The sequence below is a fragment of the Ambystoma mexicanum genome, chromosome 5q (genome assembly GCF_040938575.1).
Source record: "Ambystoma mexicanum isolate Mex_15411 chromosome 5q, UKY_AmexF1_1, whole genome shotgun sequence".
Lineage (NCBI taxonomy): Eukaryota > Metazoa > Chordata > Amphibia > Caudata > Ambystomatidae > Ambystoma > Ambystoma mexicanum.
In genome coordinates this window covers 839,866,732-839,938,820 of record NC_090933.1, presented here as the reverse complement: position 1 = coordinate 839,938,820, position 72,089 = coordinate 839,866,732, and positions in this window count along the sequence as shown.

The window sequence follows — 72,089 nt, the reverse complement described above, 5'->3', positions numbered from 1 at the left end:
GAGGTACTCTTTCCTCTGTGAAGTAAATTTGGAGCTTCATGAGTATGACTCTCACAGAATGGTCGACATACACGCTGCAATCCGGAGATGTTAGTCCAGTCATGTGTTTTTATCTGCATTCTTTGACTGATAGTCTTGAATTTCTCTGTTCTAAACACAGGCCTACAATTCCCAGAATGCATTGTAAAGAAATAACACAGGGCTATGCTGCTATCTTCCAAATGGAAACGAGCATATTTTCATGGATGGACTGAGGTACGCAATACCACTGTGCAGAAACACACATTGGCAGAAGCAGTGAGATGTGCCCCTTGCAATTTTTGTATTCTATGCCTTCTGATCACATCAGATTTCCTCCTTAACCCATTCCAAGATTAAAATAGTAGTCACCATTTTGTATGTTAAACTCATCCAGAAATATTTTTCAAGCACATATAAGTGTTTAAATGGGAAAGTCTTTTAACGCATCCCAAGAAAGACTGACATTTCCTTGGACAACAGGAAGATTTTCTCCAGACTATTTTTGCTGCAGAATTATGTTAACGTGCCGCAGTGCTGAGAAAGCCACTTTTTGTTGGAGACTCCCGCGAGTTTCTGGAGACTTAGTTGGCCGGTGTGCTGTCAGCAGGTGAAAGCTATATCATGTTACAGAGATATTGTAATCATATCTTTCTTAGTTTACTGGAACAATGCTATGTGAAGGCACTTCCAGTTTTGTCAAGAGCTGAAAGGTTGTGTGCCATCCCTTCCCATGATGTCACATGGGTATGGGGTCAAATGAAAACACTTCCTCTGATGTCATCAGAGGTCATGGGTCATGTGATGTCACTTCCACTACCACAGGCATTTTGGTGAAATGACATCCCTGCAATTAACTATTGAAATACTGTGTTCAGGGCAATTTATTTTCAGGACCTATGAACAAAGTATAACCTATCACCTGAAGGATGACTTCATAGAAGGATAAAGGATATGCCCTTGTAGGAAAGGTAGATTCTGGGAATTGTTTCAGGGACAAAAACAAAATTTCCCTTGTAAAACGTAGGCGTACTCATGGTTTTAACAATGGACAAAGAACCTTCTTCTTGTAGAAATAATGGGCTCTGGGTATCAGCACGAAGACAGAGAACCTACCATTAAACTGCCCCAGTAAGAGCTATGGAAGCACAACTTATTTTGTTTTTTGGAAGAGTTGGTTCTCATAACTAGGAGGAGGTGACATGACAGCCACCTATAGGAAGGATTGATTCTGAGGAGTGACCCCAGGTTAATCATAGTGTTATGTGTAGGAGAGTTGGGGTTTGGGATTAACCACAGAGAAATCGACCACCTGCAAAATGGATTACTTCTGGGGGACTTAGACAGTGATAGAGAACTTGTGAGCAACAAACTGGGACAGTGGCTGTAAGCTTAATGACTCAAGCTGAGCTCTCACCATAGCCTATTCAACCAACTGTAGTCTGAGACAAGCCAAATACCTTTGCAAAATATCCCTAGATAACACATGGTTACCTGGGACCAAAATCAAGACCTCTGCCATAATGAAATGGATCAAGAATGGATTAGGTTGATTACCAAGGGAAATACATTCTGTCACCTTTAGGAAACATGAATTCCTGATTCACTTGTCACTCAAAGGAATAACTTGTTCTCTGTCTTCGATGAAGGACAGACAATACGCTACTTGTAACAAAAAGCACATTCTGATAGTTACCCGGGATATACAATAGGTCAGCTGTAGAAAGGATTGGTTCTATGAGTTCACTCTGCTGAGGAAACAGTTGACAGTAGGAAGGATGTCGTCATGTAGGCATGGAGAAGCCATGTGCCAGACAATTGGGTCCACCATCCTCGCTAGAGAATGTTTAAATTTTGTGGGACGGATGGGCCCCCGAGGATTCACTCAAGCGACACAAAACAGGTAACATGCAGAAAGGGTGGTTTCTGGTTATTTCGCATATGAGATAGCTTGGCAAGTTAAGTACTTGCTCCCAAACATTTGTAGTTATCCCAAAATAACACAGGCTCAAAGTCTGGCAAGGCCTATTAAGCCCTTTTCCAGTCTGAGATCTATAAATTGACTACTGTTGCAGTGGCTAATAGCAACGCCTATCATCATATGACTAAATGCCTGCAGGACACCAGTAGGATGTGATACACAACAACTGTGTTTTTAATCTATTGTCAGAGAACATATCGAAACAGTACACACCTCTGGAATCAGTACTTAGGTCATAGCCTCCCATCTTTCAGGCTCGATGGCCCAGAGTAATGTCACAATTATACAAAGGCATCCCCTCTAACACAGGCTAGGCTAAAGCCCAGGGACGCAGAACCTTTCACCTACAGTGGAAGATGGGCTCAGTGGATCAGAGCAGGTATACAAAGTTGTTCATCTCAAACAGTGGACAGGTCTGATAAGACTGGAAAGGGACACCAGATTTTACAAAGAAAAATAACTTCCTTTTTTTCAGAGGGCTGATGAATTCCGAGCTGTGCTCAGGTGCATGGAGTCGATCAATATAATCTCTAGGAACAAATGGGTTTAGGATGTGACACAGGGAGCTAGGTCCTTATAAATACTACCTTAATTAAGCCTGGGTGCATTTATGGGAACTCCCTGGGGAGGCCTAACTCAACACCCTGCCATTTTACACGCTCAAGACAGGAAATTACCAGTCAATTGCTTCTTGGGCTCTTTCTGGAGTCGTCACATTAAGGTTGTTGAGCTTAACTAATCATTCATTCTTTGGACTATCTATAAAGCTGTGAGTGATTTGGGATGCTTGTTAGGGAGAATTCTCTGTTTAGGCTGAATTTGCTAACCTAGTGAGTCCCCCAGCAGCTTTGCTGGATTTCTGGAGTTTTTTTTCTCCTGCCAAGAGTCTCTTCTCTTCACACTCTTGGACATGATTTGAGGGGTTCCTTTGACTGTTAATATGTTTATGGGCTATGGGGTCTTTTACTCCATAGGGTCTCATGTGTTTTTACTATGTGTGTTACACAGCACCCTCAGTGCAGTGACACAGGGGTGTCATAGTGACACCCCACCATAGACTCCATACCCTGGGACTGACTACTGTCTCCCAGGGCATGTAAAGTCACCATTGGCTTTACTAGTCCCAAATGATGAACAGAAACCAGTACAAACCATCATATTGTGGATGTACTGGTCGGGGCAATTCGATTGCCCCGGGGTCTGTTAGTTGAGGGGGCACGTCTCCGTCTCCCCTGATCGAGTTTTGGCTGGTGGCAGTGGATACTACATTTTATATTCGACCGCGAATATATCTCTATGGGATTTTCCCATTGTTCGAGGCTACCAACTTTAATTATTTAATTCTCATAGCCTCGAACATACCGCCGGTTTATTTATTTAATATTAATTCGCCGGTTGGTATTTTTTGCCAGAACTCGATTCTAAAATGGCGTTTGTGTTCTCTTCTGTGACTCCAACCCAAGTTGAGCCCTTTGTTCCACTTTTTGGCGGGCTTCTCCACAGAAGCCTCCAAAAGTGGTGCCACTCTGTCAGGGTACCACAGGGGGAGTGAGAGGGGGTTTGGGCACCCTGGACTGAGTTACCTTGGTAACTCAAGTCGCACTTTTGTGTGATTGGCCCAAGTGGTGAGCCGGCCGGCTCACCACTTAGCATGTTTCATTGACCGCTAGGCTGAGTGAATGGGGGTGTGCTGCATAAAAGCAGGGCTTTTGGGACTGGAACTTTAGAAGTCACCACAGAACCTGAGAATCCAACGAGGGAGAAGCTGAGCCGACCTGTTACGATGACACCACCGGTGGAGCCCTGCGGAACCGACTCACCACTTCCCGACGACAGAGAAGATCTCTCGGCTGGAGAGTCTTCTTCCCCTGACTGGTGGGCACAACCAGTTTACCTTCTTTTCCTCGCATCCCAGGACGTCTTGTGGTCGAATTGCCCGTGCCAAGCACCCCGGCAACCGGATAGCCACTTACCACTGGACCGCGGATAAAAGGACCGCTCCTTTTAACTGAGAACTCCGCGGCTGGTTTCTTCCCTGGCAGTGCAACGGACTCCTGTCTTCCTCCCCGACGAGATCCTCTCTTCCCCCGGACGAAGCATCCGCTGCCAGGAACAACTGCCCCCGCTGGAGTATTCTCACCACTTTAAGGTACCGTGTCTGCCAGGCCTCCCTTTCTAAAGATTGCTACAAGGTAATAATAATCCCTTAACCTTCTGGACTGGGCTGGCCGCCTTGACCATCTAACTGGTCCCTTTCTTTTGGTCCAACTCTTTCTGAACTGATTTCGAGACTTTTGGGCACTTTGAACCATGTGACCTTTGACACATTTCGACCGGAGCCTCTTACAGTGGGTCCGGCCTTGTTAACTTTGACTTTACGGTTTTAACCTGCCTTCTTCTCCTACTGTGTTCTTCTGAAAGCGTTGGGATCTGTTTCTATCTTTGCTCTGCCTTTCTCTCCCTTTTAAACCGATTGATTAGAGTGCCATCTTCGTTAAGCGCTCACCGCTGTCTGAAAATAGGTGTTGCTTTACTTAAGACTTGTCTAACTAATCGTTGAAGGGAGTGTATATCTTTTAGTGACCGTGTTTTTGAACTGCTTAATATTAATGCCTGTGTGTTTTATTAGATGTGGTTTTAAATAAATACTTATATCTCTTTACAACAAGCTCTGGTCAGTGTTTGCTTGTTCTACTGTGTACTTTTAACCTATTGTGACTACTCTGTATACTGCCTAACTCTTCTTGAGGGAAGTCTGACTGCTCAGCCACAGCTACCAAGTGAATCTGTGGGGTACAGACTGCTACCAAGTGGGTTTACTGCAAAACACCTGTAGTCTTACATCTTTTGCCGTGGTCCCAGAGGGAACTGCACAGGTTTCTGCCTAACAATGCTACGCCATGGTAGTACCTGGCCAGCACTGGACTTTAATTAGGATTACGGTTAGTGAATAAATAAGATAGCACAAAATGTGGGAGGGGGCTCCCCAGTAAATTCTGATGGGAGGGCCCTGAAGGCCCTCAAAGAAACTCATGTTGCACTACAGAGTCCCAAGCCAGCCTGTTCCATCATGCATGTGCAATGTGAATGATAAGATGATCATGCTGCCCCAGGGGCATGTCATGTGCTCCACTAAGTGAAATATATAATAGGTGTAATATGCAAGTATGTTTTTAAATCAAACAATACATCTTCAGAATTGAAACAAAGGGGGCCTGGCCCAGCATACCAACATAGCAACCACCACCGGGCACAGCCATTAAAATCATGTATATGCCATTGCCAGAGTCAGCTTTTGTTGCCGGAGGTAGGTGGCACCTGAGGAGGCACTGGCATTGTAAATTATTAAAGGTTAGTGGTGGCAGGTAAAAATTTTAAGTGGAGGCGAATGAACATCTCCCACTAATTAACACAAGTGACTGAGCATAGTGAGGGAACACTAAGTAATGCAAGGGATTGCCTTTAAAATGATGTGTTGAAATGGTGCAGCTGACAGAAAAATTTTAGAGAAAAAGAAGATAAAAAAGCCATACATTTAGCATGGCTTCTCTATGGTAGCACATCAAAACAATGTCCACTAGATGTGAAATTGAGGGGGGCTGTAACGAGGGGGCGTGACCAAAAGAGTGATGAGGACTGCATGCCTCAAACAATATATGAGACCCCACAAAATTGTACTTTGCGATCAGTAGTATATGAACATTTCAATCAGCCAGGCTCATTTTGTTAAAAGCAGTAATTGTATGCATGGGACCACCTACATGCGGCTGGTTCCCTTGCATGGCATTTTTTCATTTTTACAAAACATAGTGCATTGAAAAGGAGTATAAACAGGCAAAATCATGTTACTCTGTTTTCTAAAAAAAAAAAAAAAAGTAAAAGCCGCCTGAAAGTTACACTTTTCTGATCACTTTTACAATCAATTCCTATGTTAAATGCAGGCAGTTTCCATAGAAATCCATTAACTTTACACCTGCATGAAAATCTCCAGCAGGAGTAAAACTATGTGGTTTTGCAGACAGTGTGGGCATGAGGAGATGGAAACATAGTTTACCCTCTTGTCTCCCACTCTGCCTTTAAAACATTTTAAAATGCGCCACATCAGTAAAATAATTGCAAAGATTAAAGTAAGCCTTTCTACACCTTCGGCCTGATTCATAGCGCAATCCCATAGGAAAACGTTCTGTGAATCGGGTCCCTTATGTGTACACTTATTTAACTGCCTCACAGATTTTAGGTGGAGCACCGGTAATTGATTTGCCCTCATTCTGTGAATAAATCACCTCTAAGAAAGGGGAGAGGGACAAATAAATCCTTGCTGCTTTGCTGAAATGAAAGAGCCTTTAGGAACATCATAATGACCACAGGCTTTATTTTTGACAAGTTTGTCTTGGATAAAATGCTCACCCTAACAGTAACATCTCTGCAAAGCTCTGGACATGTATCCTGTTTTGGACAGACGTTACACTAAGCTATATGGTTTGAAATGTCCTCTTTAAGGTTCTAAAATCCCTAAAGACATTACTTTTCATGCACCCACTACAAGAATAATGAGGGACAGAGAGGATTGGGTGGAATATTTGTGGGTGATCAAATGTATTGTTCCATAATTTGTGGGGGTCAGAACCAGTGGCATCACTAGAAATCAGTATTATGGGGTTAACCCATGTTCATAAATACAGTAAGTGGGGGTGGGGTGGTGGTGCATCAAATAAGGGTCAACAGGCCAACTGGTTTAAGTATACCTATATTTTACCAAGCTGATTTAATCAGAATGTGACATTAAGCATGTTCAGAGTAAGTTTAAGACAATACAAGTTTTGCATTTTGTTAATATACATCCTAAAGAGTTAACTGATGTTTAACAGTTGCAAATATGCCCTATGTGCTCAGCAAGAGACTGCATTCTGTTAAATCAAGCAGACATCACTCCCAGCACAGCTTCAAATAAAGTGTACTTTGAGGTGGTATTTAGCAGAATAGGCATTGCTTCCAGCTCAGCTTTAAATACTAGCCAGTCAAAAATAATCATTTTAACAGAAGAGATATCACTCATACCTCAGCTTCAAATGATAGTTAAGGACAGTCTGTTTAACAGATGAAATATCACATACAAGAGCCAAGTACTGGGGGGAAGGAGTCATATTCTCCCTTGGTTTTTGTAGCAATGGTTGCAACAGTCTCACTTTGCCCCCGTAGAATTGTTTACAGGTTTCAGTTTCTGGCTATAGATGCCAGTGTTGCCTGGTGAATTTTCAAATTGAAGGGGCGTAAATATTCCCCCAAATATGCCAGAGCAACTGTGCGTAGTGAGCGAGCCCAAACCCTTTGAGAAGGGTTGGGGGATCCCCCGTGAACATTTTTAAAATAATGGCTTAAAATAGTGCATTTTTCACACACTTATTTTGAAAAATGGGGTAAAAATCCAAAAGGTTTGCAATTGATTTTGTAGGGTAACTCGTGAAATACTTCAATAGCCACAAGTCACCAAAAGTGCGCAGGAGCCTTTCCCAAACCCATTTCCATGATGCATTTCCCCACAATACATCCCAGTATTAAAACATGTTCACAGTGGATGTCCCCATACATTTTCATGCTGGTTGCACCAATATATGCCAGAATTCCCATATAAGAACGTACTCATGTTTGCTTTGCGCATAACACTGTTAATGATACTATAAGAAAACATGTCCATGCTTGCTCTGCCAATGTATGGTAGTATCCCCATGTAAAAACATACTCTAGTTGGCATTACCATTAAAAATGCCATGTCCCAACGGGCTGCATCAAAATGCCAGTCTTGCCATGTAATGACACTTATCGTGTTTGCTTTATCAAAGATGCCCAATACAACATGTCATGTCAAAGTAAGAAAGGGCTAGACTGGCTGCACCGAAATGCCAGTCTGGCTGGTTAATAACACTGATCATGCTTGTTTTATCAAAGATGCCAACACAAAACAGCATGTCACAGTAAGATGAGCTGGACTAGCTGCACCAACATGCTAGTCTAGTCAAGTAATAAAAATTAACTTGCTTGTTTTATCAAAGATGCCCAACACAAAATACCATGCCAGAGTAAGAAATTGATTGATTGGCTGCACCAAAATGTCAGCATAGCTACATAATAACATTTATCATGCTTGCTTTATCAAATATGCCTAATGCACAATGTTATGCTACAGTAAGAAATGGCTGGGTTATATGCACCAAAATGCAGGCCTATCTACATAACAACACTGATCATGCTTGTTTTATCAAAGCAGCCCAAAACACAATGTTGTGCTACAGTAACACATAGCTAGACTAGCTGCAATAAAATGCCAGTCTAGTCAGGTAATAACACTTATTATGCTTGCCTTATCAAAGATGCCCAATTCAACACATCATGCCACAGTAAAAGATGGCTAGAGGAGCTGCACCACAATTGCAGTCTAGCTACATAGTAACACTTATCATGCTTGCTTTATCAAAGATTCCCAAAACAAAATGGTATACCACAATAGGAAATGGCTAGACTGGCTGCACCAAAATGCCAGTCTAGCCATGTAATAACACTTTTCATGCTTGCTGTATCATAGCTGCCCAGTAAAAGAATACCATGTCTGCCACCTGTGCCAGCCAGCACCTCGCATGCACACAATGTGAGTAGCTTGAAGCTTGCCTCAGACATTGACCAATTGTTAGGCAAGATACTATGCAGTACCCTGTGGGAGAATGCACCAGCCTTATTCTCTTGATAATAGTTAACCCAACCTTTTGGTATAAGCATTTCTCCAGCATGGGATATGGCATGGATTCACATGCTCATGAATATTCCCTGTCGTCAGGCTGGGAATCCTCGGTAAAAGAAAAAACAGTTTCCGTTTTGTTTCTAAACTGTCTTTCTCCTATAAACCAATTGTTGAACTCTGGGTCATACTGCCCCTAGCCAATGGCTGCCCTCTAAGACCCTCCTCTAGCAGCCATCTTCAGATTTTGACTGCACGATCAAGTGTTGGGAGTCCTTGTACTTCGATTTGAGTTTTTTGCTGCGTTCTGAGAGTTAAACTCTATTTTTCGGTCATTCGAGCCAGTGTGCTCCTTAGATCATCCTTCTGACTAACAGGGACATGTTGTTTGGATTTTTCAATGCTCCAAAAGGGCTGTTTTCATCGAGTTTCTTCTTGGCGGCTTCGAGAAGATTCTTCAGTCCTACACAGCGTGGATCATGTCGGACGAGAAAGACTGCGTCTTCCCTCTTCAAGCTGTGCTCCGACTGCAGAATGTATACATGGACAACAAGCTTTCCCAGTGTCTGTATTGCCTGCACCCGACACATAAGGAGGAAGATTGTGTGTTTTGCCGTGGCTTCTCGAAGCGCACGTTGTGGGATCACCAAGGGTTGGAAGCGTGGCTGCAGGCCAAGGCCTCTGCACCGGTTGATACCCAGTGGCTTGCCTCTCCCGGATCCAGGAAACCTGAGCAGGCTTCTAAGTTATTTGAGGGTGCCCCACCCGTGGGGGCCTAATACAAGGCCAAGCACCCCAAGTGCTTAAGACACGGTTGCTGCTGCTGCGGGTCCCGCAACGGGCAGGGCGTGATAGTCAACCCCATCTGCATCGATCTCCAGTCAACGCTCTGGTTCTTCATCCTAACCTGGGTGAGCTGAGAGAGGACCCGGAGAAGACCAGGCAGGGTAAGGTGTCCAACCTACCCACAACCGAGAAGGCCAAAGGAGAAAAAGGGTACAATCTGGCCCCGAAGGAGATGTAACAGGACAAGGCTTCCAACATGGCCATGAAGGGCAAGGCCTAGCAAGACATGGGGGCCAGTGAAGGCCCAGGTGCACCAGGCAAAATAGTTACCCTCCCTCGAGGTGGTGGTGGCATCGCTTTCAAAGGCCGTAGGGGTAGACCCACAGGGTGCCCCGGCAACGGTGACCCTTCCTCCCAGGAAGGAGGCTTTGAACAACCCCACTGAGAAGACCCCGGAGAAGAGGATGCCGGACCTCAGCCCGAGACCGACCCCTCTGTACCCTAAGAAGTGGGAGAGCGCGTTAAGGCCTTCAGGGAACTGACATTTCTTCGGCTGATGGGGATGAGATCATTTCCAAGGTAGACTGAATCGTGCACGGATGACTACAGTGTGATGCTGGACCTCCGATCGCCTCTGCCCAGAGCCTCTCGACTGGACGAGATGGGATCTTTCCATGCAATGATCACCCGAGCATCAGAACTTTTCCAGCTCATGCCAGAGGAAAAGAAGGAAGGCTTCTTATATATCGGTGCCGGGAGGCGAAGAGGAAGACCCTCCTTTTGGTCCCTCTCCTGGATGATGTTTGGGATGAAGGACTGGCTCTGATCAAGAACTCCTCTACAGCCCCAGCAATGAGAGACTGGCTGGAAAAGAAGTACAGGGTGCCGGACTCTGCACCCAAGTGCTTGCGGTCTCAGCCGTCACCAGACTGTCTCAGCGGCCGCCAGGAAGAAATCGTCGAGTTCGAGGTCTTCTGCAGTGTCCACCCCTCCAGACAGGTAAGGGAAAAATTGGATTTGATGGGTAGAAAGGTTATCTACTCAGCGGCGACGATGGTCAAGGCTGCCAACGCCCTCTCTATCGGCCAGAAACGACAGAGAATTGATTTAAGCTAGCTCTGCTCCTAGACTTCCTCCCCGATGACAGGCAAGTAGGGGCTTTGGAGATCCTTCAAGAAGGCGAGGTGGTGTCGGATCACGCCATCATGGTGGCCTTGGACATTGCGGACGCAGGGTTCCTCCAGATGGGACACTGTGTCTGTCTTAGCCGTCGTGGCTGGCTCAAGGCCACCAACTTTAGGCTGGAGGTCCAGACAAGGTTTTTGGACATGCTCTTTGACGGGGACAACCTGTTCAGAAAGGCTGTAGATGAATCCCTTCAGGCCATGAAGACGGACTCAGATGGCACGTGCCCTGAGTATGCTACAGCAACGCTGGCCATCCATTCGTTCCTCAGGAGGGAAGTCTAGCCGGTCTTCTAGGTGTTTCGGTGGGAGCTCCTCCTCTTACCACCAGCCCTCATGCTCCTCGACCCAGGAAGCCAACAGGGGCCGCTCCGAAACTCCATTGGTGTCGACCTCCGAGCAAGATTGAACTGGCCAGGACATCGGGACCCGACCCATGCACCCCGGTGGGAGGCCGGCTGGCGAACTTCGTCAGTGTGTGGAAGAAAATCTCCACCGACGGTTGGGTGCTGGACGCTCTCATCCACGGACACACCAGATTTTCAACAAAAGTGTCCCAAATACCACCGGTGGCCCGGCAGGAAAACAACATCCCTCAGCTGCTGCTGGAGGTTCAGGCCATGTTAAAGAAATGGGCGACGGAGCTCCAAAGCAGCTCTGGAGTTTACTCAAGGTAGTTCCTCGTACGAAAGAAGAACTGGAGATAGAGGCCCATTCTAGACCTACGAAGACTGAACAAGTATATAAAGTCCCAGAAGTTCAGAATGGTCATACTTCAACACGTGCTCGGCCAGCTGGAGGAGGCAGACTTTCTGTCGTCGTTGCCCCTAGTAGGCGTCCCCATGCGCAAAGGACAGCACAAGTTTCTGTGCTTCGTTGTTCAAGGGAAACATTACCAGTTAAAGGCTCTCCCTTTCAAACTGAAGTCGTCACCCAGAGTCTTCACCAAGGGCCTGGCACCAGTGGTACCCCATCTATGACTGCAAGGGATCCACGTGTACCCTTACCTGGACGACTGGCTCATCGTTGATCCCATGGCAAGGAGCGTCCGGCTGCTGACGGAACTGGGGTTCTCAGTGAATTATACAAAGTCCTGCTTGACTCCATCGCAGGACATGCTGTTCCTGGGTTCCAGATTGCCTGGCGTTACCGTCTAGAAGAGGATATAGGCCATCCTAGGCAAAGTGCAACAGCTGTTGATCGTTCTCACTGTGGCAACTGAGTGCCAAGTCTCTACTTGGCATTATGTCATACATATACCTGATCCGGCTCTGCAGGTTGCAGATGCGCCCTCTACAGGAGTTCGACGCCCGTTGGACCCAGGTGTCCGGAGGCTTCCAGGACAGGATCACGCTCAATGAGTTTTGTCAGCGCTAAAGTAGTGGGGCATGTGCTCCAATATCGCCGGGCGCGGATTTCCCGAGCCCCCTGTATCAGGAGACGTTCACAACAGACGCTTCCCTGGAAGGATGGGGAATCCACATCGGACGTCTTCACGCCAGAGACCTGTGGCTGCTGGAGGATGCTCATGAACATCCTAGAACTACGGGTGGTGTTTAGGGTCCTCCAGTCGTTCCTGCCATCCCTCAAAGGCAGGGTAGTGAGGGTCTTACCACCACAATGTTTTACATCAGGAAATGGGGGCACCAGATCCCCCCAGTGCTCTCCAAAGAGGCGCACGACTTATGACACTGGGCCTTCGTCCGGGGGATGTTCCTCAGACTATTTCACCTGGCAGGAGTAAAGAACACCATTGCCGACTCTCAGGAGGGAGCTACGTTCCTGCCACGAGTGGGAGCTTCGGCAGGACCAACTGGACAACCTTTTCCTCAAATTCCGCAGGAGAAGCAAGAAGCCAACAATAAGTAAATGTGGCAAGGGCGGGGACCAAAGCAATTACTTCGCCATAATACCCTATCACTCAACCCTAGAAGCAAAACTGTTGTAAACTCTTCCATCTATGGTACAGTTGCATCTTGAAAGTCTGCAGAAATAGCATATCTGAGATCTAGTTGCATTTGAAAGTCTGCTTAATAGCATATCTGTGGTATAGTTGCATCTTGAAAGTCTGCCTAATAGCATATCTGTGGCTAACTGAATTTAGAAAGTCTGCCTAATAGCATATCTGTGGCTAACTGAATTTAGAAAGTCTGCCTAATAGCATATCTGTGGTCTAGTTGGATTTGAAAGTCTGCCTAATAGCATATATGTGGAGTAGTTGGATTTAGAAAGTCTGCCTAGTAGCATATCTGTGGAGTAGTGCATTTAGAAAGTCTGCCTAATAGCATATATGTGGAGTAGTGCATATAGAAAGTCTGCCTAATAGCTTATCTGTGGTCTACTTCCATTAGAAAGTCTCCCAAATAGCATATCTGTGGAGTAGTGCATATAGAAAGTCTGCCTAATAGCTTATATGTGGAGTAGTTGCATTTCGAAAGTCTGCCTAATAGCATATCTGTGGTCTAGTTGCATTTGAAAGTCTGCCTAATATCATATCTGTGGAGTAGTTGCATTTAGAAAGTCTGCCTAATAGCAGATCTGTGGAGTAGTGCATTTATAGCATATTTGTGATCTAGTTGCATTTGAAAGTCTGCCTAATAGCATATCTGTGGTCTAGTTGGATTTGAAAGCCTGCCTAATGGCATATCTGTGGAGTAGTTGCATTTAGAAAGTCTGCCTAATAGCATATCTGTGGAATAGTGCATTTAGAAAGTCGGCCTAATAGCATATCCGTGGAGTAGTGCATATAGAAAGTCTGCCTAATGGGTTATCTGTGGTCTAGTTGCATTTGAAAGTCTGCCTAATAGGATATCTATGGTCTACTTGCATCTGAAAGTCTGCCTAATAGCATATCTGAGGACTAGTTGCATTTGAAAGTCTGCCTAATAGCATATCTAATAGCATATCTGTGGAGTAGTTGCATTTGAAAGTCTGCCTAATAGCATATCTGTGGTGTAGTTGCATCTAGATAGTCCACCTAAATGCATATCTGTAGAGTACTTGCATTTAGAAAGTCTGCCTAAATAGCATATCTGTGGTGCAGTTGCATTTAGAAAGTGTGCTGAATAGCATATCTGTGGTGAAACTGCATTTGAAAGTCCACCTAATAGCATATCTGTGGTATAGTTGTGTTTTGAAAGTCTACAGAAATAGCATATCTGCAATCTAGTTGCATTTGAAAGTCTGCTTAATAGCATATCTGGGGAGTAGTCGCATTTGAAAGTCTGCCTTATAGCATATCTGTGGTGTAGTTGCATCTAGATAGTCCACCTAATAGCATATCTGTGGTGAAACTGCATTTGAAAGTCCACCCAATAACATATCTAGGTATAGTTGCATTTTGAAAGTCCGCAGAAATAGCATATCTGTGATTTAGTCGCATTTGAAAGTCTGCCTAATAGCATATCTGCGGAGTAGTTGCATGTGAAAGTCTGTCTAATATCATATCTGTTGTATAATTTGCATTTAGAAAGTCCACCAAATAGCATATCTGTGGAGTAGTTGCATTTAGAAAGTCTGCCTAATAGCATATCTGTTGTATAATTGCATTTGAAAATCCAACTAACAGCATATCTGTGGTGAAGTTGCATCTTGAAAGTCTGCCTAATAGCATGTCTGTGGAGTAGTTGCATTTAGAAAGTCTGCCTAATAGCATATCTGTGGTCTAGTTGCATTTAGAAAGTCTGACTAATGTTATATCTGTGGAGTAGTTGCATTTAGAAAGTCTGCCTAATAGCATATCTGTGGAGTAGTTGCATTTAGAAAGTCTGCATAATAGCATATCTGTGGTCTAGTTGCATTTGAAAGTCTGCCTAATAGCATATCTGTGGTCTAGTTGGATTTGAAAGTCTGCCTAATAGCATATATGTAGAGTAGTTGCATTTAGAAAGTCTGCCTAGTAGCATATATGTGGAGTAGTGCATTTAGAAAGTCTGCCTAATAGCATATATGTGGAGTAGTGCATATAGAAAGTCTGCCTAATAGCTTATCTGTGGTCTAGTTGCATTAGAAAGTCTCCCAAATTGCATATCTGTGGAGTAGTGCATATAGAAAGTCTGCCTAATAGCTTATATTTGGAGTAGTTGCATTTCGAAAGTCTGCCTAATAGCATATCTGTGGTCTAGTTGCATTTGAAAGTCTGCCTAATAGCATATCTGTGGAGTAGTTGCATTTAGAAAGTCTGCCTAATAGCAGATCTGTGGAGAAGTGCATTCATAGCATATTTGTGATCTAGTTGCATTTGAAAGTCTGCCTAATAGCATATCTGTGGTCTAGTTGGATTCGAAAGTCTACCTAATAGCATATCTGTGGAGTAGTTGCATTTAGAAAGTCTGCCTAATAGCATATCTGTGGAGTAGTGCATTTAGAAAGTCTGCCTAATAGCATATCTGTGGAGTAGTGCATATAGAAAGTCTGCCTAATAGGTTATCTGTGGTCTAGTTGCATTTGAAAGTCTGCCTAATAGCATATCTATGGTCTACTTGCATCTGAAAGTCTGCCTAATAGCATATCTGTGGAGTAGTTGCATTTGAAAGTCTGCCTAATAGCATATCTAATAGCATATCTGTGGAGCAGTTGCATTTGAAAGTCTGCCTAATAGCATATCTGTGGTGTAGTTGCATCTAGATAGTCCACCTAAATGCATATCTGTAGAGTACTTGCATTTAGAAAGTCTGCCTAAATAGCATATCTGTGGTGCAGTTGTATTTAGAAAGTGTGCCGAATAGCATATCATTGGTGAAACTGCATTTGAAAGTCCACCTAATAGCATATCTGTGGTATAGTTGCGTTTTGAAAGTCTACAGAAATAGCATATCTGCAATCTAGTTGCATTTGAAAGTCTGCTTAATAGCATATCTGTGGAGTAGTTGCATTTGAAAGTCTGCCTAATAGCATATCTGTGGTGTAGTTGCATCTAGATAGTCCACTTAACAGCATATCTGTGGTGAAACTGCATTTGAAAGTCCACCCAATAACATATCTAGGTATAGTTCCATTTTGAAAGTCCGCAGAAATAGCATATCTGTGATCTAGTCGCATTTGAAAGTCGGCCTAATAGCATATCTGCAGAGTAGTTGCATTTGAAAGTCTGCCTAATATCATATCTGTTGTCTAATTTGCATTTAGAAAGTCCACCAAATAGCATATCTGTGGAGTAGTTGCATTTAGAAAGTCTGCCTAATAGCATATCTGTGGTGAAGTTCCATTTAGAAAGTGTGCCTAATAGCATATATGTAGTATAACTGCATTTGAAAGTCCACCTAATAGCATATCTGTGTTGTAGTTGCATTTAGAAAGTCCACCTAATAGCATATCTGTGGTGAAGTCACATTTAGAATGTGTCCCTAATTCCATATCTGTAGTATAACTGCATTTTAAAGTCCACCCAATAGCATATCTGTGGTGTAGTTGCATTTAGAAAGTCCGGCTAATAGCATATCTGTGGACTAATTGCATTGAAAGTCTTCCTAATAGCATAGCTGTGCTCAAATAGCATTTAGAAAGTCCTCCTAATAGCATATCTCTGGTGTAACTGCATTGGGGAAGTATGCCAAATTAGCATACCTGCGGTGTAACTACATTTAGAAAGTGTGCCATATAGCATATCTATGGCGAAATAGCATTTAAAAAGTGTCCCTAATAGCATATCAGTGGTGTAACTGCATTTAGAAGAGTGCCTAATAGCATATCTGTGGTCTGGTTGCATTTAGAAAGTCCACCTAATAGCATATCATTTGGTTAGTCGCATCTACAAAGTCTGCCCAATAGCATATCCGTGGTTTAGCTACATTTAGTAAGTCGACCTATTAGCATGCTTGTGGACTAAATTACATTCTGAAAGTCTAATTAGAAACTGTGATATAGTTGAACGTAGAAACTGGGAATAATCTCCCCCTGTGATATAGTTGATCATGAAAACGGTGAATAATATGACCCTGTGGCATAGTTGTACTTAGAAACCGTGAATAATATGACCCTGTGATATAATTAAATGTAGAAACTGTGAATAATCTCACCCGGTAGTATATTTGAAATTTTAGAAACCGTGAATAATCTGACCGTGGGTTACATATATATATATATATATATATATCACCCTATAGTACAGTGGAATTTAAAACTGTGATTAATCTCACCATGTGGTATGGTTGAACTTAGAAAGTGTGAATAATATCACCCTGCGGGAAAGTTGAATGTAGAATATGTGAATAATATCACCCTGTGGTTTAGTTGTACTTAGAAACTGTGAATAATCTCACCCAGTGATATATTACTATTCACCGATGTAGTTGAACTTGGAACTGTGAATACGCTCACCCAGTGGTATAGCTGAATGTAGAAAGTGCGAATATTCGCTGTGGTAAAGCTGTAGTACAGTTAACCATAGAGAGTCTGAACAATTAACATCCGGTGGTATAGGTGAGGTGGAATCATCCAACCCCATATATATCACAGTTCAAACTAATCCAAACCATGAGTGCACTCAACCCACCAAGGTACACCAAAAATGATCCCTGCACACCGGCATCCCTTCCCCCCAACCCTACCTCCTATCCCACCCTTTCCCAAACCATCCAGCCCTCCACCTCATCCCCTACCCATCCCCCTATCCAAACACCAAGCCAGAGGGGCACGATGGCGAGCCTAAGACCACTGCTCCTCCCATCCCCTCCACCCTCTCGACTTCTATGATCATACCGGCTCCCCCCACTGCCCCGACTAACGGCCCGCCTAGCCTCCTAAGCATACCCAGTCCCACAACCATCCACCCCCCGCTCCCCTCACCTACGCCCACTATCATCCCCCTCCGACCACACTCCTTCCCCTCCCTAAAAACTGCACGTCTCGCAAGAACAGTAGCCACCTCCTTTTCCCACTCTTACCTCCCTACCCTCTCTCACACACCAACCACAACAAAAACTCTGAAGAGAAAATGTACCTGGTCTCCCTCAATCTCTCAGTACTCATCGCCTCTCCTGTCTCGACCCACCACCTCATACTCCCAATCTCGATCATCACCACCCTCCCCCCTGCCTCACCCTGCCTGAAACCCCTTTCCCTCGAATTCTCACCAACCACAACTGAAACCACTAACCCCCCACACCTCTCCCTCAAAACTCCCGTCCCAAATCCAATCAACCCATCACACCAGTACCACCCCTCCCCTCAGACCCCCCAACTCAACAGCCTACCTACTCTTCCCATCGACCACCATCTACCGCCCCCTCTTTCTTCCCAGTCTCCACCCTCTTCCCTCCCACCCCCCACCTCTGCCATTCCCTCATCATCCTCCTGTACCAAAGTAAATTGCATCTTTTTTAATGCCCGATCTGTAGCAAAAAACAGACACAGCATCTTTGACCTTCTCGCCTCTGACAAACCAGACCTGGTCTTTATCACGGAAACCTGGTTCTCTGACGACTTCGCCCCTATCGCCAATGAAGCCTGCCCCCCAGACTACTCCCTCATCCCACTTAACCGTCACTCTAGAGGAGGAGGAATAGCAATCACCTTCAAGTCTCACTTCCATGCCTCAATCATCGACAACCAGCCATCCATTCCTTCATGCGAATCACTCCTCGTAAAACTATCCCTCCCCCTTCGTTCTCCCACAGCTTCCTAATCATCTACAGACCCCCTAGCTATGATAGACAATTCTCAAACAACCTCTGCGACTCTATTGCCACACTCAAACTAAACCATCCCACCCTCACCCTTCTAGGAGATTTCAACATATGGCTTGACATCCCCACCAACCTTATGACCCATTTTCTGGTTGATGGCCTAGACACAATCAAATTCTATGCCCACATAAACAGGCCGACCCACTATAAAGGACACACAGTTGATGCCATCTTCAGCTCCCACAACCTGATACACCTAAACGCCCCCACCCCTATCATCTGGTCCAATCACTTAATTGTTTCTTTCACCATCCGCCCACTCAACCCGCTCCCCCTACCCGAACCAGAACCTCCGAATCTACGCAAATGTTGGAAGAAACTAAAAATCCTCCCTGATCTAGCCGATGCACTCCTTCAGTCTCCTGCCCCCACTCGCCCACCGAATGAACACCTAACCTCTGACGCCTTTGACTCATAGCTCAACACCTCACTAACCCTGCTTACTCCCTCTTGCAAGCTATCAGCTCGCCATGGCCTTTTTCCTAGATGGTTCACACCAGAACTGAAGAGAACTAAACAACTATATAAATCCCTAGAACGCAAATGGTGGAAAGACAAAACAGCCCTGACCAGATCCACCTTAGCCCGGCATCATCGCCAGTACAAGGCAGAAATCCGGAAAGCTAAAAAAGCCCATTACAATTCCTGAATCCTAAACTGTAAAAACCCCAGCAAAGAACTTCACAAAATGATTGCTGAATTCACGAAACCACCCTGTACCACCACCCTTCCCACCCCCTCACAATCACTGTGTGACTCTCTCTCTCTCCACTTTTACACCACAGCTCTCAAAAGAACAAACTCTCTAACCAACAAACTAGCTCTCTTACACCCACCACGCAATCCACCCACCCTACCTGCCATCCCACCGCCTGTGACCGCTACCCAACCAACTTTTGACTCCTTCAGTCCAATATCAACTGACCAATTTCTCAAACTTCATTCTGCCCGCAAACCAACCGGCTCCCCTCTGGACCCTTGCCCAGCCACAACCCTCAAAGACATTTTCGCATCTACCTGCGCAGGAGAACACGCTAGAACCATCATAAACGACTCCCTCTCCTCGGGAATTTTTCCCGACGCGTTCAAAACTGCTCATGTCAAACCTCTTCTAAAAAAAACTTCCCTCGACCCTCTCGAGCCCAAAAACTACTGCCTCATCTCAAACACCAGGTTCCGTGCCAAACTCATTGACGACTCCCAACTAAATGCCTTTGTCAAAGCCAACAATCTCCGAGACCCCGCTCAATTAGGTTTCAGAGCCCGACACGGTACCGAAACCACACTAACCTCAATCTGGGGCGACCTTAAAAACACTGCAGATTCTGCGGGATGCGCTGCACTAATCCTTCCTGACCTATCCGCCGCCTTCGATACAATCAACCACTCAATCCTCATTGACCGCTTCCACTCCCTGGGAATCCGTGGAAACGGTCTCAAATGGATAGCATCCTTCCTCCATAATAGGAACCAAATAACCTTACTCTCCGCCTACGCTTCCCAAGCACGACCAGTCAACACCGTAGTTCCACAAGGATCATGCCTATCAGCCCTCCTGTTTAACCTCTATATGGCCACCGTCCCACGAATAATCCGCTCGCACAATATCCTATGCTACAACTACGCCGATGACACACAACTAATCCTAAAACTCCTGAATCCAAAACCCAACTGTCAACCAGATCTCGCTTCCTGCCTCCTCGACATAGATCACTGGATGACCTCAAACCACCTCTTGCTAAACCCCTCCAAAAGTGAAATCATGGTATGTGGCAACACCGAACTTCTTCCACTCCCGCTACCCTGGCCTTCTGCCATGGGCAATTCGCTGACACCCTCTAATTCAGTAAAAAAACTTGGATGCACCCTAGACTCTGACCTAACCCTCTCGCTCCAAGTCAACGACGTCTCTAAGTCCTGCCACTACCACCTTAAAATTCTCAGGCGCATTTTTCCATACCTTTCCTTTCCCAACAGACTCTCCGCGGTCCAATCAATTGTTATATGAAGACTGGACTATGCTAACTAACCCCCTCTACCTCGGAGTCCACGCGTATCAACTGACTAAACTACAAAGAGAACAAAACGCTGCAGCCAAACTGCTACTAGCACTTGGCCCAAGAGATCATATCTCCCCAGCCCTCAAAACTCTGCACTGGCTCCTGTTTGCCCGAAGAGTGACCTTCAAAACCTTATGCATCTCTCACCGAGCAGTGCATAAAACCGGTCCTCAATATCTTCAAGACAAACTAAAACCCTATCAGCCTTCACATACTCTAAGATCAAACTCTGCCGGCCTCCTAGTCATACCAAAAACCAACTTGGTCAGGCATGGTGGATCTACATTCTAAGCCCTGGCCCCCACTCTGTGGAATGCTCTTCCACCCCACATCCGACTCACTGAGGACCTCATGTCTTTCCGCAAATTACTGAAAACATGGTTGTTCCCCTAAAATCGACTCTTAACTCAAATTGGATAAGAGCAATTCAATGACCTTAGCCCAAAGCTGCTATATCATAAATAACAATCCAGCATCATGATCCGAGCGAGAAATCGAAAATTATAAAATGCTAATTTAAACTAAAACGGATAAACTGAATAGAACGAGTGAAGTGGATGAAAGTAGTGAAGTGGATGAAAGGAATAAATTGTATGAAAGCAGTGAAGTGGTTGAAATTATGGAAATGGATGAAATAAATGAAATGGTCCAGAGGAACGAAGTGAATGAGAGGAATAAAGTGGACAAGAGGATGGAAAGGATAAGTACATGATATGGATGGAGTGAAGCGAATTAATAGAGTGCATGGAATGGATAGATGGCATGGAATGTCAGAGGGCATGGAATGAACGGAACAAATGGAATAGATGAGACGGATGTAGGGCGTGGGACCGACGGAGTGCATGGGATAGATGGAATGCGTGCGACGAATGACGTGGGTAGAACGGATAAAGTTGGGTGGAACTGATGAAGAGTGTGGAGCGGATAAAGAGTGTGGAGTGGATGAAGAGCATGGAGCGGATGAAGAGTGTGGAGCAGATGAAGAGTGTGGAGCGGATGGAACTGATTGAACAACTAGAGTGCATAGAACTGAGGGAGTACATGCAACGGATGGAATGAATGGAACAGATAGAGGCAATGGAATGCCTATTATGCAAGAATGGTTAGGGTGCATGGAATGGCTGGAGTGCATGGAATGGCTGGAGTGCATGGAAAATGGCTGGAGTGCATGGAAAATGGCTGGAGTACATGGAATGGCTGGAGTGCATGAATGGCTGGAGTGCATGGAAAATGGCTGGAGTGCATGGAACGGCTGGAGTGCATGGAATGGCTGGAGTGCATTGAAATGACGAGTTTCATAGAACCTATGGAGTGCATGTGACGGATGAAGTTCCATGTGACTTATGGAATGCATGGGATGGTGAGAATGGATGGAACTAATGGAATTTATTGAAACGGATGGAGTGGACTAAAACGGATGGAGTGGGTGGAACAGATGGAGTGGATGGAACAGATGGAGTGGATGGAATGATTGGAGTCGATGAAATGGACGAAGTGGATGGAACGGATTGAGTAGATGGAACGGATGGACTGGATGGAACGAATGGAACGGATGGAACAGATGAGTGGATGGAATGGAATGGTGAAATTAAGAAGGCGGAACAGATGGAGTGGGTAGAACAGATGGAAATGGAATAACAGATTATGTAGATGAACGATCAAATATTAGAATGAAGAGTATGGGCCTCATTACGACCCTGGCGGTAAGGGGTTAACGCCAGCGTTAGCTGCGCCAACCCCTTACCGCCAATTACGAGGTCCCTTAGCGCCATGGCGCTTTTAACACCTGCTTTTAGCAGGTGTTAAAATCCATGGCGCTAAGGGACCATGGAGTTAATTACGCCACCGTAATTTACGGTGGCGTAATTAACGCCTTCCCCACTCCCATTATGCCCTATGGGGCAAAAATGGGAATGGGGAAGGGTAAATGGGGATTGGGGACTTACCGCCCCGCCGACCTCGGAATGGGGCGGTAAGTCCGCCAACCACCATGGCGTAAACGTAGTTTACGCCATGGTGGTAAAGTCACGGCCCAGGCGGTAACTTACCGCCTGGGTCGTAATGAGGCCCTATAACTAATAAACCAAATAAAGAACCAGGCAAAATGTGTGAACAGACGAAGCCGAATGAACAGACTGAGTGAATATAACAGATTGAATAAATGGTTCTGATGTGCGCTCGATCACAAGCACCTACTGAAATCCACCATATCACATCAACACGGTTACTCTCCTCTATACACCACCACTCAATTAGAACACAGCGATACTATGATAAATTCGTATAGCTGTTCTCATACCAACACCTACCACATACCCACATCATCCTAACCATCAACCTAACTAAACACAGCTGGCTGCACACCCGCCAGCCTAGGCGTTCTCCTCAGGTTTAACACAGCCAAAATCGGTCTGGGTAACACCCTGCCAGAACGAACACATAATCCTGATCTCTCAACCACCACACCTACCGCTAAGAAGCAGCTATCACACGAGTGCCACATAAGGTACATAAGGGGCTATATAAGTGCAAAGTAACATAACATAACATGTGTGCATGAAAGGTGCTGGGCACCCCAAGCGGCAGGCATGGTATTTTTGACTAGCCTTCTATCATAGCTGCCTAGTAAATAAATGCCATAGCTTCCTCCTGAGCCATCAGCGCCTCACGTGGGGGAGCTGATTTGGCTGGTAAGAAGGGACCCACCCATCAAAATCAGCTCCACAGTCCAGAACAAACACACACACCCACACATTCACACATTATTCACATGCAGCATTCACCCACTCATTCACACATGCACCCATCATCATACACTCACTCATTACACACAACACAAGCATACACACATTAATACACATTTAAATTAACTTACCTTCTCTCCTGCTCATAAGGTGTCTTCAGCACTCCAGCTCATGTGCACTACAAACAGGAACCAGGAAGCAAAAAGCACTTCCTGGATCCTGCCCATGTACACAAGAGCCGGAGTGCTGATGACAAAGCACACCCCTCAGTTTGTATATGTGGGAGGCACAGGAACGCCACCTTGCACATACAAACATTCAGTTCCCGAGCCAGCATCCCAAATTGGCCATGCAAGGTTGGGGAAACAAACCACTCACATCTTTGCATGAACCTTTGGACATGTGTGGCTGGGGAACAGACCTGCCAAACGGACACTGTGTTTCCCTTTGACAGTTCAAGCCAGCCTAGGTGCAATCCCTCAGCTGCAAAAAGCAGTTGATGGAGCATTCAATGTTTACAGTAGGCTGGCTTCTCGGCTCCTCCATAATAGGTTGGAGGGTCTTGTGGGTCAGTGCCCCCTCCCCCATAATGGATGAGTCGCCACTTGTGCACCCTCAATGAATCTATGCAGAGGGTCAGTGTGGCTAGAGATGATATACTGTTAACTTTGAAATAATGTACATGAACTACACTGTTGGTAAGGCAGTGATTTTGAGCACATTAAGGGATCCATAGACGCCCTACAGTAAGAAAAGCTACCAGGGAAGCTCAGCAGCTTGAGTAACTGTTGCTGAGATGTTATATATTTAAAACTGGCTGTAAATCGTGTGACTTTTTGCAATTCCTTATAAAAAAACAAGTGCTATAAAATGTGTTCGTCCAGGGGATGGGTTGCGCTGGTGGGTTTCACAGTGTTGGAATTTCTGCTCCGTAGTGAAAATCAAAAGGTGGTGCCCATGAACCCACAGTTTAATTTCCCAATAACTGCAGTCAGCACAAAAAAATGTTTATATGCGATTAAGCAGTTTGACAATCATAAATATCTTTAGAAATCTATCCTGTGATAAAACACAAAGGAAGGGGTGCAATAATTACAGGGTATTTGTGTGGTAGCCTGACAAAAAATAAACTCATTTTAAAGAAAACTAGTGAATGTAAGTTTAAGAAGCATGTTTCAGTTTGGAAATGAAATGTCTTTTTTTATTTTTTTCAATGAAAGTGTAAGCTGCACATTTGGATAACAAGTGTGTGCCCAGCATGTAGGAAGCTTGCTTTTAATAGAGATGCCCTATCTAATTTAGCATATAACTCGCTCTTCCCATGAATTCCTACAAGAAATATCACTCATTCTGGTGATATTCGCAAACCGCATAAGGAAGGCAGCACACTCCACTTGAACTGAGCCTTGTGGAAATCTCTGATCGGGTGTGTTCCAGGTACCAATTAATTTTAATCTCCGGAATGTTGCCTTCATTGTGAATTCCTTTAATTGGGATGTATGTAGTGTCTAGTTCCCCTTGTTCCATGCTAGCAGAGTCTTGTGTTCTTTCATGTGTACTTTATGCCAGCACCTATCCGCTCATGCTCGTTATGCCAGAAGTTAATTGGTGACATGTTGTGTGGCTGGTAAGATTTTAGGGATAGTTTCGACTGCTTTACCTCTCTCACAGACCTATTGCTTACCAATCCTACACTGACTTCTCTATAAGTCAGCTGCTCAGCATAGCATAAAGTAAGTGTGTTTTTGTGCCATTGCATCTTGACTTTGCTAAATGGTACTTTCTTCTGGACTTTCAGATCAGAGCCAGGATGCTGCATGCTGCATGGATCTGCAAGCAAATTAAGGAAGTTCACAGTTGATGATGCGGATAAATGAAGGGGATTTAGGTCTGAAGCAGTATTATCATTAATTTGGGGTGAGCACCAATACTGCAGTGGGAGATTTTTCACATTGAAAACCTATATGGCCTGCCGCATTTCCTCATTCCTCCTCCAGCCTCTTCACTGTTGGGATGTTCTTGCAGGCAGGTCCACTAGTGGCATGATATTAAGGCGATCAAATGCTGCAGCAGGAGTTTTGCTCAGGTATATGAGGTTGGAGAAAATCAGGCATGCAGTAGGAGTTGTTTATAAACCTTCAATGTTTAGCTCATGTTCCAAGATGCCTGTAATGAGTCTACTTACTAGTTTAAAAAAATGAAAGCAGTTGCCGCACCTGGTAGCCCTTACTTCCTTATGCATAAAGGATATTAGCTTGTGAGATTCAGGACCGGATCTCCCTTTCACCCTATGGTTATTTTACTACATGCTTATTCCTGCCAGCCCATCCTGCCCACATTATTTCACAAATCCAACCACCCTTGTTCGCTCTTACACCCGATGATCGTCTGATGCATTATGCTACCCTTTGGCACTTCATGCTTGCCCCTTCTTATTTTCCCATCCACCTTTGTCCATGGCACATTCCCTCTTGGGCTCATCTTCGGGTGCCGATCCAGATACTTTGAAGATGCTGTAACACTGACTATTCTGCCTAGTCAGTCATTTACATGTTAACTCTTGCCCATCCATGTAGCATTTCCCCCTTGCACCTTCCAACATTAAACATTTTCTAATTAACTCCTCAGTGCCTCATCTTACCCTATGCATGCAACCCCTGAGCATCTTCTACCTGTACCATATGCACCCTCCAACTTCTTTACATTACCACCAAGCATACCTTTCCCTAGGCACGCCTTATACTTGTGCTCCTTTCCCAGTGCTCCTTCTCTTAGTGCTCCTTCTCTTATCTGATTCCCTTTGTGGTGGTGTGCAGTGAAAAAGTCGAATGTTTTATTTTTTATTTACGTGTTTTTTTGGGTTCCGCAAGTAAAAAAAAAGGGGTAAAACAATTTTTCTTTTACAAAAACAGGGGGGTTGGGGGAACCCCCCCATTTCGAACAAAAAACAAACAAAAATAGACATTCGAAATTTGTTTTGACTTTTTTTTCTGACTTTATGACTTTTGACATAATGGGCCTCATTACGACCCAGGCGGAGGACCATGGTGCTATTAGCACCATGGTCCATGCCGGTATCCGCCATGGCGGAATGGGGAATTACCACCCCATTCCGAGGTTGGCGGGGCGGTAATTCCCCATACCGCCATGGCCCTTCCCCATTCCCATTTTTGCCCCATAGGGCTCAATGGGAATGGGGAAGGTGCTAATTATGGTACCGCTATTAGCGGTACCGTAATTATCGCCAAGGTCCCTTTGTGGCACCCTACTTTAACGGCTGGTAAAACCAGCCGTTAAGGTCGGGTCCCGCAAAGGGACCTCATAATTAGGCGCTAATAGGTTAACAGCGCCGCAGCCTTTTACGGCGCCGTTAACCCATTAGCGCCTGGGTCGTAATGAGGCCCAATGTAATTCGAAATTATCACTATAAACCCTTTGTGGTGCTCCCATACTCTATGCCCTTGCCCCATGCTCATCCCCATGTGCATTGTCTGGTTTGGTCTTAACCCACCAGCTTGTTTGTATCCACTGAAATGGAGCCAGCACTTTGCCTGGACATCCTCTTGGGTTTTGCTCTTATGCACTTAGCTTAAGCCCTCTGGGTTGGCCTGCACTGGGCGGATGCATGGGTCATAGATAGATATACCGATGGACCTACCTGTTCCCTTCTGCTTCTTCTTTTTCTTGTTCTCATTCTCCAGGTGTCTCATCCATTTGACTTTTGAATTTGACTATTTGGCTCCTCAATCAGCTGCAAAGTGTGTCTAGGATGACAACTCTTTAACTGATTAATGTGGACTCATTTCTCCTCTGACCACTCTCCTTTGGGGATGCAGATTCTGTAGACGACAGGTGAAGTTTTCTCAACATATTCATGTGTTGTGGAGGCGTTTATCAGTGTATGCTCTTGTGTTCTATAGCACTGATGCTGAGGTAGTACCATCCTTCGTCCAGTCATTAGATCAAATGGAGACATTTTGGTTGCAGAAGATGGTGTAGATCTGATGGCCATCAGCCAGACCTTTGCGCGAGGGGACTCTTCTTGTTTTGGCCATATCTGACCTCCACAGGAAAGCCTTGCATTGACAGAATCCAGGAAGTAATTCTGCACTTACTCACATTTCCGCCCCGGATTCTGTCAGTTTGGAGATATTGCAAAGGCTGGTGGGGAGTCTCCACTATGATGTGCTCCCCCTGGATGTACGGGCGGTAATTTTTCAAAGCCCAGACCGTTGCCAGGAGTGCCTTTTCACAATCGTTGAATTTTTCCTCCAAAGAGGATAAAGTCTTGCTTGCATAGGAGATAACTTTATTGACCTTGTCATGCTTTTGGTATAATACTGCTGCCAAGCATATATTCGATAACCCTGTCTCCAAGAAGAACTCCTTGTTTTTGACAGGGTAAGCTAGACTAGGCACTTGTGAGAGACTACTTTTCAGTTGCTTTACTGCCTCTACTTGTTCTGGAACCCACTTCCACTTGACCCCCACTTCAACAGATGGATCAGGGATCTTGTGACCTCAGCGTAATCCTCAATGAACTTCCTACTGTAATTAGTCAGTCCAAGGTGGCTTCTTAGCTCACGCAGAGTTGTGGGCTCTTTTAGTTTTAGTAGTACATCCACTGTCTTCTACTGGGGACAGAGACCCTCAGGAGTTATTTCATGTCCCAAGAAGTTGACACAGGTCCTTCACCACTGTGCCTTCTGGAATGACAGTTTTGCTCCGGCAACACTCAACTGGGTCAGGACATAACAGATTTCCGCTATGTGTTCCTCCACAGTTGAGCTTTTTATCAGGACATCATCCACATAGGCCAGGTTACCCCTTTCCCCCAAGTCGAGCATGGCCTTGTGTAAGAAGATGTTGAATTTGTTGCCGGAGTTTATGTATCTGAAGGGAGTCCGGGTCCACGTGTACTGCTGCCCCCCGAAGGTAAAGGCCAGCTTGTATTGGTCCTCCCTACTGACGGGCACATTGCAGTATCCATTGGTCAGGTGAATAGCGGTGTATACCTTTGACCCCTGGATCTGGGCCAGCCCTTGGTTAATGTAGGGAAGAGGCCATTGGGAAATGTAGACCTGTTTGTTCAGCCCCCTAAATCCTGCGCAAAATCTCCATTAGCTGTTTGGTTTTAAAATCCCCAGCACCGGATTATTAAAATTGCTGTGGACTGGACGAATAATCCCACGGGACTCTAGATTTTTTATTATTTCTGTCAGGGACCCCATAGTAGCGGGAGGCAATCGATATTGCTTCAAAAACACAGGAGTCATCCCAAGGTCCGTGGGAATTGTGGTAGTATGTATCTCAGTGCCACCACAGTCGTACGAGTCCACAGCAAAGACATCTTGGAAATCTAGGAACACCTGTTTCAACTTTGATTTTGCTCCTCAGTGTCACAGGCACCCACCAGGTTGACATGCTCTTCAACCATTTGCCTGAAGCCTGGAAAGACTTCAGGTTTCACTATCTCAGCGGCCTCCTTCAGCTGGGTGGAGAGGTCTCTGTTTAAAGTGTTGACCTGGATGGAGGGTTTCAGGTAGGCGAGACAGTCATTATGGACCTGGAAGATCACCTCATCCTGTTTGATGTCACAGGTCACCTCTTCCTCCCGGTAAGGGCAGGAAGAGAACAACAGGAAATTCCTGCCTTGCCGGGTGAAGATTCTGTCCGGTGGTTTGTCATTGTCACTGACATTGTCATCGCAGTTATTGGGGATTGGTCCTATAAGTTCATTACCTAGATCCATGAAAAAATGTTGGTCATCAACTGCAATACCAATAATGGTGTCTGCACCCAGAGTGATACTCCTAGGGTCGCTGTTATCCATCAATATCGGAATGGTGTTGTGTTCTACATAGACCAATGGTGTTGGGTTTAACCCCAACCACTGCTGTTGGAGATGGGCATTGAGATGTACATAGGTGTCAGGATTTTGCAATTTCTGTCCTCTTTTAATTTTTAATTCCAGTGGGAACTCTCGGTCCGTCCTGGGATGCTGACCTCCTCTCCAATTTGAACTTCAACTGCATACGGCAGCAATGGGCTGACCAAAATGCTTTTTCAGAATCATCAAAGCCCATGGGATTGCCTCCTAGTCGGGACTAGGCCTTGTACTTTATAAGGTCCAAATTAATTGCAAACCGATTGAGAATGTCACTGCCTAAATGGAATGCAGCAGGGACATCTTGCACGACCCAACAATTATGCTCTATGCTTTTATCACCTATAGACATTTTGAGCATATACCTCCTAGGCAGGAGATGTTTGCAATTGGGAGTTTCCAGGCCCATTTCCCACTTATCAATCAATTTAAATGTGGGAATGGTTGGATCTTTTGGGAGTTTTCTGAACGTGGCTTCGCTGATGAAGCTCTTTCCGTTGTTCAGGCACACTCGGGCAAGAACAGACTCCTTCCCCTCGTTAACTGAATAGGGAGGAACAGCTGTTCTCTAATTTTCTGAATGTCAGCTAAACTTTGAGCTGGTTTTTCATCACTTTTGACTATAGAATTGGGATTTTCAGATTGTGAATTGGTATACAATTTCAAAGTATTTCCTTCCAGTGTGAAAGGCCACTTGAAACTGGAAGGCAGGTTGATTTTCAGGAATGGAGAGGAGTTCCCATCAACAGTTTGTTGTCCTACAGCAATCACTGTAACGCCAAGTGTTTGATTATTTTGGAAATTAAACTCAATATGATCAGATTTTTGTTCAACCATGTGGCAGGTGCCATTTAAACTAACATGGTTCACACTGTGTTTTAATTTTATTGGTCCAGTTAGTCTAAGTCCATAGGACCTTGTTCACACAGTCTATTAGGGGAGACAACCTGTGAAGGATGTAATTCCCTAGTAGACAGGGGGTTCCCTCTCGAGTCACGACTATGACCGGGTGTTTCACCTTATGTCACCCAATTTTTATTTCCAGATCCTCAGTCCTCTCGACAGGAATTTAATTACCGTCGGAGTTCTGGAATTGTCCAGGAAGAGGGGTGAGAGGGATCTGGTGTCCCTCCCCCTTCCTGAATTTAGCTGCTCAAAGGCCCTTTTTTACAGAAGAGTGGCTTGGGATCCAGTATCCACCAGTGCTGAAAATGCACATTGCTCTTGTACTCGCACAGGGGCATAGAACCTCCCCTCTGTCTCCTCCAGCGGGCAAAGGTAATGGGCATTTTGGGCAAGCTGGGTGGTCAATTTCTTTATTTTGGACTCTGACACAGTGGAGTTTTGGACATTTTCCTGTGCCAGAGTCTGGGAATCTGTAACAAAAATTTGGGATCCTGAAATATGTGGGATTTTGGAATCCCCTTTTTCCCTTAGCTCTGTGGGGCCCCCTGTTACCTCGTGGCAGTCACTAGAACCAATTTGTGGGGAGGATCCCTCCATTCATATTTTTTTCTCAGGGTGACAATTCTGGGGTTCAGGGATGGGTGACTCTGAATCAGTCCCCACACCCGCCTAGTCTTCATTGAGATCTGTTGGGACCCATTTTTCTTTGGGAGGAATTCCCTCATCCCTAAAGGTGAAGATTTTCTTCCCAGAATCCTCTAAGGATTTGTCCCCTTCAAACTGGAGGACACTAACTTCCTCCACAAAATGGGCCTTTTGATTTCTTTATTTCTCCTGCCCACCCTCTGTTCCCTGGGCTGCAGATTTTTGGGGGCAGGAGATTTTAGTTCTGGTTCTGGGGTGTCCAGGGGCTTTTCACGGGTGAGGAAGGAAGCTTCCTCTAGGGCTTTACACCCCCCTTCCTCCTGTGCGTCCTCCTCTGAAACTGGTGAATTGCCGGGGTTCTCTCCCCATCATTGTTTTGGGGGTCCAGACACTTGGTCCTTGGTTTGAGGGGTTCTGAGCCGCCATGTTCATCTGAGGGTTCTGCTGAACCCTCAACATGCAACTCAGATCCTGCATGAGGTCTGGACCTGGCGATCCAGTTGTGATACCCATTACAGCTGGTACAGGGGTCTTTGTCCAAACCTAGGTGGCTCACGGGAAGGGTAACTATCCCTTCTCCCGAAGTACCCTGGGTATTGGGGATTCCCTTGGTAACCCTCCACTCTTGGCCTCCCCTCTCCCGGATTGGGTGGTCTGGACCCTGAAACCAGGGAAAGAAAGGAGGGTTGTCCTGCAGGTTGGGGTTGGTAAGATACCAGGGAAAGAAACTTAACCCAGGATTTGCAGGATTACTGCCCTCCTGAGGGCTGGGGGAGTCCATACATACCCCAGGGTAGGTCAGTTGCCCTTGTATCTGGGGCTGATGTAATCAGCAGAGTTAGAGGTCACATAGGTGGGATTACCTACCTGACTGCCACTTGCTGCTGATTGATCAGATGGCCTTCTTTTCCCCTGATTTGGCTGGTTTTGGGAAGGTTTTTTTTTAGACCCCCTATTTCTAGCTCTAAAATGGGGGCAACCTTCACCTCTGCCACCTTAGCAGCAGCAGGGGTTTTAGTTGGTTTGGGGATTTTTGTCTGTTTTTTATTTTCTGCAGGTGTTTGGACCTCATAGAACCGGGTAGCCTGCTATATTTCCCAGGCCAGGGTCCTTTTGTCATGAAAATCTCTCACCAGCTGGGTCATTATGTATTTTGGGAGCGCATGAAATAGGTAGTCATAAACTCTCTATGATCTGTGCGCACCGTCCTGGTAGTTTGTACAAAGGTGCGTTTTAGCTCCTGCACAAATTATCTTGGAGCCTAATCGTCTCCGCATTGCAAATTGTAGGCTGCTTTGCGAGCCTCCTGGGGATTTCTGTGGGTGGAAAAGTGCTTCAAGATGGTCGCCTTGTAGGTTGACCAGCTGGAATGGTTTTGGTCTTCCAATCCAGCAAAGAAGCTGGTGTACTTCGGAGAGAACGTCCATTTGGCATAGTCTATGCAGTTCTGGCTATCTTTGATCTGAACAGTGTCCATCATCTGTTCATATAGTTCCAGATGCTCCCAGGCAGAATATTTTGCATTTTTGTGGTACAGGGTTATACAATTCCTAATAGCCTTAATCTGCCTAATGGGGTCTTTCACCAGAGCGCTCTTCTATTTATTTGCCTTCTTTTGCTGCATCACCTGAGTCCACTCACCCTCAGACTCAAAGCTGCTACAGTTTGAGGTCCCCTCTTTATCTTCTAGGTTCTCCCTGATTTTCTGAGCTTGTGATTTGCTCTCAGAATGGTGGGGCCAAGTTTCTTCTCCCCTGTTGTACCTTAGACTCTCTGGGTCACTCCCCTTGGACTCCCTCTTTCGAACAGGAGAGTGGTCTTTTGACTCCTCCCTGCTTCCAGGGCTGGTGGAGAATCCCCTCCTACTGCCCTGTTTGGAAAGAGATTTTTAGAATGCTCTTTTGGGGCCTTGTTTCCTGCTGTTTTTCTGCAAAGTGAACCAAATGGTTCCTTTGTAAGTGATGCTTCTGTAGGTCTAGCTCCCTGAGTTTCTCCTCATAGGAGTCTTCCTGATCAGATAGTTTGGCCATAACATTTCGGAATCTGTGCAGGGACGCCCGTCCATCAATCTCTGATGGGCGGTGGTCTACCCGCTCAATCATGCTAGGCCTATTTAAGCCTGGCTGCCCCATGACTCCCAGTTCCTGTGAACCGGCGGACATTAATTCAGCAGTGCCTTGTGCATACAAATTGGTAAATGGGTTTGAGGCCCTTAGTACAGAGGGCATCACACAGTGATCAGGGGTTTCCCTGTCCCACTCTATTTGTTCGGGGTCCCTCAGGTTTGGATTGACTTACTTCTATACCCTTTTCTTGAGCTGCCACCTGCATGTGGAGTCCATTGTTCTCCTCACAGAGGACCTCATTGTCTCTTTATGCTGCCTGTATTGTCTGGGAACACTGAGACAATTTCTGTTGCAGGAGGTGTACCTCATTTATCTGCACATTTTGAGCCCCTGCAGCCTGCTTTAAGTCACGCTCCATTTGTCTCCTAAGTCCCATGAATTTCTCGCATTCTTATTTTATATCAGTCAGTCCCAGAAGGTCTGACTCCATTCTCTCCTGATTGTTTTTTAATTTGCACACTTCCTGGTTTCGGGCATCTTTTTCCTGGTGTAGGGCACCAACCTGTTTGGTCGGGTCATCCCTTTGTTGCCTTATGGCACCTAACTTCTGGCGCTTTTCATCAAATTTTGATTAAAAGTGGAGTTCTTTAATAATTCATTTATTACTTTCCTCTTCCAATTTTTTTATATGATTCTGTAAAGTCACTATTTGCTCTGCGCTGATGTTATTTTATCTCACTTCTGTTTTTAATTTCAATTAACTCTCTTCCAAGGAGTCAAGCTTTTCTTGACACTCCACTCTTAATGCATTTAATTTATTATTTTGTTGTTGTAAAGCCAAGTCCTCTTATAGCTGTTTGATGCGATTTTCCAATCCTACCTCAGAATCTTGGCTCTTTTTCAATCTCTCTTCTGCTTGTTTTAATTCAGTCTGGATTTGGTTTAATAGCCCAGACTGGTTTTGTATAAGGGTTCTATTTTCTTCAGTTTTTTCCTGCATAATCCCCATGTGGAGATATATGTAGGCTGTGAATCAGACCATTTTAATCTGTTCCTCTTTAGTGCTTGGAGTCATATACAGTTCACTCAAGGCTTGATGTAAGAGGCTACCATCCTGCCACTTATCCATGTCCATAGCGGTGACCTGTTGCATCATTTCTCCTAGCCAGACCTCCTCATCTTGCTGTGCCCATTATCCTCTGACAAATAATTTGTGCAGACGGGTCTGCCTAACCATGTTTATCTCTACTGTGGTCATTATGGAGAATGTTGTTCCTTTATTAATTTGCTTTTTGTCTAGTTCGAAGTTGATTTTACTTTATTTTTACCCACAGGCCTGGTAAGTAGGGTCTATGTTTTGGGAAGTCACTTCTACAGTGTAACACAAATTTCCAACCCCACAATGTATCACTACCTTGAAGGTCAGCCTGCTTTGTTAAACTGTCACGGGTGGAAACACTTTCTCAATCCCCGGCACAAGCCCCCAATCTGTTAAGGATTCTAATGGGGCGTCACACACTAGACCAAGATTCTTGATACTGGCCTAGGTGCACTGCACAATTAAAACACGTTTACTTTATTTACTAAGAATTCAGATTGAGATGGCACCCAACCCGTCTCACTGTAACGCTCACCTGGTATCCACGGGGATGTCACTCAGCCTGTTCTGTCCTCTTACGACCATCAAACTCTTCCCTGGAGGCTAGTGGACTGGAGACTGGGCCTTGTTTTCTTGGATAGTGTGCTCTCCGTCCTGCTTTCAGCGCAGGGGCACGTTGATTGATGCGGGCTCATTGCTGCCTAGTTACTTCACTGGCAAGAGTCCGACAGGTAAGTATAATGAGTCTTTTGAACAGTTCTCTAACTTTGTTCCTTTCCTTCCTTAGATGATGGCCAGCGTCCGGGGATGGCGGCGTGCTGCTGAGATGAGTAGCGCTGAAGGTGAATGAGAGCGCGATGCGCGATGCACCCCTTTCGTATTTGCATTGAACTGAGTTCTTTTTCTGTGTCTTTTAGGTGCCGCAACGTTTTCAGCGTGGATGCCGGTTATGAAGAACAAATGCGGTCGGAAAGCACGGTATGCGGCGCCTCCAGATGTTTCCACGCTAACCTGGAGTGTCTTTTCCCTCTTGCAGATGGATGAGAAGTTCCAGAGACAGAGTTCCCCCAGAGTGGCTGGGATTCAGGTAAGCGTTTGAAGCTAGTACAGTATTTAAAAAAAGCAAAGATTTGCAGAATGCTTACTAATGCCTTTTTTTCTGTTCTTTTCCCTTTTCCTTAGGAAGCGGCGTGCTGGGATGGGAATGACACCGCCGAAGATGCCCGCAGAACAGAAGGAGCGATGAATGATGGGCAGAAGCGCCGCAAGGTAAGGCTGTTCCTAACGGTGTTCTTGTTCTTGCAGGAGCTGAGGGCAGAAGAAAGATGCAGGCCTACTGGAGACCGATCCGGACACGGTGAGTGTCACGCTGCAGGTGCAGTAAATGCAAAGCATGTTTCTCAGCCTGAGTGTGGCTTAAATAGTCTCTGGATATCCCAGGTGTCTCTGGGCTGAACCACACCCAAAAGACTAGACCGTACATGCAGTTCTGGGAACCGAAATATGTGGGGGCATCCATCTTGTCCCCATCAATGCACTACAAGTCCAATCCCCAATGTTATCCTATGGGAGTGAGTGAGTCTGGTGCCACAAGCGCCAAGTCTGACTCCAAGTGGTTCTTTGGAGGCATGTAGAGGCCCTTGGGGGCCATGTAGGTGATCGTGGCCTGGCTCCAGCCTGACATCTTGGAGGGCTGGGGACATGAGGGGCAGGAATCATGACAGCCCAAGGCCCCTCTCAAGGTGGCTCTTCTGTCTGGTCCTGGTTTGGTTGGATGGTTTTGATGAAATCGTCTAAGCAAGCGAGGTGCATGGATGTACTCATAAGGCTCCTATGTCCTGTCTTGTGGACCATACCCCTTCCAGTCTACTAAGTAGTATAATTTGGATCTGATGTACTTTGAATCTAGGATGTCCTTGACTTCGAATTCTGGCTCCCCGGCAACTACTACTGGCTGCGGTGGCGTTGCTACCTGGGTCCCAGGTTGAACAGGTTTAAGGAGAGACACGTGGAACACAGGATGAATCTGCATGTTTGACGCTAGTCTGACCACCACAGGATTTATCACGGAGGTGACGGTGAATGGACCCAGGTATCTTGGACGGAAAGTTCGGGCTCCTTTAATGGACACGTGTTTAGACGCCAGCCAGACTTTGTCTCCCACTTGGTAGTTGGGGGCCTCTGTTTGGTGTTGATCAGCAAACTTCTTTTGGCGATTCTTAGCTTGAAGTAGGTGTTCAGCTGCCCTTTTATAGGTTTGAGAAATGGTCGTGTGCAAGGTTTTGCCTGCTGGCATTTCCAGGGTTGTAGGAACGTCCAACTCAGAAGTACGTGGGTGCCTGCCATACATGGTATAAAAGGGTGTCTGCCCAGTGGTGGTCTGTAGGGAATCATTATAAGCATATTCAGCTATCCATAATAGGTCGAACCAGCTTCCTTCAGCTTGGTGTAACATGCAACACAGATACTGCTTGAGCGTCTGATTTGTCCTCTCAGTTTGACCATCCGCTTGGGGATGGTGACTGGTGGATAGCCGGATGTCGATCTGGGCCATAGAGCAACATTTTCTCCAGAAATTAGATACGAATTGAGTACCTCGGTCTGAGACCAAAACTGAAGGAAGCCCATGGAGCCGTACGATGCCTTCAAGAAATACCTTTGCCAGAGTGGAAGCATTTGGGAGCCCCTTAAGAGGAATGAAATGTGCCATTTTCGAAAATAGGTCCACGACAACAAGAATAGTGTTAAACCCTTGACTGGGTGGTAAGTCATTAATAAAATCGAGGGACAACGTGTGCCAGGGTGCTGGTGGGATTTCCAATGGTTGTAATAGCCCAGACGGTTTCTGCTTGGATGACTTGTTTTGAGCACACACTCCACAAGATAGGATGAATTGGATAATGTCATTACGCCATGTGGGCCACCAATAATTTCGTTTTACCTTGGCTAGGGTTTTAGCGATTCCAGGGTGGCCCTCAATCAAGGAATCATGATAACCGGATATGACTTGTTCTCGTAGTTCTTGGTTTGGTAAGAATAAATGATTCCTGAAGTAGGGCAACTGATCTTTTATCATGTAATGTTCTCCTTGTGCACTCCACGCTTGTAATTGCTCCGGACTCATCAGGTTTTGGATTTCTTCATGTAATTCTTTCTGAGTTATGGTTGCTGTGATTCCTAGGAGCTTGTAACTCGGGATGATTGCTATTGGGTCAGGGGTATGATATGATATGATATGGTATTTGTAATACCATTCTGATGTCTGATACCCTTGCTCTTCTACCCCCATACGGGAAAGGGCATCGGCCTTCCCGTTTTTCACCCCTGGTCAAAATGTAATCACATAGTCATATTCAACAAAAAAAAGAGCCCAACGTAGTTGTCGTGAGGATTGGGCCTTTGCCGTTTTTAGGTACTGGAGGTTCCGGTGGTCAGTTATTATGGTGATTGTGTGTCTGGCGCCCAAGAGGTAGTGCCGCCATGCCTTAAAGGCTGACTTAATGGCCAGGAGTTCTTTGTCTGTGATAGCGTAATTGAGTTCAGGGGGTGTGAATTTATGCGACCAGAAGACAACATGGTGTAACTGGCCCGTTTCGGGGACCTTTTGTGAGAGGACGGCTCCCATAGCCATGCTTGAGGCGTCTGTTTCCACCAGGTATGGGAGATCAGGGCGAGAGTTGCGTAAGATTGGGGCAGTGTTGAATCTTGCTTTGAGTTCCGGGAAAGCCTCCTCGGCTTCTGTTGTCCACTGGAACTTTTTGTTGCTTTTCCTTAGTAATGACGTGATGGGATGCATGATTTGCGAAAATCGTGGGATGAACCGGCGGTAGAAGTTTGCAAAACCCAGCATACTTTGAACCCCCTTGAATGAATTTGGGGATGGCCAGTTCAGGGTAGCATCTACCTTGTGTACATCCATTTGGATTCCATTCGGATGCGAATAAAGGCCAGGAATACCACCTCAGAGATGTGGAATGAGCACTTTTCGAGCTTGGCATAGAGCTGGTGTTGACGAAGTTTCTCCAATACGGATCGGACGTTTTTAACGTGGTCCTGCTTTGATGTGGAATATACTAGGATATCGTCGATGTACACTAGAGCACAGACATCAATCAATTCCCGTAGGACATTGTTAATGAAGTATTGAAATGCAGCAGGCAGGTTGCAAAGGCTAAAGGGCATTACTTGATATTCGTACAAGCCGTACTTGGTGCGAAAAGCGGTTTTCCATTCGTCCCCCTGTTTTACACGAACAAGGTGATATGCCCCCCTCAGGTCTAGTTTTGTGTAGATTTGGGCATCTTTGACTTGATCAAGCAATTCAGGGGTCAGTGGCAGGGGGTAGCGATTTTTTACGGTAATCTGGTTCAGTGCACGATAGTCGATGCACGTTCTCAAGTCCCCCTCCTTTTTTGGTAAGAAGAATAGAGGACTGGTTGCTGGAGACTTCGAGGGACGGATGAACCCGTTGGCTAGGTATTGGTCAAGATAGGCCTTCAGGTGCTGGTTTTCTGGTTCTGTGAGTGTGTAAAATTCGCCCACAAGGGATTTGTGCGCCAGGTATCAGGTCGAATTGGCAATCATATGGTCTATGCGGTGGCAGGGTATTAGCCTGTTCTTTCTGAAAGACTTCTTGAATGTCCTGGTATTCACTTGGTAGGGTGCCGATTGCCACAGTCGCAAGCGTGGAGGTTCTGGTGTCTATTGGTTGTTTCTCTTGGCGATAACATGTGTGGGCGCAAGTCTTGGGAAAGGCCAATTCTTTTGGTCGCCAATTGATTCGAGGATTGTGAGCTACCAACCATGGCATTTCCAAAATTAACTGGAACTGCGGTGCCTTAATGAGGTCAAAAACGATTCTTGGTGGCCATCCTGGCATAGAAGGGTTAAAGCTGCAGTGCATTGGGATACTGGACCAGAAGCTATTTCCGTGCCGTCGACAGTGGTAACAGTGTCGGTGGTTGATTTAGGGCGTAACGGAAGCCCCATCTTTGCCGCAAGATCCTGGTCGATGTAATTCCCAACGGCTCCACTGTCTATGTACGCTCTTACTGCGTGCATCTGCGATGGTTGTTGGTGACCACAGATAGTGCAAAATGGGAGGTCTGTAGTTCACTTTCTTCGCTCGACAAGTGGACCCTTACACTTGCCGGGCTGGGGAGGTTTTGGATTCCTTGATGGTATCTTCCTTGTCCGTGGCCCCTACCGTCCTCATCAGTGGCTTCACAGGGCACTCTTTAAGGAAATGACCTGACCTTCCACAGTACAGACATAACTGCTGCTGTCTCCTTTTCTTTCATCCATTTACTCTTTAGTCAAGGGGGATCTGACCCCCCGATTTGCATTGGTTCTCCTGAACCTTCCGTTGTTCGGGCAGTATTGTCCTTTGAACGCTCTTACATAGGGTGAGGGTCCGGTCTGGTTCGATCTGCTCTTCGGTCCTGCAACCTATGATCCAGTTGAACAACAAGGTCAATGAATTCTGAGCAGTCTTTCAGGGGGTTCACTACTTGTGCGCGAACATCCTTGAGCTCCCCCTGTAACCCCTGATGAAATAATGTGGTTCTCTTCTCCACTGGCCATTCTGCTTCAACTACGAGTCTATTGAACGTGGCTATGTATGTTAATAGGTCTTGATTCCCTTGGCGTAGGAACAGAAGTTCGCTGTCTAATGCCTGCCCATGATTACGACGGGCGAACAGCTTGTCCATCTCCTGCTGAAAGCCCCTGAAGTCATGCAGCAAAGGATCATCTTGGGCCACAAAGGATACAGACCAGTCTGCGGCGCTACCACTCAGGTAGGATAGCACAAAAGTGACCCGTGATTGGTCATTCGGAAAGGCCCTTGGCCTACAAAGGAAGTGCAGGCGGCACTGGTTCATGAACGTTGCAAACCTCTTGGGATCCCCCGTAAATCGTTCGGGCGGGGCCAAGGGAACTGCCCCAGGAAGGGTTATCTTAAAGGGATTGGCTGATGGCGCTGGCATCGAGGGCACGCTTCCTGGCAATGGTGCATGCCCTGCTTGTGACTGGAGAAGTTGCCGGCTTAAATCATCAGTGCGTTCTTTAGCTACTATCAGCTCTCTCCTCAGGGTGTTGGTCTCCTGCCTGGCTGCATGTACTTCGGAACGTAACTTGTATTGAATACACATTAATCACTGGTCACAAAAGGTGGTGGTTACATAGTGCTCTTTATAGCATTATCTAGTTTTATCATTGAATTTTTTTGCAATTTACCTTGTAATAATTGTGTAAGGGCAAGGCTAAGACTGAGAATTAACCTCCCTGCACACTTAGTCTTTGTGAAGAATTTATTTGCAATTTTTTCTGTTATCTTTACAAATACCTCTCTTTCAATACTAATGATGCATGACTATTAAATGCATCCAGCAGCAAAATCAAATTAAAAGCTGTCTGAAGTATATCTATTCCTGTCTGAATTCCTCATTGTACATCTTCACATTCAATGCGTTTTTGTATTCTCTGGGACACAATAGAATTTAACAAAGGCCTACTACAATCAATAAGTAGTCCCCCCTAAATGTTACATGTCAGAACAGACCCCAATTGTTAACCAATGTACTTCGGAACGTAGCTGCCCCAACATGTGGGTAACTGGTCGGTTTCTGACGTTTCCATGACGCCCAGGTGGATTTTGATGTAAGGCTTTGCGTTCTGTAACGCTCACCTGGTATCCACGGGGACGTCACTCAGCCTGTTCTGACCTCTTACGACCTTGAACTCTTCCCTGGAGGCTATTTGACTGGAGACTGGGCCTTGTTTTCTTGGATAGTGTGCTCTCCATCCTGCTTTCAGCGCAGGGGCGTGTTGATTGATGCAGGCTCATGCTGCCTATGTACTTCACTGTCAAGAGTCCGACAGGTAAGTAAATTGAGTCTTTTGAACAGTTCTATAACTTTGTTCCTTTCCTTCCTTAGATGATGGCCGGCGTCCGGGGATGGCGGTGTGCTGCTGAGATGAGTAGCGCTGAAGGTGAGTGAGAGCGCGATGCGCGATGCACCCCTTTCGTATTTGCATTGAACTGAGTGCTTTTTCTGAATCTTTTAGGTGCCGCAACGTTTTCAGCGTGGATGCCGGTTATGAAGAACAAATGCAGTAGTTAAGTGCGGTATGGGGCGCCTCTAGATGTTTCCACGCTAACCTGGAGTGTCTTTTCCCTCTTGCAGATGGATGAGAAGTTCCGGAGACAGAGTTCCCCCAGAGAGGCTGGGATTCAGGTAAGCGTTTGAAGCTCGTACAGTATTTAAAAATAAGCAAAGATTTGCAGAATGCTTTCTAAAGCCTTCTTTTCTGTTCTTTTACCTTTTCCTTAGGAAGCGGTATGCCAGGATGGGAATGACACCGCCGAAGATGCCCGCAGAAGAGAAGGAGCGATGAATGATGGGCAGAAGCGCTGCAAGGTAAGGCTGTTCCTAAAGGTGTTCTTGTTCTTGCAGGAGCTGAGCACAGAAGAAAGATGCAGGCGTACTGGAGACCGATCCGAACACAGTGAGTGTCACGCTGCAGGTGCAGAAAACGCAAAGCATGTTTCTCAGCCTGGGTGTGGCTTAAATAGTCTCTGGATATCCCAGGTGTCTCTGGGCTGAACCACACCCAAAAGACTAGACCGCACATGCAGTTCTGGGAACCGAAATATGTGGGGGCATCCATCTTGTCCCCATCAATGCACTACAAGTCCAATCCCCAATGGTATCCTTTGGGAGTGAGTGATTCTGGTGCCACAAGCACCAAGTCTGACTCCAAGTGGGTCTTTGGAGGGATGGAGAGGCCCTTGAGGGCCATGTAGGTGATCGTGGCCTGGCTCCAGCCTGACATCTTGGAGGGCTGGGGACATGAGGGGCCGAAATCATGACACTCACACCCCCTTTTACAAATACCCCGGGCCACAAAGAACCATGAACCAGAAAGCAAGTCTGCTGGAATCAAATATCCTATATATGTTTTAAAACAAACCCCGATCACATTTCTATGCAAGGAAAGGGCCTTAATTCAACATTTTTCTTTAAAACCGACATTGGCCCTCATTACAAGTAAGCCGGTCCGTATATAAAGGTGCCGGTAAAACTGTACTAGCACTTTTTTCTGGGCCGACTAACTACAAGTTCTGTGGCCATGTGGTGTTACACCCGCCAGGTCTGACCATTACCACATGGTGCCGGGATTTCCACTTACCTATTCTCGTGGAGTGCTATTGGACTGCATGGGAATAGGGATTTACAGAATGCCGGTTCTGGGGCAAGTCCGGAGCCGGTAAGTCCCCACTCGTAATGAGGCCCATTGTCCTGCGCTGTCACTTTACAATGCCGCCTTCCTCGCATCCATTTTCTAAACCTTTCCAAAGTCCTAGTCATGGATCTCTGCCGTGGTTACACTCAGAGGCCAGTGGGCATTTGTTATAGTTACTCCCGTCATAGGGTTAGTTTGGACATATTTGTTCTTGAGGAAGGTTGTCCATTTCCATGCCGGGATGGGATTGACTAGCTTCTTTTGCACGTCCCCCTTTATCGTGGACAATATTTGCCAGATATCTCTAGTGTTTTTGTTACACAATGCTATTAACATCTGCTGCCACTGCTTATTTAATGTACAAAATTTACAGCTCGATAGGCACTTTTAGTATGTACTTTTATGCTTCCTAATCAATTTACCTCTGGGATCGCTGTTGACAGTATGACTTTCCTGATGGGTCTCTGTAGTTGTCATTTTTCCCTTTGTACTTCTGGATCGAATTGGTGCGTTTACTTGTTATCGCAAACCAATAAGTTCCTGTGTCTGAGAGACCCAGTGTTAAATGCTAGTGAACCATCTCGGTCAGACCATATGTAGCAAATTGAGATAGTTCATATATAAAGAAACACTGTGTGGCTCTAGCCACCCTATAAAGATGTCTTGTTGTCCACCCAATCCGATTCCCTCTGTTGTTAATCTGAATCCCTTCACAACCCCATTGCCTATGATCCCCTTCTCCCATATCAAGTGTTAATGCTAATATAGAGTGGTCACTGAAATTTGTTTTCCCTACTTCAAGCGACATCACTCTCTCAGCACAATTATCACTGACAAAAAAAGTAATCTAATGTTGAGCAGCTATTATTCATAGACCACGTGCAATTCACAGGTTTGTCACCAGTGGTTCTCCCATTCACCATTATCAGACCCCATTCTTTAAGTCTGGCAATCCATTTCTTTCCATCAGCATCAGCTCTACTTTCTATCATAATACTCACTGGGCATACATGCTTGTAAGTACCACATTCCTCCCGATCTCGACATCTGGCATTTAGGTCACCCCCAATTAGGACTAATTCATGCCCATCAACACAATTCAGTGGTTTCAAATACCTCTTCCAGATTCACTGTTTTAGGTTTCACATATATGTTTACAATGAAAAGACGAAATTTTGTTTTCCCCTTTCCAGCACCCACCTCCACTGCTAGCACGTTATCTGTTTCTGTCAATACATTAGTGCATTGAATTTGGACTTTTTGTCTTAGGCCTATTATCAGACCACCATAGGGGCGACCCCGTGGTCCCCTGGCTGCCAGTCTCTGCATCAGTGTATATCCCTCCAGCTGAATGGGATTTGTTAACCATGTCTCTTGGAGGAATATTAGGTCCTGTTGACACAGATGAGGTAAAGAGCATTTTTGGTTCAAGAAATGCACATGGCCTCTGGTGTTCCATGATACAGTTTTCAGCGTTCATGTGCTGTCAGTTACATTTTTCATGATAAACCTTTGAAACCTCTCCAATCCAGCTGAATCCTCTGTAATTGCAGTTGAGGATTGTGCCCCAGTGTTGGAGTTTACTTGTAATGCCAAACCCACTTTAAGAACGTGTGTAAAAGATAGGCAGCTCGCCTTTTGGATGCTTTCTTGGTGAGCTCTGAATAAGGCAGACACTTCAGATGTGACCAAATGTACACGTAGATAATGTCCTCCCTCCGATAAAACTTGTTCCACAAAGCTAAAATCTGCCGATGACAACACGCGGAGGACCAATACCTTATTGCACACCATCAAAAAATCTGGTTCTGGTTCCTGAAAAAGTCTGCGGCCACGTCCCAGTGTAAATATCTTATCTTCCCGGGACACAGGGACTTCTTCTTTTGAAGTGCTACCTTGATTAACATCTTCTACCTGTGTCCCACTCTGTGGACACTGGGGCTGGGTTTCTGGCATTGACTATTTCGGCCCTGATTGTATTGCTGTTGGATGACCATTGCTTAGATCAACCTGAGGGATACTTGTTTCCTTGTTTCCCTCCGGATTTCCTGGTGGATCCACCTCCCCCATCAACCAGCTTGTTAGGGTTCCAACTGGCCTCTGTAATCGTTTTTGCTTACGTGCCAATTTCTTCTTTGAAAATGTTTTGTTCCAGGGGGCCGAAGGAATGATAGTAGAGTTGAAGGGCTTCTCTAAGGGAGTTTTGCAAGTCAATGGGTGCTCACGGTTTTGACTAGCCAAAATGTGTGATTGTGCACGCTTTATAATCCTTCTTTCTCTTCAAGTTAAATAGGGTCAAATGATATGCGAACTGACACCTATATCAATCAAAATTTCTCCGGGGAGAGGGTTTTTTCTTTTCTCCTTTAATCCAACTTGTGATTTTTGTGCCTCCTTCTCGATGCAGCGCATTTCATTCTTCCAATTTCTTTTGTCATTTGCTGTTATTTTTGCCTCCATAGAGTCTAGGTTTTTGCCTTCTTTTTGTACACTGTCTAATATCAAGCAACATAGCTTAAGAAAAATAATTACTGCAAATTGGACAACCCCTTTAACAGACCTATTTCTTTGCTCCAAGTCTTCGCTACTGCCGGGTAGACTGTTAAGTATTTCTTCCTGTGTTGAGGCATGAAAAAATCTGGTGGTGTGGAAAGTCGGGGGTTCTCCACTTTGAGGGGTGGAGAACAGGGAAGTGGGGAGTGTTGATATGGGTCCCTCAACCCAAGACAGCTCCTGATTTTGAGGCCAAACTTGATTGTCTGTTTAGACTTCCCCATTTGCCCCAGATGCTGCCTGCAATGAATAGCACAATTTAAGCAGCGCACTGTTGTCAATGTCCACAGAATCTGTGCAAGTACCTGTCCAAGAAGTGTTTTTGTCCTTGTTTGTTTTTGTCGTGTCTAGGCCAGGCATATTGTTATGTCTAGCTTTACCTGCACCTTGCTCTGTATGAATGGAATGCTGTGAGTGACTGATGTGAAATGCTGAGTGAGAGAATGTTATGTTATGAGTGTTTCCAGGAAAGGCAGTTGAGAGATGGGGTGGCTGAGAGAGGATGCCGGTGGATGTTCCTGTCACTATGACTTACCTGACTTGATGTTCTTGACCAGATGTACCAAGAGCAGAGAACAGAAGATATTTGCTCTTGCAAAGAAGTCAGTGGGCCTCATTATAAGTCAGGCGGTAAGGGGTTAACGGCGCAGGTAAAGGTGCCGGCGCTGTGAACCCCGTACCGCCTGATTACGAGGTCCCCTCGCGGGACCCGCTCTGCACGTCTGGTTTTACCAGACGTGCAGAGCGGGTCCCGCGAGGGGAAGAGGGAGCAAACAACGGGCCGCTCGCAATCAGCCCGTTGTTTGCTCCCTCTCCCATTCCCATTCATCGCTATGGGGGCTGAATGGGAATGGGGAAGGTCCGGGCCTGCGTTCCTGAAGGGAGTAATTACCGGGCCCTGCGTACTCGGAATGGCCTGGTAATTTCCCATTCTGGGAACCTGGACCCGATTCTGGCGGCAGCCATGCCGCCAATAGCGGCATAGCTACCGCCAAAGTTGTAATGACGGCCAGTGTCATTATTGGCCAGGGATCCAACTTAACACATATCTTTATCCGTCTGCTAATAGTCTGTAATTTTCCCCCCTTTTGTAACAGACATATTTACCCGTGAATTGCTTCTGGTGAGGCCTGCTTATCGACCATTACATTTCTCATTCTCGTATCTGCACGCGTGACAATTTTAGTGTAGGGCTTACCCTTTCTGGAGCTGTACAACAGTGGTTTCGGGTCTGCTTTCCCAGGCATCAGGTCAGCTGCAGGAATGTCGGCGGGGTGTTGTTGGTGTTCGCTGATACTTACACCTGCCACCAAGCCACAAAATACTAAACACTCAGGCACTCCGCATGCTCCCTGAGAGGCTGTAAGCCCCACCTTGGCTTGGAAAACACAGAGGACAGACTGCTTACTCTTGTCAGTAGTATAGCGGTCCGTTTGCAAATTGCCGAGCACAATGGATTCAAAACACGAAACACTAAGGCACTCCACAAGCTCAGCAAGAGGCCAATGTCTTGTTAGTTAAGCCCTGCCTTGGCTTGGAAAACACAGAGGACAGACTGCTTACTCCTGTCAGCAGTGTCGGCGGTCCGTTTGCAAATTGCAGAGCACAATGGATTCAAAACACGAAACACTCAGGCACATTATAGAGAAATGATTCCTGAAATAAAACTGCCAGGCATAAACTGTCCATTATGAGTGTAGTAACTATAAATGGTTCGTCAAACAATAGAAATACAGGAAATGTATAGTTAAATATATTATTTGTCCTTTCTAATGATAAGATATCCATACAGATGGAGAAAAAGGATATTAATTCTATGGATAATAGCATGAGCATTGTAGGTCAGAAATCCCTAACAAACATTATTCATACTCACAATTTCTATGCAATAGCATTTAAAGGTATTAGCCCCAGAAATACCCTGGACACTATAGAAACCAATTAAAACAGGATAATTAATTGACATACTAAATAGACTGAAAATGTGATCCTCCCATGCATAGACAGACCTATGAACGAGTTATTTTTAGTCACGAAACAGTATTCATCCTTTTCAAAACTATTAAACTAAATATGGTTGAATCTAATTCTTATGGTTGATTCTGCCCGAGACCTGGATAGAAACTAGAATAGTTAGAAAGGAGGCAACCAATCTATCTCCCTTCTGAACAACGACACATTTGAACACTAAGTCTGGACTCTAACAAAAATCCATTAGTCACTCAGACCAACAAGGGTTAACACAATGTCATATTCCAGCAAACCAACCCATGATTTAGTTTTCTCCACATGGCCTCCCGGGAGAATCTTCGAATCTCTCAATGTGGCCTAGATGTTGGAAAACTCTTGACACAGTGGAATGGGAGTTCATCGTGGTGACCAGGGTCAAGATGGAGCTTGGCCAAGGGCTTAACAGCTTACTTGAATGTTGTAACTGTAACACAGGAAAATTAAACATCAGTATTTTCACTACCGCAACCATATCGATTTCCATATGACATATTGCTCCAATTCTTGGTGATATATGAGGCTCTTCTTGCAACATCAAGAGAAGGAGTGGCCCACCATGAAGCCAGGAAGAATATAATAAACTAATGCACAACCTTCTCCCGCCAGATATAAAATATTCTTCACAAAGTCAGCATCCATTATTTCAAATATTCCTTCAAAAGGGGGGGGGGGCGGTGATCAACACTATTCAGGTGGATCATTTTTTCCAGACACATTGTGAAATGTTTACACCAAAATGGCTGGAGGTTTAAAGAGAGGGTATAGGATACATCGCAGCATAGCCACGATAGTTAATGTAATGAAATTGGTGGCTATTGACAGGTTTCTGTACTTAGCTAAGGAATTTCTGTTGTATTAATCAGATGCATTCCTCAATAAAACTACAGTGAATTAATTCAGCTTGGTACAAAAGTGCACTAAATGTTTTATTATCCAGCATAATTGGGAATGGAGTCCGGTTAGCAGAGTACAAAGCCAGTTAGCAAATCCTCCTGGATTGTTTGCTCTGTTTACCACATGGAAATTCAGTTATCCGCATGGAAATATTCTTTTAACCTGAACAATTCTATCACTGACAATGGGAGATAAAAGAGATTAGAATGTGATACTTACTAAGCTGGCAGCTAACACAGTTCTGCCCCAAACTATTTGACAGATGGGCCTTTCTCAATATCTCCTTAAATAACTGGACAGCTATGCTGAAGAGACCATGACTCCACTTTTGGAAAGTTCCATACTGCTTCCACTATTTGAATCAATAGTATTCTCTTAAAAATTAAAATGACTATCGAAGTCCACCTATTTCAAAACGTGAAGCAAAAGACAATGTATTCACTTAGAAATTAATTGGCTGGCACAGTCAGATATCTCATTGTTCTGGGGACTCTGTTGCACAAATGCCAAGATGACAGCTTTCGCGTGAGCTCTGTGGAAGGGTGGAGAGAGAGTCCCCGCAAATTCCTTATCTGAAATGCGGCATTCTTGACGGGAAATCCAATGAAGAGCCGTATGAGGGGTGAGGGCATGCCCAACTCTCGTCGTTTGCAGCTGATCGACTGCTGAGGTTGTTATACAGTGCTGCGAACTGTGACGGAATCCGGCAATGCTGTCTGACTGAGGCAAGGCCCCGCCGGGTTTCGTGGTGAAGAAGCAGGCGCCCATGTCGGCGGGCCTGGGACTGAGAGCTACAGGTCGGCTAGTGAGAAGGCAGTGAGGGGAAGGCGATCGGCCGATCCATTCTGAGGTCTGACACTCCACAGCAGTCAGCAGAGGCAAAGACCCACTGCATGCCGGAGCCTCCGAATTGAGGTGACTGCAGCCCGGGCTGAGGGAAGGTCCAGGCTTGGGACACTGGAGCAACCTTGAGGAAGGCAAACGTGTGGCACAGAGCTTTTTGTGCAACAACTCCCTTCTGCTATTTTGGGCAGCGGGGGCTGCCCATGGAACGAGAGGGCTTTTTTTGGAAAATGTGCAGGGTCACAGACCCGCTGCACTGACATTTCCACGTGTGACACCATATGCTGTTCTTTTTTTCATTGGCATTAGTAGCTGAACTATGTCAGCTTCTGTAACTGAACTACGTGGGCGTCCCAGTGGAGATCTCGATCTAAGGTGCCGATTGACTTGTTTCTCCTTTTTTCTTTAAGGCTGCGCCCTCGCCACGTGTGCTGAAATACATGGGTCGAGGTGTTGGGGTGCACCCTTGGCTCCGTGACATATTGCAGGTTAGCCGGGTGGACAGACTGGATGGATATCTCTTGAAGGGGCCAACAAACCACATACTTTGGATACAATTGAATATTGGTTAAAGGTGAGGCTGAAGAATTGTTGCGTTGCTGCCTCACTAGCCGATTAACACTGTCTCCTGGTTTGAGTGCCCGGGCAAGGATTGGGTGCACCAGATTTCGTGCTGCAATTGAGCCCCAGCAACCTATCACACTGCAAGCCGGGTGAGTAGGCCAGATAGTGATTTGTATTTGTATTTGTATTTATTTTATTTATAAAGCGCAGCCAGGCCCGGGGGCATAAGGGCGCGTAAATGTGGAGCTGGTTACAAGGAACAGTTAAATGAGTTACGTTACAGTTACATTTGCAGGAAGGTTACAGTTACATAAGTGTGCAATAACAACAATACAGACAACCAGGTTCCAAAAATGGTTACAGGTAGGAGCTGGCGTCGTAAACAAGTGCATATTCTGAGTGATTGGTCATGTTCAGTAGGTTAAGGTTTAAGCTGTAATGAGTCCATGTTATGGAGCCAACACTTCGTGCTATATTTGAATCGGTTAAATGATGGTTCTGCACGTAGATGTGGGGGGATGGTGTTCCATAGTTTAGAAGCTTGTACCGGGAAGCTAGCTCCACCCGAATTGTTATGCATCATGCCTAAGGGGGCTGGACCCAAGAAAAGTGGGACCATGGACAAATTCGCAAAACCCACCCCAAAACCAGCGAAAATGGTGGGTGAAGGAGCAAGCAACCAAATGCAAGTTAAGGGGACACTGCCCTTACCACCTATCGACCTCCAAGGAGTAATGGCCATCATGCAGAAAGGATTTGCCTCTATCAAAGATAAACTAGAGAGCATCACTATCAATGTCACTACTATTCACGCTCAACTTGAAAAGGCAACACAGCAAATTACCGAAACCGAAACACGGATTAGCACTGCAGAAGATGCCTTTACATCGCTACAGGGGACACTAAGGATATGGGCAGCCTCAAGACAAAGTGTGAGGATTTGCAGGTAAGGTCGAGGCGGAATACCGACAGCATTATAGGCGTGCCGGAGAATGCCTTGAAGGGTGCAATGGAAACTGCGGTAGAGGAGTTGCTGAAGGAGCTGCTGGGTGATCCTGGCTGGTCCCCGCTGTTTGTGGTGGAACGTGAATACAGTGCATTAATGGTGAAACCAAGGCCAGGGCGATATCCCAGACTGATAATTGCATGCCTAATGAAGTACAGGGACAGATAGCATTGAAGGCTTCACGCAAAAAAACTTGAACTGAGGATGGGTTCTAGCATGGTCTGCATTTTCCTTGACTATACTTTGGTGGTACAGCAAGAAAGACGAACATTTGTTGGTGTTAAAAAACTCCTTAGGGAACGAGGAATAACCTACGCTTTGCTCTACCTCGCACAACTGCGCCTGCAATTTAATAACAGACCTATTTCTTTACAATTCCTGAGGAAGCCACATCATTCGCAGAGGCCAATATTCTCCTTTCTCACCCACAACTATGCAATATGGATGTGTGGATGGCAATGGCCTCTCCCTCTGTATGGGCCTGTCCGGGAGTGGACGGCACTTCGGCCTGTGTCTTTTCACCATGCAACTATCTACATGGATGCAACCAACCCTGCCCCTCCTCATATGCGGTATATGGTAACACTTCTTCTCTCATACAAGGAAGCATTACCTTACCTCTGTGCCTGAATTTTGCTGCAGCCTGCGCTGTAACCACTTTACTTATCTGTAACTACTACAACTATATCACTGCAACATGCACGGCTTCTGCACGCTACCTAATCTCTCCTCTGACCTCGAACACTATGCAGCCGACACCTCTTTCACTGTGGCCGCAGATACATATATTGTTGTAACCTATGCTGCAATTGCATGCAACCTACCTATAGCTACTGGTTTTGTCCCTCTGCAGCCTGCTTTATACTTGCATTTAACCCACGTCCAACTACTGGTGCTGGACATTTTGCAACCCGCGCTGCACATGCACCTCACCCACTTTTAACCATGGATTCAGGCACTCTGTACTCCGCAGCCTGCATCTCGTCCACTCATTATCACATGTTTCATTGTAGCTGGCTTCTCCCCCATGACTATATTTTTCAAACAGTGCACCAAGACCATTCTGTACCTCGCCTTGTAATCGCATGCTGATGTAGCCCTCTTGCAATATGTGGTTAGGCTTTCTAATTTGTGCACCTGGACTTTATTGCAGTTCGACCACGTGGAACTGCACTCTTTGATGTATCCCCCCTTGCACCATGAGACGAGGCTTTCCAATATGTGCACCTGGACTTTACCACCCCTTTAACCACATGTAACTGTATGTTCTTGATGCAGCCTCCTTGCAACATGAGACGAGGCATTCCATCTTGTGCACCTGATTTTTACTGCGCTCTTAGCCACCTTGTAACTGCTTTCTTTGATGTAGCACCCTTGCAACAGGAGGCAAGGCATTCCAATCTGTGCACCTGATATTTAGCGCACTGTGACCACTTGCAACTGCATGTTTTTGATGTAGCCCCCTTGCAACATGAGGCGAGGGACTCCAATCTGTGCACCTGATTTTTACTGCGCGTTTTAACCACTTGTAACTGCATTCTTTGTTGTAGCCCCCTTGCAACTTGAGGCAAGGCATTCCAATCTGTGCATCTGATAATTAGCGCACTGTAACCACTTGCAACTGCATGTTTTTGATGTAGCCCCCTTGCAACATGAGGCGAGGGACTCCAATCTGTCCACCTGATTTTTACTGCGTGTTTTAACCACTTGTAACTGCATTCTTTGTTGTAGCCCCCTTGCAACATGAGGTGAGGCATTGCAATTTGTGCATCTGATTTTTACCGCACTTTTAACCACTTGTAACTGCATTCTTTGATGTTACCCCCTTGCAACATGAGGTGAGGCGTTCCAATCTGTGCACCTGGACTTTACCACACCTTTAACCACTTGTAACTGCATGTTTTTGATACAGCCCCCTTGCAACATGAGGCGAGGCATTCCAACTTGTGCACCTGACTTTTAGCGCACCCCTTAACCACTTGTAACTGCATGTTTTTGATGTAGCCCCCCTTGCAACATGAGTCGAGGCACTCCAATTTGTGCACCTGATTTTGAGCGCACTTTTTACACTGGTAACAGCACTCTTGGAGGTAGCCCCCTTGCAACTAGAGGTGAGGCATTCCAATTTGTGCACCTGATCTTTACTGCACTGTTAACCACTTGTAACCACATTCTTTTATGTAGCCTCCTTGCAACATGAGGAGAGGTATTCCAATTTGTGTATCAAGACACTAATGTACCTTGCAATTGATGTAACCACTTTCTTAAGCAAAAGCCCCTAGACGCCTATGGGTTTGGTGCACTGTATGAATGTCAAAATACATAATAAATAAATGCTTGTTTTGTTTTATTAAGCTATGAGTCAAGGAAACCTATTATTTATGAGTGGAACTCCACTCACTATGGTGACAGCCGCCCCAATGTGAGTGCACATACCTGTTGGGCAGGGAAGGGTGGAGGTGCAGAGGGGTTGGGATAAGCATAGTCAAAGTTCGAGGTACTATGAGGGTGGGGAAGATGGGCTCGGAGGGTGTTGGGTTATAAATGTTATAAAATTACACAAACAATACGAACTGGACATGATGGGGTGCTGAACAGGAGGGAACGGCTTGATGTACTCAAGGAATGATGGCAGGATTGATCTTGGTGATGTGAACATTTTAAGCTGGAATGTTTGGGGCTTTGGGGCCCCAATGAAGATGTGCATGGTAATGTATATTAACAGGCTAGGGGCCAAGGTTGTATTCTTGCCAGAGACACATCTGCTAGAGTACCAAGCATGTAAGGTTGCCCCGGGTGGGCAGACCAACATTACTATATGTCTTATTCCTCCAGGGCGCATGGGGTCATGATTTTGGTGCACCGGTCATTACCATGTGTCCACTTTGGAACTGAACAAGATGATTGTGGTAGGTTTGTGTTTGTCCATGGAAAGTTGGGGAATTTGGAGGTTCTACTGATAAATGTGTGTGGACCTAATGTGGATGACTCAGAGTTCTATGACACCCTATTCCAAAAATGTGCTAGGTACCCTAATGCGTCAATTATTTGTGGAGCAGACTTTAACACTATATTGGACATAAAACTTGATTGTACTTCATCTGCACCTAGGTCGCTGACAAACGCGGCACGCACTATACATACATACATTGAGGATTTGGAGATGAGGGATGTGTGGCGCACACTCAAAAACACGCAGCGCGCTTACACTTTCTACTCAGCGGTGCATGATATGCATTCACGCATCAACTTATGGTTAGCATCACACAAGTTATTGAACTGGATGACCGAGTGCCAGATATTACCTAGAACTTTGTCGGATCACTCTCCGATATTGCTTTCGCTAACTATTCCCTGAAATATGGTACAATGATCACAGTGGTGCTTCAAGGCTACTTGCGGGCTACTTCCCGGCAAACATGTTGCAAAACATAGACAGCTATTTTGAAAATAATGAGGGGTTGGTGCACACACATGCTATTCTCTGGCAAGCGTTTAAAGTATACATCAGGGGTATTGCAATGTCTACTGAATTTGGTGTATTGCGTGACATTAGGAGAGAATTGAAGAGATGCGATGAGACATCAGCGCGACTACAAAAAGAAAGCTATATCGATCTGTCGCCATGGATCGGCAGAGATATCACGACAATCCTAGATAAATACTGGGACGCAGCCAATAGGGAGCTGCGATATTTTGATAGACCTGCAGCAGCGCACTGATACGGGGAACAGGGCAGACCTGGGAAACTGCTAGCGCAGATAGTTCATAATTAGAGAGTTAGTTCTAATATCCCAAGTATAATCAGTTCAGATGGCACGGTGGTTACCAAGATGGATGAGGTGAGCAAGGTATCTCATAGCTTCTATCGGAACTTGTATTCCCCCCAAAGCATGGCCACAACAATTGATATAGATGAATATCTAGCGAAAATCCCCACAACACCTTTGTCGTCAGAGGTGCGTAATGCGCTGGAAGAGCGGATAAAGTAGATGGAAATCAAGAATGCTATTAGAGATCTTCCGAGTGGGAAGGCCCAAGGGTCGGATGGATTTGGGGCAGAGTTTTATAAAGAATTTACAGATGTGTTATTACTATCGGTTTGGTCAGAGGCACTGGAACTTGGAACTCTTCCAGAGTCAATGCGTGAAGTGATCATAATTCTATTACTTAAGCCTGGTAAGTCTCCTGATGACTGTGGGTCAAACTGTCTGTGATCCTTAATAAATATTGATGCAAATATATTTGCAAACATTATGGCATCTAGACTAAACCCGTTAATGCCATATATGGTACTTGAGGATCAGGCAGGGTTTATTGGGGACGTCGACAGCATCCAATATATGCCAGAAGTACAAGGTGATAGCACGGATACCACAGGACATCAAGGGGGTCGCTATTACTTTAGACATGCAGAAAGCATTTGACATGGTGTACTGGCCATTCTTGTTTAGGGTTCTACACAATTATAGGTTTGGGCCGAACTTTGTAAAGTGTGTGATGATTTTATATACACAACCATATGCCAGAGTGTATGTGAATGGGGCATTTTCGCCAGTACTAGCACTGGAAGGCGGCACCAGGCAGAGAACCCTTGGCTGACCTCATGCAAGCTCCACACACATGCACCGGCATTAGCATTGCCTATCAAATGGAACTCATAATATTATATGCTGATGATATAATGATGTATATAAGAGATCCAGGGAAATATTTGCAGAGGATATTAGCCGTGGTTCACGAGTTTGGGAAATATTCTGGCCTGCGCCTGAATAGTAACAAGTCTGAGGTATTCCCGCTAATGGATATTACTCTAGAACGAAGTAGCATGTTTGGGCTGCGGTTGTCGCTTTTAAATATAAGATACCTATGCATTGAGATTGCGCACTCAGCCGCCCTTGTCAAATCCCTTAATTATGAATGCTTGGTCACTAAAATGTGCACTAAACTGGAGCAGTGGAACCAGCTCTCAATGTCATTGATGGGACAGATCGCATTAATAAAAATGATTACCCTGCCCAAGCTCTTTTATTTATTCAGCAATGTTCCGCTATGGCCAGGCAGAACATTTTTTGCTAGAGTGGCTCAGGGATGCTCTTCATTTGTTCGGAAGGGAGAGATACAGGTCAGTTGGCAGTGCCTCACATTACCGTATGAGCTAGGAGGTCTGTAGGCATCTGACTTCGAGTTGTATTGCTTAGCTGCCCAGGCATATTATGCAGTATATTTGGGTGGAGGGAGGACTGCAGACATCACACATTGTGCTGGAGAGGCATGGGGTTGCTCCGACAATACTGATACACACGCTTGCTGGGGGAACACATTGTCATACCCGTCAATTAGATCCAGTGAAAGCTACACGGGAGGCTTGAACTAGGCTAGTCAAGCGCCCTAAGAATACAGTGTTATATAACTGAGCCATACCAGTTTGGGGCATGTCTTTTCTGAGCCCAACATGCAACAAGTTATTGCCAACACACTGGTGAAAGGCTGGCATACTGAACCTAGGTGACTTGTTTCATGTAGGGACATTTATTTCATGGGATCAAGTCAAGGTGCATGTGGGGGAAACACCGCTCCGTAGATTACAATATTGCCGGATCCGCTCGGCTGTGGCTTCTGTGCATTCTGAATTTCCACAAGAGCCTGCATCACATCCATGTCTTAGTTATGTACTGACCTTAGATGCGAGGAAAAAGTCAGTCTTTGTGCTGTATAAACTCATGCAGACGTCTTGGGGGGTGCAAACAATGGACATTAGTGGTAACTGGGAGAGGGGCCTGGATGTCACTTTCACACACACTCACTGGCTGCAAATATGCAGATTAACGAGGCAGATGTAATAACATTCTAGGCATAGGCCGACTCACTTCAAGATCCTAAACAGAACATACCTTTCCCCGGCCCGCCTCAAGAGCATGGTCCCTCCTCGGAGGAGAGGTGTCCCAGGTGTGATGCTTTGGATGCAGATATAACACATAGGTTGTGGACGGGGGTGGGAGAGGGTGGGGGATCCAATTGCAGTGTTAGAGTAGCTATTGTTGGTCTAATGTTTTTGATTTGCTCTTTTGTTCGGAAAATGTTCAATAAAATGTAAGTGGGAAAAAAAATTTGGGATACAGTTTGCCATCCATCAGATGAGATGGTGGGCCAGCCTATGTCATGGGAACACTCGACTTGTATATTGGGATATGTGAAAAAGCTGAACCCCTTGAAGCGTAAATTGGTTAATCTTGGTCTTGTGTTAGCAAAAAGAGCATTTTTAATGCGCTGGAAGGAGGCCCCCACATACGACAACTGGCTCCATGATATGGTCTGGGCTAATGATAGGGAAGAAGTGTACGCAGGCTTAGTGCCGCCGTTAAGTCACACATGAGACATCTGGGGTGGCTTCTGGCAATATCTGGAGTGTCGAAATACAAATGTGGAGGGTAATGCACCAGAGCTGTGATGTATTATCTGCATATAAATATGTATGTGTCAGCAAACTTCATTTTTTTCTTTTTTATTAATGATCATGTATAACTTAGAATACTGTACCCTTGTGCAAGTTAAATAAAGTTTACAGAAAAATAAATATTGCATTCTTCTAAGGTATCACACACTAACATTTATAGCAAAAAAACTGAATTCCACCTAGGTCTGTAAGACTATTTGCAAAGCTATTCAATATATGATACATTTAGTAAAATGAAGGGATCTCCGAACATAGGCAGTGGGGATTTACAGAAAAAGGAAAATTATTAGATGCTACAGAACAATATAGGTTGATTAATTGATAGAACAATATAGTAATCTAGCCCCGTACGTAGAAGACCAAGGAATAGGCTGAGATGCTTTAAGACAGAAATGAACCTTTTTATATTTCTACAATTCTACTATGTGGATGTGATATATGCATTTGGGGTCAAGGTTAAGAGCACACTGGTTGTAAATCTTTGAATGAACATAGCCAATGCAAGATAACCAAGAAACTACCCAAAGCAATGGATGCGAGGTGTGTGCCCCCTTAGACTAATGGCTACGTAACTATAGTTTAAACGTTAAGAGCAAAAGTAGCTCCAGCAACATCAGCCATCTTGATTATACAGATTGACATAAAATTGAAAACATTGAGACAGGAATGTTCACAAACACAATGTGCATGATCCAACACTCCTGTACATGCAAGTAGTGGAGAGCCTACATCTTTAAAACACAATATCCCATGTGGTGAACTCCTCTGTAAATTGTTCATTCAAGAAAACAAGAACTTGGTGCAAGATGATTTTATGTGGTGTAGAGAGAGTCTTAAATTGTATGCACTGTTATACATGATGTCAACGATGTTGTATCAAAGTGGAGGTGCTCTCTATGGCCATTGAAATATGATTCTTTCAGCCACTCTTTATATGCGATGCAATGTGTTTTCGGTCTTGATTAGACAGACGCATGTAGATCAAAATTACATAGTCCAGTTCAGGGTGAATATTGGTGTTAACTTGGTGACTTTTAGGATTCTTAATTGGAAGAAAGAGGTTTGGATCTCTTTTGTAATTTGAGCAACACGGGTATGTTTGCCAACATCTAGTATACCCAGATGTCTAACTATAGTGACTATTGGCATAGTTGAGCCAAAATGAGGGATCCTAGATCATGGTCGAGGCGAGGGAGTAGGACAGAGGCAATAATCTGTTTTTGCTGCATTCATTTTTTACCTGTTTACATTTTCCACAGTTGCATTTAACACATTAATTAGTAAAGAAAGCATTAAAATTGTTATGTTTATTGTGTTGTTCCCACAACATCTCCATGGTGTTATCTTAGGTGGAGAAGCACATCTCATACCAATGTAGTAGTTTGGCGAAGAAACGTAAAGAGGTTGAAAAGCAATGATGATAATCCTGTGCCCTGGGAAACACCTCATTTAATCTTTTTTGACTGAGATTCAAAATCTTCCAGAGCCATTGATTGTGATCTGTTTCTTGACAAAGGACATATCCATTCCAGGCCAAGGTTGGAAATTACAAATCTTTGTAGTCTTCTAATTAGCATAGTAGTGTGTACAGTGCCAACCACGGCTGATAGGTTTAACAATATCAGGGAACTTCTGGTGTTTTTATCAGCCAGTTTCCTAATATTATCATCATGTTGATCCCCATCTGAGGGCCAAATAATCCTGCCTACATGATTTTGCAGCTGGCGCCTAGCTACCATTATCAAGTCTGTGCCAAAATATTCAGGAGTGTTGCAATTCATCGAGGATACTCCAAGTTGCAGAGGATGCACTTATCATCTGATTTAAGTTTCTATAGATCTGTTTATTAAAATGATTGGCAAATGTATCTGAGCAACAGCCACTGCGAGAACGAGAAGGGGTTGACAGTTCCATTAGTTGGACTGTGACTACTGCATTGAAGGAGGTGCATGTATTTAATATCCAGGGGGACATTTTATGGACCTGTACAGATTGGTTCCATCACAATTGGGTTCTGGCACACAGAGCACAAAATCAGAATGGAAGTTCCACCTTAATATGTTAGTTGTTAGCAGTTCGTTATTCAAAACAACATTTTTCCCTAGTTCTGTCTTTGGAGATTTTCTGATTATTTAATAATTTAAAATGTTCCTCTGCCAAATCAGTGCTGAAAATATTCTATACATGTATTTCCTTTTGTCAGGTATACTGGGGATTTAGTGAGCTGTCATTACTGTTCTAGTTTTCTAAGCAGTCATGTCATAGATATCGGAAATTCAAAGTCTGTGCGGTCCTAGTCTTTTATGCTGAATGGATATGCAGCAGCTTCATGTACCCACATGATGACAGGATCCAAACAGAAGGAAACTAAAAATGTTGGCCATCTTAGTAGGGTCTTTGAAAGTAACAGCTAATAACATGTGCAATCACTAAGGATTCAAAGTGCAGGTACCTCTGTGATGCTGAGTTGGCGTTCAAGGAATCTAAATAATGAAATAAAAGTAAAAAGAAAAATGCAGGGCCAGGCAACACTTGAGGGCTCACTCCTAGAAGGAAAGTATTCAATAACGTTCAAAATCAACTCTGTATTTGAAATGGGATGATGTCTGCTTTTGATACCTAAGGATTTACCTTCCAAGGAATATTGCTACACTAGTGAAAAGGTCAACACCCTACGCCTGAGCTCTTGTGGTTAATGGAAAAGTGGAAAGGCAATAATGTCCGTTTTTGTGGAGGATCAACGCAGTCAAGATGGTTTTGTTACCAAATGTGCGATACATTTTCAACAGCTTGTCTGTAAGTATCCTTGAAAGTATTTTGTAATGTGTGATTATATCTTCAAGTCCTTTCCGTGGGGGCGCAAGATAAATAGTTCAACAAACAAATGCAGTCATCAGTGGCAAAGGGAGGGTTTGTTCTGTTGGTGACAAAGGACTTATATAAAATCTTTCAGTTGACCCAAACTATCAGGCTTACTTGGCCATTGCCACTCTCCTCAGCCAATTGGTCTGTTTTGAATAGTTGTTTCACAAAATGGTACCAATAGAAGTATTGGTATGCTTTCTTAATAACATAATCAGTGTGGGCAAGCTAGATAGGGTTACATTAGGAAAACAGCAAGAGGGTGATAGAGTTCTTAATTCGGATAGAGGAGGACCTTGCATATCTACTGGAGGAGGCAGCAATCTGTGGTAATCAATAACCACGCTATCTGAAACTTGCTCTCACCAAATACTCTCTTTCCAGATCACTCCGATCCTCCGGCTCCAACTCTCTGCTTGCTTCTCTAAGCAGAGAGCGGGTGGCCATTCCCTTTCTTCAGCTGGCTCCCTCCTCTGAAACATCCTACTTCTTTCTCTCTGTCTAGAGCTAGATCACCACAAGTTCCATAAACACCTCAAGACTTTTCTCTTCCCCTCCTCTCCTCTCTCCCTAGCATGCTAAACCCCACAGCAGCTGTAATTGGTGGACTGGGCCTTTATGTGTCCTTCTGGGTCTGGGCCTTCTGTCTGATCACCTGCAGCATCAGCCCTCCCGCAGTACTTGCCTTCGGGCACCACTTGGCCTGTGCTGCCTCACAGGCCTGCACTTATTGTATGGGCTGGTGACCCCTCTTACATCTAGTGGTCACTGCCTAGCACTTACCTGTTGCCTTCACAACTGGCTCTTGCACTTACCTGTTGCCGCGCGACTGTCTCCCTGGCACTTCACACCTCTGAGGATCCTCTAGCACTTACCCCCTTCTCCTGTCCATCTCTCTCTCTGTACTTGCACAATCCAAATGTTCACAAGGCCTAGTTATTTTTTAGTGGTACTTTGCTTATTCCATTCTCTTGCTGCTTTCCCTTGTTTCCTTCCGTTTGCGCTTTGAAACACAATTTTCTTGATGTATAAGCTCCTTAAAAATCCCCAATAAATAAATAAATACATTTGGTAGATGGTGAGCCACTCTTCTGAGAAAACTGGGTGGTGAAAAATATTTTATTCACATCTCAGGTTTTATCGGGAGAGAGGAGACAATCATATTCGTCAGATTATGACAATTAGAATCCAACCTTCCCTGGTGTTCAGCCTAGCCTAAAGACCAGTAACATAAATGTGAGAATTGTGAACCTGGTGAAGGGGAACTGCCTAAATTGGAAACGATCTAGGATTCTGGATCTACACTTTGCAACCTATACGTCCCTGTTTGGGAAGTGGGATGCTTTATTGGTGTCTATAAAAGATGCATAAACTAAACCTCACATGCACTTCCAACTGTTAGTGTAGTGGTGCACCAGGCACATAGCTACACATGCTCTTGTTGTGCCCACACAAAGCTTAAGAGTTGAGGGAGGTGAACACTACTCTGGTGCCATCTCCATAGTTATCACCTTCTCCTTTGCCTGCATTGAACAACTTGGACAAGCTATGGTTGATGAAATCCATGAGAATAGGCAATCAGATCTTCCCATGAAACTGGAAAACTGTCAGGAAGCCTAAAGAAGAAGGTTGGATGAAGGCACAGTCCTCCCTAACAACTATAAACATTGTCAATTGCCAGACAATGGCTCATTTTTACATTTTTAATGGGGTTTTGCCAACTACTTACACCTCTATAATTAATTAACGCCTGTTCCTGGTATTTCAATGAAAAGTACAGGTGCACACCATGATAATGCAACATGTACAGACAATACTAGGACAACAACAGGCAAAGGGGTAAGTACTTGGTCATACAATGGCAATGCCTGGCAAATTACTGAAGAAAAACGGAAAACTATTGGCTTTGCCAATGCTTGTTTGATAAATTGATCTAGGCCCAGCTGTGATAGGTTGTATGTGATTCAGTATCTAAGAAAACGAACAGTAGAATCATATTTGTTATGCAAGCTAGCCCCCTTCTTATCGGCCCCCGCAGAAAACAAAGCACACATTTTATGGTGACGGTTAATCATTTGTACATTATAGCAAATGGCCCAAAGGGATTTCCATATCATGGCTTCTTGTGATTGTTTTGTCCTTATGTTTGTGTCACAACAATTACCATTTCGTACCTCGGCTCTCTTTCCGTTGTATAGACACGGATTGGTCGCTTTTGCTTGTAATTTGACCTATGTTAGCTCTAAAACAAGGACATATATCAAGATTTACAAACATTGATGCACAAATTCACTGTCTATTTTATGTTTTTCTTATATGTTTTGTAATTATGACTATATGCTTGTTGTACTATGTTCAATAGTGGCTGGAAGGTACAAGCCCACCGTCTTTGTAATGAATTGACAGTCTCTACATATTGCATTGTTTTGGTTGTTTTACATTAGTCATTTTGACTTTAATTGCCTAATGTTTTGCACATATGTATTTGCTGATTGAGAAATAATTCACTTCACAATATATTTCTTTGTTTATTTATGCACTTTCATGCAAAAAGTAAAAATATGAAGAAAGAGTAATGCAACAGCCAATTAAAGAAAGCTGTGCAGATTTATACAAACTGGAGTTGAATATATTTTTTTGTTTGTATATTAACCTTGCAAACCTAAAAACAGTCTTGTGGATGGTTCACAGAGCAGATTGATTGGAGCTATTATATTTTCTAAATAATTTAAACATACATGAACTATTGTATGTTACAAACTACAAGTGGCAGGACGCCTTCTTGTTCCAAATAGAAGACAGGATCTGGCAGAAGGCAGCAGTTCACAGAGGCAGCAGTCATACAGGAAGGCAGGGCACCGAGGCAATGGCCTAATGGGGGGGATAGTGAGACGGTTCATGAGGTATTGAGGGGCTTCATTGTGAACACATGTATTAGACAAGGAAATTAACTTATGCATAACACAATGTTTGACTGGCAACCAATGAAGACGCCATCTGGCATCAGTGATGTGTTCCCTACGAGATAGCCCATGGATGGCTCTAACAGCTCCATTCTGTGCAACCTGCAGGGCCTGTAAATTAGCCATGGATGTCCCCACCAACAGACCATTGCAGTTTTGAAGGCGCGAATTGACTAGAGCAGTGGCTAGGGTGGATCTGTTTTTTAGTGAGATGTAGAGGCGAATATGGTTCAAGAGTTTAGAAATATATCCACAAGAAGCCCAGATGCTGGCAATGTGAGGTTTCATGGAGAAAGTGATTGCCTTATGACATCATACCCAACATGCTTTGTGGTAAAGGAAGTGGATGGGACATGAGGGGAAAGAGAGATTTAGAGAGAAACAAGATGGTGGAATCAGTCTCCAAATATGCTGAGCTCCCCCTATCTACACTAACTCCGCCCCTTCCCTCTTGTCCATAGTATCAAAGGCCCATTTGGTATGTAGCACCCTGGTGTGAGGCTAGTCTATTTGGGATGGGCGTGCCAATTATTTTCCTATTTCCCAGGACAGCTCGTTCTCGGAGGCTATCCTGCAGGAGAGTGGTGTTAACAGAGCTCACAAAGGATCAAAGGAGAGGGCCATTAATTCAATAACCTGCCAACAGGCCGGCAGGGTCAAGCTTGTCTGACTACAATGCACAAAATCCTTCGAAAGCAAGCCTGGGCTTACAATGCTAACACCTGTGTGATATACATCTGATGTGGCTTTCGTATATTTATGTGAATTACTATCCATCTTGTTGTACATGCAGGTATTGCATTATTTTTAAAGATTAAACTGCCACCATAAAAGGTCCTCATGACAATGTGGTTTTGGAACAGAGCTTTAGACTTTAAATGCAGCCTCTGCGCTGAAGTGTCTTGACTGTGTTAGCAGCTGTCAAAAGAGCAGCTGTGACCTCTGAACCTGCTCTTTGCCTCTGGAGAGCAGGTGCAGCATAGCAGGAGACTAATTCAGCAGGGCATATGCCACTATTCTTTTGCCATGGAATTTATTAAAGGGCAATCTGATTAGCAGATCACCATTTCTGAGATAGAATTATCTGCCCTATTGAAACAGATAATGAAAATACTTGCCTAAAAGAAAATTGTTTAAATCTATAAGCAACCAAAGGAATAGAAAAATATGTTAACAGTAAGTCATCCACTTCTTGCACATCTTGTACACACAACTTCAGTCACGTCCCTCAATTCACCTATCTACCAATAAAGCACTTTCTTTGCTGGCAATCATTCCCGCAACTGCAACAAACTTGAAGCAATACATCTTGGCAGTCATTTTCTTTAAAATAATCACACAGTTTGGTTGACACGCAATATACATTTCCACGTTATGGCATACTTCACATTTGGGTGAAAGCGCCCCTTCTGTAACAAATAATGCCCTTCTGAAAGGTATACATTTCAGATCCATTCTCAACCACGCTATTATTGTCACAACTGTGGGATCATTTCCTCTAGACATCCCCACCTCTGATTTACAGTCAGTATAGATACTGTTGTCAACTTCAAACTTTGAGTTATTGTAATAACCTCTTCTGTGCTGGCATTGAGAGCCAGCCACACACATTCAAGTTTGCTTTACATTAATGGCCCTCATCATCAAGTGAATGTTGTGCCCCACACTGATGTTAAACTGGCAAGCGACCATTAATGTACAACACACTGAGCCACAGAAAACTCTTTGTATGTCCAATAAACGATGGGCTTCATTGTGAGTTTGGTGGTAATCTCACTGTATTTCTGGGGAATTACTGGCAAGCTCGATTACCAGAACTGCCACTCGCTTCAGCAAATCTACCACGATATGAAGGGGCAACAGCAGTGTAATTCCCCATATTTGGAGTCCATAGCACTTGATGGCGATTTTTGCGGACCTACAGTGAGGGTAGTTCTGCAACAGTAAATCCGCTGATTTATGCGGGTAAAGGGGCCGATTTGCAGGAGATCAATCCTCCACTTTGCCTCCAAATTCAGGGTACAGTGGTGCAGCAATGTGGTGGGAAAGTGTCAGAGATGCCAATATTTACATTGTATTGTCATTTTTACATGTTCATCTGAACTTGCAATGAGGCCATCATACTCAAATTAGAATTTATCGGACAGACTGTATGCAATGGTCACTTCTGATGCTTCAGCCAGCATAACTAGTGAAGGAGGGAATACAAGACTCTCAGACACTACACGTGCCTTTTCTGTCTTATTCTCAAAAGGATCATTGGTTTGGCTATTACTTCTTTTGTATTGCTGTTGTTACTTACTGTTGAGCGCATTAGTGATAATGAAACGAAGACATCTCATGCACGTCACCTTATGTTCATTAACATCTGTGTCGAAATCAGAAAGCATGTAAGCACCACGCTTCCACACTTTCTAGGTCCAACCTTCAACCTTTGCATCCAGCATCCAGAACATTCTTCACACCATCACTAAAATTCCCGAATCAGCACACTGCTCATTCACACACTGACCCTCAGCACTCGCTTATCACTTACGCCTCTGCATTGGAGACGAGTGGCATATAGAGCAATGCGATTGTATTGGAATTTCTCTTCTCAATAATACAAATGCATCATCATTTCGGCTGCACTTATTTTCAGCCGGAGGCAATTCATTATTATTTTCATTTCTTTACTTATTCTGAGGATGCCCAGGGAAGGCAGTTTGAAAACGATCCTTTAATTGATTTTGGGCCAGCAATTATGACACTGCACCAGGCAAAATCATTACTGCTTCTCCTTCGCTGACCTATGCACAAGATCTAATTGGCTTCTAATGAGTAATTATAGTCGGAGGTGCAGGGACCTATTCCCGTCTAAGCATCTGCAAAAAACACCAGATTAAAGTTGTCGGTAATAGAGCTTCCACATCTGAGCCAGATATTTCATAATATTTCATTTACTAATATAGCTTCATAGACCTGCAGCGAGGGCAGTACCGGGCATTATGGGCCCTGAAGACCGAGTTAATGGCCCGAGCGAATCAAGGTCCTTTAACGATGTATGAGGGACCATAACACCCGGTAAAACCTGAGCTGCGGGTCTATAAAGCTATTAGAACACCCTCAGTTTTTAATTAAAGTACAATAAATGAGAAATGTTTAATTAAAGTACAAAACATGCAAAATGATACATATCTTTTACTGTAGTCAAATATAGGGTTGAACTACTAACAAATTACTCACATGCCATTTAAAAATCAAAACGGTGCAAAACAGCTCTTTTACCCATATTTACTACGTAGCTGTAGCTTTTATTACTAACTGTGAGGTACATGAATTCCTCCAGTGCCTTCGTAGCATTCTTCTGCAGCCCAACGTGTCTTTTCTTATAACGTGGCTGTTTTAGTGCATCCATATAATGCTGGTCGGCGAACGCTGGGATGAAGCGTTCTGATGGGCAAAGTGAATGTTTCAAATACCCACATTTCATACCAATGGGGGATGAAGGTGTGCCGATGCACACAGGGTACTGGGCGATATTCTACCAGCAACTCAAAACAAAAGTAAGTTTGCTTCCTTGGTGGGGCGGGGCCCACCAGGCACGCTGCGAAGGCAACACGGCACACAAATCTTTAACTGTTTCAGTTCAGTGTTGAAATCAACTGCTGAAAGTAAATCTGTTTGGGCGGCTGCCGCAACGTAATTATTTAAATTACACGCTACAACACTACTGCCGCCTCGTAGGTAAGCTTTGCTCACATTCTGATCCCAGCAAAGTAGACAAGAACTGATACATGTGTTGTCTAACAACGTTGCAACCTGCAGGCGCTCTCTCAGGCTAGGTGGCTATATCAGGGGCAACAAGGGGAACACACAGTTTTTTTCTCACCCCCTTGAGAAGGTACACTAAGCTCTGAGAACACAGCGGGGTCCAGCAGGCCTGAGGAGCCCTGCTCCAGCCAATCAGGGAACACAAATCCTAGAGTGGTGGGTAAGGGGCAAGGGCCAGTGATAGTGTTGCAACCCTGCAACATTGTAATAGTTTGTGGGGAAGTCTCAGGCGAGACCACCATACATGCAAGGACCAGTTAGCTAACACATATAGGTGCCTTCTATGGGCACTACCACCCCAGCCACCCAATAGTTTGGGCTCATAGGTTTTTGGGGAATGGTTCTAAGTTGTGACAACATTTGCTAACAAAAACCCCTGACACAGGCTCAGGAGCTGTGTTTGCTGGAAATATGTTTTCTTGTATGATCCCTGTTTGTTATGAAAATTAAAGGACAGTTCTAACTTGCTCTTGCCTTTGTCCTCTGTCATTACCGGGGGGGAGGCGTTGTTGGGCCTGGGCACTGTGCTGAATGGTGACTGTCTAGCACAAACCTAGGTCCTCATGTATATTTATTTACAATTTGGTAGCAGATGATGGTTCTCAAAGCCTGTTCGGCATTGAGCCGCCTGTTCCGTCGCAACGCCTCGATGGTTGTGAGGTTACCCACAGAGCACGAGACAAATGGAGGTGCACCCCATGCAGAGGCCATCGGGAGCCGCTTTGGAGAATATCCTGTCCGTGGTCTGTGAGAAGCCCAGCAGACCAGAAGGGCGGTGTGGCAGTTTTGAGGAGAGCAGGTGGCCAAGCGACGCCAGTGGATGACAGAGTGTAAGTATTGACTCAGCCACAGAGCAATTGAGGGGGGTGGTAAAATGATGTTGAATGTGGGTTGGTGAGGAGTATTGTCCAGTATTATTGAAGTAGTGTTGAGTAGTGTAAGGTATAATTGAGAAAGGAGCAGAGGTAGATGGTATTTGTTCGTGGTTAGGGAACTTTTGATCTTAAGGTTAAATGCTCAGTTGTTTAGCCTAGACTATTGACTTGAGGGTACGAATGACAGAAGTTAAATACAAAGTGCACTTCCTGTGGATTGGGCATTTTAGCTCGGTTCATGGATGATGTTATACTTATGTATAGGGCCTGAACAACTGAGGCTAGCTTGAACCACGGAAGGTGTACTTCTGGTTACGTCTCACAGAGGAATTTTTTCTACACGGCGACGCTATAGGTACAGATTGAGCACGTAAAATATTGGTATTCCCTATTAGGAGGTAGGACAACGGCTGTGGGTATATGTTGTTTTGTATTTGTGAAAATAGAAGTCTAACTGGGAAATGGTATTGTGAGAACTGTCAGTGGTTTATTTCCTTCACTACTGCAGTTTAGAGATGATGTCACCATAGAGGTTTATGTGTAGGACGTGACAAGCATGAGGAGGAACAACAGAGTTGTGGTGTTTGAAGCAGTGCAGGGAAGGCGTATGCACCAGAATATTGGGTGGGATCAAGGAGACAGAAGGTTGTAATAAGGAGGTGTGCAGAGGACTCCCGAGGTTCTGATTGGGTTACGCTCACCTGGCATCCACAGGGACGCCACCCATCCGGGTTACTCTCTGGTATGCTTCTCAGCTTTGCCCTGATGTGGTCAGCGGGGAAGGTTCTGCCTTAAAATACAGGAGGACTGTGTTCAAGACTGACCGACTGGGGTAAGTATCCTCCCTCCACCCCCGTATGATTTCAGTCCCTCTGGCGCCCTCTCCTCACCTTGTGGTAGAATTAGGCGTGCTCTCCGTCCTGCCTTCTTTACAGGTTGCGTTGTCTTTCATGGGCGAGTGCGGTCCAGTTACTTCACTGACGCCGCCCCGTTTGATATTGTTCAGGTAGGTCTTATTGCTGTTCTTTAGTTTTGTTGCTATCCTGCATGCCTTTCTTTGTTTAAAATGTCTCTTTTTTCTCCCTTAGCTTTGCGGAGCTTCATCGCGATGAACTGGCTTGGTTGAGCCACGCTGGTAAATGATGGCGCATTAAGAGCACTATGATGCGGTAAGTAAGCGCTATGTGCAGCGCTGCGAAGTCTTGCCTTTGCTAACCTGTGTTTCCCTTCCTTGTAGGTCGCGGTGTTCTTCAGCGTGAGTGGAAGGTCCGGAGTGGTGCCAGCCGAGAGGCGACCAGCCAGCTAACCCTTTTGAGCAGTTCGTAATTTGTAAATGTCTCTACTACTTTCTTTAATGCTGCCTCTATCTTCCTCTTTCAGGTCGTTCTGTCCGGGAGGCGTGCAGATTCGAGGAAGCTGTTCTCAGTAGCTGCGAGTGTTTAAAGATGAAGACTGCAGGCAAGATGCTGCTGCTAATGATATTCCTTTTTGTCTCCTTGCAGGTTCTGCTTCTCCGAGGTTCGAGGGAATAGCTGGACACGGTGAGCCTCACGTTTTAAGCTGCAAAGTAACGCAAAGCGTGTTGTCTTGATCGGGTGTGGTTTAACTAGCCCCAACAAAATAGTCCAGGTAAAGTAGTCCTTAGGCTACCACACCCAAAATACTAGACCGCATAGCTTGGTTCTTAGGAACCGAGCTATGTGGATGCCTCCATGTTGGCTGACAATACAATAAAGTAGTTCCCAAGCACATTGTTTTCATGGTGTATGGCCTGGCGCCATAGGCACCAGGATTGGCCCCATGAGGGCTTTTGAAGAGGATGCCAGACTCTAGAGGCCCGAGTCCTGACTCCACCTGGCCAATGGGTTTGCCAGAGGGGGTTTTGGGCGAGGGTCGTGACAGATTGAGAGCCGGAAAGGCTCACCAATGTATTAATAGCACTGCCAATTGAAAACGTGTAGAAAGTATATCTATTAGGTGACTGTGAAAGTGTCGAAAGCCCTGACTTGGGGTCAAGTAAATATAAAGAATAATGTATCATGGAGTTAATGTAGGGGACACACCCCTCCAGCACATGTGCCGGTCCCTTCCGTGATATAAAGACAACATTTGTAAATATAGCACAGAATGAGCACAGAGCACAGAAGGTAAACTGCCCAAGCCATGGCCAAATGGTGGACGCTTCTCAAAATATGTGCAGCAATGGTTACATACACACACATAAGATCTTTATGAGGGGAAGAAGTTGAGCAATCTTATGGCAATATTCGAGCTCTGGAAAATGTTCCAGGATGACAGAGGGGATGTGGTGCGGCATCAATGGATGTTGAGCCAACAGAAGGCCCTGGGCGAAAAGCCCACGGCCCCCACTTCTCCTCTTCCTGAACATGGGAAAGAAGGGGCAGCAGCAGGGAAACAGGGAGTATACCCAATACAGTAAAGGAGAGCAGCAGCGCAGTACACAAATCCAACGTTCGCATCTCCACCGTAAACCAAGGAGGATGTGCCGAGAGGGGTTGCACAAGCAGGGGGGTAACAACAGGTGCTGAAGGTGGAAAGGAGAAATGCAGTGAGACACAGATAAGTGTAATAGACAGTGATCCGGGAGCAGAGGGAAGAAAGGAAAGGCTGAAGAATATAGATCGAACAAGTGGTTGGAAGGACAAATATTACTGAAACTAAACAGGAAGACAGTGGGAGAAACAGGAGGGGCAAGTAAAGAAGCAACAGGGTGCATGGAGAATAGTGAAGCACGAAAATGGGCAGAGATAATGGAAGAATTGGAGGGACAAGGAAAACAGGAAAGGGAGGAACGCGAGAGAGTGCGAAGAGAAAAGCAAAAGGCAGAAGAAATAGAGTGACAACATCGTGAGATGAGGAGAACGAGAGAGCTTGAAGAGATAGTGAGGATAAGGGAAGATGAAGGAAGGGAAGGACAAGTACAGATAAAAAGGGAGAAGAGAAAGTTAGAAATAGAATGGGTCATAAGAGACCAATGGCTCAAAGAGGAGGAAGAGTGTGCTGTGAGAGAAATAAGGATTACACTGAGGTTAATAAGTTTTGAGGATAACATGGAGAGGAAAGAGCAAATGGCTAGAGAACAGAACCAGAGATGTGACAGGGCACACTACCAAGCAAAAACAATACCGGTTCCTCCGTGTGGGGGAACTGTGGAGGCATGATTGACATGGAGGAAGGGAGGTGGGGAGGCAACATGTTGAGGAGGGCAAGCTACCAAGACGATATTGACAGTGATGGCAGAGACGCTGAGTAGGACGACGACTTCAGAGGAAGTGAGGACGAGTGACCAGGATGGCCTGCGTGAGGAAGTTTAGGGAAGGGCATAGACTCAGACACAGTAGGGGGATCAGGCAAGGATGGCAGTGGATTGCAGGGTGACAAAGATGAAAGGGTACATCATTCTAGGTCTATATCGCACAGCATGGAGAGCGCAACCCCGTACATACAGAGACTAACGGACCTTCCAGCACACAGGAGAGGAGAATTAGCAAGGCTGTTCACCGCCACCAGAGACACTGGCAGACTGGAGGGGGATATTGGGTTGGCACAGTTCCCCTTACTGGAGAAGGGAAGGGGCAACCACAATATATACCATGGTAACAGATCGACAAGGAAAACTTGATGTGCAAGCTACCCTTGTTTAACGTGGGTGTGGGCAATGAATATACGAAATGGAAACAATAACATCAGGACAGACACTAGCAGTAGGGGAAATTAAATGTTTATTAGCGGCTATCCTCAGAAAGGCTGCTGATTAGATATCAAAAGGGCCGGATACCCAGGAGTAACTACCCAGAACATGGTGCACAATGGTTCACTGTTTAACAACTGCCGAGCGGCTGTGTGGCAAGCTCTATGGGTGTAGTACCCAGACACATTAGATATCAGCGTGATCATGGCACACAAAATGGGGGAAGTTGAAGATGCCCTACAATATATTCAGGCTATTCAAGAGTTATAGAGACTTGAGACTAGAGAAACGTGGGATAAAATAGTGGCATTGTTTTATCTTATACTATGTCAAGGGTTACCAAAGCAGGTGCAAAAGAAACTTAAGAAGTTGGTGGGGATGGAGGCAAAACCATGGTGAGAAATTCAACTTACAATAGTACATTACTGCAGGTTAATGCAAGAAAGTGCAAGGAAAAAGTGTGAGGAAAGAAATGAGGAGGCAAAGTTAGTGCAGAAAAAACTGTCTAAATACGCTATGGAAAGGGCAATGTTAACAAGCACGGCCAGTCAAAGCACATCCCAGACACAGTAAGCACTGCCGCCGGCGGGAGGAGGGCTCATGGGGTGGGGGTATGTGCAGCATGTGTTCCTTGGAAGAATGGGTTTACCTAGGTGATGCGGTATGGCCATCAAATACAACAACGCCAAGAGGGGTTTTTGGGAGTGTATTGTGTATATGGACAGCCAGTACAACAAGGCCCAGATGGGTTCTCTGGGGGGTACCAGATGCAAATGAGTGAACCAGCTCTGTGCTGTGTGTGCAGACAAGTAGGGCACATCTCTAGAGTGTGCAGGAGCAGAGGGGGGATGTGTTACGCTCACCTGGCTCCCACAGAGACGTCGATCTGAACTGGACAGCTGCCGTCACCACCAATGTGACGCGTAGGGCCGAGATGACGGACTGGACTGGCCCACCTAGCTTTGTTTGCTTGGCCCGTAGGAATATTCTTCTGCAAATGGAGAAAGGGAATTAACCACCCGTGGAATTGAGCGTAAATCCCCCCACCCCCGCTGTTCTCCCCACAGATCACCTTTGATGTCCCCTCCTATAGTCTCACCTGATAGTTTGAAAAGATGAGCTCTCCATCCTGCATTGAGCAAAGGGGCGCGTTGATAACCAGATGCTTCACTGGCTCGAAGGAATTGGTGAGTTCCAGAACAATATTGACTCCGAGATTCCCGGCAAGACGCCGTAAGTATGTAGTTCGTAAGAGTTCAAATGCCTGACTTACACTCTTGTCCGATTCCTTGCAGGTTTCAGCTTGACCCTAGTGAAGAGTTCCTCGTGGCAATCGGTAATATTCTGGTAAGGATTTGTATTATCCAACACAGTTCGATAAAATAATGTCCATATGTAACCTGTTGCTTTCTCCCTTATTCAGGCGCTGAGAGAAAGTATGAAGTCCCGGGGAATAATGCCTCCGGCAGTAAAATCAGGTAAGTCTATTGTGGTGAGGA